Source organism: Hakea prostrata, chromosome 4, assembly GCF_041222555.1.
Source record: "Hakea prostrata isolate BN-2017 chromosome 4, UWA_Hpros_2, whole genome shotgun sequence".
In the NCBI taxonomy this organism is placed as follows: domain Eukaryota; kingdom Viridiplantae; phylum Streptophyta; class Magnoliopsida; order Proteales; family Proteaceae; genus Hakea; species Hakea prostrata.
In genome coordinates, this window is record NC_142603.1 from 24555070 (window position 1) to 24627158 (window position 72089).

At 39.7% G+C, this 72089-nt stretch overlaps 1 protein-coding gene across 1 annotated transcript; it reads left to right on the forward strand.

Moving 5' to 3' along the window:
* Window positions 1-24177: 24177 nt before the first annotated feature.
* On the forward strand, window positions 24178-24510 carry LOC149018577 (uncharacterized). The gene has a single exon (XM_089153920.1). The coding sequence runs from the start codon at window positions 24178-24180 to the stop codon at window positions 24508-24510; it is 333 nt and encodes a 110-aa protein (XP_089010046.1).
* Window positions 24511-72089: the final 47579 nt, after the last annotated feature.

Sequence of the window (72089 nt, forward strand, 5' to 3'; positions counted from 1 at the left end):
TATCTTGGTTTGAAGGCATTTCTACCTATTAGGTAAGTCACTTGATATGTGTGCAAAACCCCTTTAGGATTGGATTTGATCGGGCCTTCAATTCCCTGTTTTGGAATTGTTGCCGCATGTCGATCGATTGATTGGTCGGATGGACCAGTCGACCAATCCACTCGACCAATGGGTGCTGTCTTTGGCAATTAGGTTTTGCTTGCTCTATTTAAGTCCAATCTCGAGTCTACTTCGTATTTGCTGCCTCCAAACTCTTTGGAACGAACCAAAGACCTCTGCAAGTCATCTCCCTTGCATCCTTGGTGATTTTCTTGACGGATCTTCGTCAAAACTCTTCCTTTTTGCATCAAAGGTATGTCTACACTCTCTTCTTCTCCTCCATCTCTGTTTTTCTTTCCTTTTTGAGTTGAGACAGTAGAGGAGATGCTGCATTCTCTCGTTGCAAACATCTCTGGACTTGTCTCTCATGATCATCCTAAGGATTAATGGCTAAAACAATGATCTTAACCATGATCATTGCAAGCTTTTGAAGGAATCATGATCAAACCATGATCTAGTCTTTGTTTAACTTCGATTTGAATTCGATCTCCTTGGATCTTCTATATTGATCATGTTAGTAGTCAATAGCTGTGTTTTCTTTTCATGATCCATGATCTATCAATCTCTAGTTGTTTCTCTTCTACCATACCATGTTTTCTTCATGAATCATGATGGTTACATATATGGTAGGTTTTGTTTCCTTATTTAGATTTATGCTTTTAAGCCTATTTCCTTGAAGATCTAAGTATGCTTTTCATGATACCTTTACCTGAAGCAATGATCCATTCTCCTATTGTTCTTGTCTTTGATTTCTATCTTGAATTCTTCAAGATCCATGGTTGATCTAATTATGGTAACTTTTTGTTTCCTAATTTGGATCTTGATGGCTTGATTCGATTAGTGTTTTGAGGTCCCCTATATGTTAGGATACTACTGATGTAGTTTACCCCTTGATTAGTACCCTTTTGAACCACCAAATTCGGATTTTATATCTTAAAACTCTGTTTTTTTTAGGCTACTGTCTGCATTGGTCGACTGATTGGTCGACTGGACCAGTCGACCAATCCACTCGACCAATGAGTACAGCAACTCTAGAATTGGTCTGTGTTGGATGTTTTGGTATCTTTTCTGTTAGGGATCTTTCCTAATATGTTGTATACACTTGTTTAGGACCTTCTTCTCAAGTTTGCCAAGATCTTACTTGATTTCTTAGGATTCCTTGCGAGTTATAAAAGGTAAGGATGGTTATTTCTTTAACAACATAAATTGCATATCTTAGTTTCTATATTTGAATCTTGTTAATTTATTTCTTTAAATTAGATTCTTATAATGTTATACTACTGTGGTCCTATCTTGATATCAGTAGCGTTACTTATTCATATTGAATTGACTCATGTATGATTTACTTACCAATTATATACAAAGTGATTGTAATTATTGATTTCTTTCCATATATGAAGTTACCATATATGTGATGATATGAATTGATGCATGTGTATGCTTAAGTATGGTTTGGAAAGGAGAGGTGTCCTTTTGACACTTCTGTCCTTGGACTACTACGGGAATATTATGGGATGTTTCCGGAGATGCCCTCTGGACACCTTCCTAAACTGTTGGATGACATATCTAGGATTGTCTAGTAGTGTTTGGCTAGGATGTCCTGTTATGTCAGACCCTAATCGGAGGGGTATTGAGACCGAACGACCCGTGGTAGCAATGGGGATTCATGGGCGCTCAAGACCGGTAACCAACCTGTGAGAGGACAGGAATCACATTGTGGGGGCCATTTATTGGTAGGGTTGCATATGGTTAGACTTAGGCTCACGGGCGCTCAAGACCGGTAACCAACCCGTGAGAGGACGTGAGAGCTTCCCATTTACCATATGTGGATGATCAATAGGGTTGATGAGTCCGTAGTCAGGGACTATGAGTACTCTAGTGTGAAGGATACCGGAAAGGATCGTCAGGGACGAGGAATGGACGTATTTGGATCTGACTTGATGTAACTAAGTAGAAGACTTGCATTTGGCTAGGCTTTACCCTGACATGCGCCGGTACTTAGACCAATGGTGACGTGAGAGAGTGGTGACCTATACCCCCAGCCATGGAATGTCCCGAGGGATGCCAGACCCATTACCAACTGATGATGAGTGATTGAGACCTTCCTAAAGAAGTACGGTGCTATGACTTAATGCATGTCTGCCAATAGAGACCAGCATATATAGAGTTAGATTCATTCATTCATTGCTTGTCTCATACTATATTGCATTTATGTTTGTTCTAAAATCCTGCCATTTATGTTATTATGGATTTAACTGCCTTACTGAGTTTCTTTGAAACTCATTCCTTTATTGTACAATGTTTGTTAGACTATTCTGCAGGTACTGAATATTATGACGGCCCCTATGAAGAAGCGCAAGGAGAAGAGGCATATCTCCAGGAAGGTGATTGCGGTTACAACAATTACATTGAAGATCCTGCGAGTGGTTATGCTTCGTACGATGCTTAGTCCGACCATTGAGTGGAACCGCCCTTGTGCTGTTTATGAGATTTATACTTATAGGGATGTTGTCTATAAAGTGGAGAACAATTTAGTTACCCATTGTACTTGCTACTGGGATTAGATTTTGTCTTGCTTATTCTCTTTTAGAACTACTTTTCCGCTGGTTGTAGAGTGGGATTTTGCCTCACTTTACTTATCTGTTTTAGACACTCTGATTACATCTAGTACTTTGATTTATATATGATTCATTCTTTCCTTATTTGGATCTATGGTTTATCTTCCGCACTTTTATTATTATTGTTCATGATTATGTTATTGTATATGTGGGAGGTTGATTACTCGATACCTGATCTTCGGGCTGTGGATCACACTCTCGGGTATGCCAGATAGGGTACCGGCTGGGAGGATGTGACAGCTGGACCTACAAACAACAGGGTTTCCGAGTCAAGGTTAGGGCTGGGTTTCACATTCTCCCCCCCTTAAAGAAATTTCGTCCTCGAAATTGAAAGCGTACTTGTGCTTCCAAAGAGGTGAGGAAACTTCTCCTTCATATCTTCTTCCTTCTCCCAAGAAGCTTCTTCAGGGGTATGGTTCTTCCAACAAATCTTTACCAAAGGGATGGTGCGATTCCGCAATTGCTTGTCCTTCTTATCCAAAATTTCGGCTGGCTCTTGATCATAGGTGAGATCAACACTATGTCCTTCAGGTGCTTGCTGTAAAATGTGTTCTGGATTCTTTATATATTTCCGGAGCATTGAAACATGAAACTCATTATGCACAGCAGAAATAGATGGAGGTAATGCCAAATGATACGCAACAAGTCCAATCTTCTCCAAAATATCAAAAGGTCCAATGAAACGAGGGCTAAGCTTTCCTTTAACATTGAATCTCATCACACCCTTCATTGGTGAAACCTTCAAGAAAACTTTATGTCCAACTTGAAATTCTAGATCAGTCCTTCTCTTATCAGCATAAGATTTCAGTCTTGATTGGGCAAACTTAATCCTTTCTCTTATCATATCGACCATCGCACTCGTAGCTTCGATCATCTCAGGACCTAAGACTTTTCTTTCACCAGTCTCAGTCCAGTACAATGGTGTCCTACAAGCAAGGTTTAAAGTATCCCACGATACCATACGATACTAGCCGATACGTATCCATATTTGACCCAATCGATATGATACATATCGATACGTCTCTCCATTGAATTACACTAAAATACATTAGTCAGAGCGATACGATACTCGATACAGGACGATACGTCTCTTAAAATCACCTTACCGATACGCTACGCGATACCGATACTTTAAACCTTGCCTACAAGTATTACCATACAAAGCCTTAAACGGAGCCATGCCTATTGTTGCTTGATAACTATTGTTATAGGCAAACACAACCAAAGCTAAGTGTTCATCCCAATTTCCACCCATATCCACCACACAAGATCTGAGCATGTCTTCCAAAGTCTGGATTGTCCACTCAGATTGTCCATCAGACTGTGGATGATGAGCTGTACTCAAATTCAATTGGGTTCCCAAGGCCTTCTGCAGTTTGTTCCAAAACCTTGAGGTAAACCTAGGATCACGATCATAAACAATACTCATTGGCACACCATGCAGACGAACCACATTGTCCACATAAAGCTAGCTAGCTTATCCAGAGTATGGGTGATCTTCATAGGAATGAAATGGCCTGATTTGGTCAACCTATCAACAATCACCCACATAGTGTCATTGCCTTTACTTGTCCGAGGCAAGCTAGTCACGAAGTCCATAGAGATATCCTCCCACTTCCAACTAGGAACAGGAAGGGGTTGAAGTATTCCAGATGGAGGTTGATGAACGGCCTTCACAAGCTGGCAAGTCTCACACTTGGCAACAAAATCATCAACATCGGCCTTCAAACCAATCCACCAAAAATGTTCCTTCAAGTCCTTGAACATCTTGGTGCTTCCAGGGTGTACTGTAAAGATTGACTGGTGTGCTTCCTTCAATATTCCTTCTTAATTTCCTCATTTGCTGGCACACAAAATATACCTCTAAACAATAAAGCACCATCCATGGATATACCAAAGTCAGGATCCGACTCAGGATTCAAAGAAATCTTCTCAATTTTGTCCTTAAGTTCTTGATCAGAACTCTGCAGGGCAACAATCTTATCTCTAAGATCAGATCTTGCCGTCATGGCAGAAAGAACAACATCAGAATTCACAGGGACAACTTCCAAATCAAAACTTTCAATAGAAGACAACAAAGGTAGACTTAAAGTATTCAAATCCAAAGTCTTCTTCTGAATCTTCCTACTAAGAGCATCCGCAACAACATTTGCCTTCCCAGGGTGATACTGAATATCACAATCATAATCAGAAACTAGTTCCAACCATCTTCTTTGCCTCATGTTCAACTCCTTTTGGGTAAAGAAGTACTTCAAACTCTTATGATCCGTGAAAATGGCAATCTTCTCACCGTAGAGGTAATGTCTCCAAATCTTCAAAGCAAAAACCACCGCAGCAAGCCCTAGATCGTGAGTGGGGTAATTCCGCTCATAATCTTTCAATTGCCGAGAAGCATAGGCTATGACCTTACCATGTTGCATCAGTACACAACCCAAACCAATCATTGACGCATCAGTATAGACTGTTAGACCACCGGAACTATCAGGTATAGTCAAAACCGGGGCACTTGTCAATCTATCCTTCAAATCTTGGAAATTCTTCTCACAAGCGTCAGACCAAACAAACTTCTCTTCTTTCCTAGTTAACTTTGTCATAGGAGCAGCCAACCGAGAAAAGTTCTCAATAAATCTTCAGTAGTAACCCGCCAATCCAAGGAAACTTCTTATTTCCGTAACCGTCTTCGGTCTTTCCCAATCAGCCACTGCTTGGACTTTTTCAGGATCAACACGAATACCTTCAGCTGAAACCACATGGCCGAGGAATACTACACTCTTGAGCCAGAAATCACACTTGCTAAAATTAGCGTACAGCTTCTTTTCTCGCAGTCTTCGCAAAGTGAAATCTAGATGCCTTGCACGCTCTTCTTCACTCTTCGAATAAATCAGGATATCATCAATGAAGACGATCACAAACTTATCGAGTACATTGTGAAAGACTCGTTTCATGAGGTCCATGAACACTGCAGGAGCATTAGTCAATCCGAAAGGCATAACTCTGAACTCATAATGGCCGTACCTAGTTCGGAAAGCTGTCTTGAAAATATCACTAGGCTTCACTTTCAATTGGTGATATCAAGATCCCAAGTCAATCTTCGAGAATACAGCTGCATCCTTCAACTGATCGAAGAGATCATCAATTTTGGGCAGCGGGTATCTATTCTTGATGGTCAGTTTATTCAACTTATGATAGTCGATGCACAGACGCATACTACCATCCTTCTTCTTGACGAACAAAACTGGAGCTCCCCAAGGTGACACACTAGGTTGTACGAAACCTCTATCAATGAGCTCATTCAACTGGTTTTGTAACTCCTTCAGCTCAGTAGGAGCCATCCTATATGGAGCCTTAGATACCGGAGCGGCACCAGGGATAACTCAATAGAAAACTCAACATCCCAATCTGGAGGCACTCCTTCAGCTCAGTAGGAGCCATCCTATACGGAGCCTTAGATACCGGAGCGGCACTAGGGATAACTCAATAGAAAACTCAACATCCCTATCTGGAGGCACTCCTGATAGATCATCAGGGAAGACATCAACAAAGTCACAGACAATCTTGACTTCGTCAACTCTTTTCTCCACTTTACTCTTGCCTTCAGATGAAGCATCATCTACTAGGGCATAGACTTGCATCAGTGCAGACAGTATCTTCTTACAAACCCTTCTTTTCTCACCTTGAAATTCAAAAACCGGGCTTCCACAAACATGGAACTGAATCTTCCTTGAGGAACAAAGAAACACAGCTTTGTGGGCTGTCAACCAATCAATTCCCAAAATGACATCAAAGTCTTTCATCTCAAGAAGTACCAAATTGGCTTCCAATTTCTTCTCACCAATCAACGCAGGACAATTAACTAACCCTTCATCTAGTTTCACAACAGGACCAGTAGGTGTACTAATCAATAAACAACTAGACAATTTCTCAGGGATTAGGTCAGTCTTCTTGATAAATGCAAATGATATGAACGAATGAGATGCACCCATATCAAATAAAACAAATGCAGGAATTGAAGCGACTGACAATGTATCTGTAATCACATCATGGCTTGCATCTTGCTCAGTACTGGAGATACTGAACACTCTACCAGAGGGAGGAGTAGGGGCACTCTTCACCACTGGGGCAAGCTGCTGGGCAGGCTTCTTCAAACATTCACGAGCAAAATGACCAGGCTGCTTACAGTAGAAGCAAACAGGATTGCTAAGCCTACTGAAGTAGCCGCAACTGGGGGCTTCTGAACCAATGGCCTAGGATTCGCATTCACAGGCCTAGCACTCGCATTCACTGGTTGTCGATTCCCGCCATACTGTCTAAACTGGCCGGGCTGCTGAAAACCAGTGTCACATCCCGCCCTAAATCCACCAAGGGGATACCCTATCTGGATTACCCGGGGAGTGAATTACAGTCCCGCCGATCAAGTTTAGGAACGATCATAGTCACTTAGCACAATAATATAATCAAAAGCAAGAACAATTCCTTGTTTCCAAATAATTTAATAATAAAAGTCAAGAAAGTACCTCAGAAGGATTCACAAATAACATCAGAGTGCGGAAAGGATTTCATTAGTATAAACAATCAAGTGTGAAAAGGAGGGAGGAAACCCATCCTATAATATTAGCGGAAGATGAAACGACTAAAAGTAAAGGTTACAACCGATTCACCAAAGAACAAGTGAAACAACTAAGCTATAGTCCCGACAATTCAAATAAAAAGGTTTAAAAGGGAATGAGGCGACATCCCATCCCTAACACACAAATATAAAACTGAACTGCTACAAACAAGTCCCGATCTCGGTCTACTCGTCTTTATCAACTGCTTCATCGCCACCAGTATGATACAAGTCTTCAACTCGGCCTCCAGAGGGTTGACTGCCACAGTCAACAGTGGTAGTACCTGCAGAAAAGTCTAACAAAATATGTTGCAAAAAGGAGTGAGTTTGAAAGAACTCAGCAAGGTAGTCATTCCATAGAATATAAACCATATGATACAAGCCATAACATGATGCAATATGATATGAAACACATGATGCAAGTATGGTTCTAACTCTATGAATGCTGGTCTCTAAGGTAGACATGTTTTAAGTCATAGCACCATACTTCTCTGGGTCGTTTGTCACTCTCCCGTTCCATATCTTGGGAATGCCCGGGGAATATTGGTAAAGTCCTCAAAAAAACCATGGTTGGGGATTTAGTCACCACTCTCTCACATCACCATTTGGTATAAGTATTTGCGCATGTCACAGTAAAGCCTAGCCCAATGCAAGTCATCTACTCGGATCATATCAACTCGGATCCAGATACGTCCATTCCTCGCCCCCGGCGATCCTTTCCAGTATCCTTCCCACTAGAGTCAGCGTAATCCCGGATTACGGACTCATCAACCCTATTGGTCATCCACAAATAGTAAACGGGAAGCTCTCACGTCCTCTCACGGGTTGGTTACCGGTCTTGAGCGCCCGTGAGCCCAAGTCTATCCATTTGCAACCCTACCAATAAATGGCTCCCACAATGAGATTTATGACCTCTCACGGGTTGGTTACCGGTCTTGAGTGCCCACAAATCCCCACTACTACCACGAGTCGTTCGGTCTCAATGCCCTTCTGATTCGGGTCTGATATGACAGGGACATCCTACCAAAACCACTAGACAGTCCTATGCATGTCATCCAATAACCCGGGAAAGAGTCGATAGGCACCTTCGGAGAACATCCCATACTATTCCCTCCGGTGCCCAAGGACAGAAGCGTCAATAGGACACTCCCCAATCCCGAGTTATACGTAGGCAATCGCATATTCAAGTTCATCACTTCTCATGCATCCAATACATCTTCATAATACAAGTTGAATCATGATATTGAAATGAATCATCATAGACATAAGTAAACAAGAATAGTAATGTAACATGATAAGAGTATAAAGATTTCAATACTACTGTTCTAACACATATATAACAATTTTATAAAGATTAAAAGTAATCAAGAGATTCTATTCATAAATAAGAACATAAGTCATAAGTTGATGATCTTTATGTTTATGGAGATAACCATCCTTACCTTAGGTTGAGTTGATGATGAATTGAGAATACCAAGAATTAGTCCAAAAGAATTGTTAAGACCCTAAACAAACATCAATAATAAGTTAGAGAAGAAGTCGGGAAGATCGGATGTCAAACGGATCAAAACAGAGCAAGGTTGCTGTCAGCAACAAGTTTGATCGATGGTCTTGGTCGATGGTATCGACCAAAAGGATCAACCAAAATTGTCTTCGGGACAGAATAGTGGATTTAGGGGGTTTTGGTCCGAAATGGGTCTTACGGGGTTCGTATCGATTTGAAACTTGGAGGGATGATTAATAACAATGTAAGAACACTACCTAGCAAGTATTATCACAATCCAATGGTCCAAATGAAAACCCCCAAATTGAGGTCCTATGTTCTAAAGACAAGAATCCTAGCATTCATGAGAAATTGATGTAATTGAAAGGGAAGCTAGAGAATTAGTTAGGGAATAGGTTAGGAACATGATTACAATCATTTGCAAGCTAGAGATTAGACTAATCATACTCCACATCTCAGTTTAGTATAAGAAATCAAGTTGTTAAGCAAGGAAGCATGGTAATGTATATGTAAGGATCAAGATGCAAGTGAAGCATAGCAAGAATGAAGGAAAAGCAAGTATAAATGGGAAGAGGCGTTCATGGCAAGGTGTTTGCAAGGTTGCAGCACCTTGGCCATGGTCTCATCAGTAAAAGAAGAAGGGAAGTGAGTAGAATAGAGAGCAAGAGAGAGAATCATACCTTAGAAGATGGTAGTTGGAGAAGAAAGACAAGGATTCTTGTAGAAGGTCATCACCCAAGCTAAGGAGGAGCCTAAGAGGAGCCTTCCCACGTTCTCAGGTGTTGAAATGAGTAAAATATCGTTCTAGGTTTGAGGTTTCACTTAGGTAGAGGAAGGAATATCCAAAAAGCATCTTTTTCTCGATTCTGGGCAACTTTGGTCGATGGTCCTTGGTTGATGGCATCAACCAAAGAGCATCGACCAAAACTGGTAACAGGTTTCAGGAGAAAATCCAGAAATAGCTCAGCAACTTCGAACAGGGATTCAGAGGGCTATACAAGGTCAAATTGAGTGAAGTTTTCTCCTACAAGTCAATAAAGAAGTCTAGTTTCCATAAATACCTTTGGATCAAGCATGAGAGTTCATTAGGTTCACCAACTAAGCTCACCTTCTTCGATGCGCAAGCAGGATTTGCCAGACATAGTTCAGCAACTTCGGACAGGGATTTGGAGGGCTATATGGGATCAAATGGAGTGGGCTTTTCTCCTACAAGTCCATCAAGAAGTTTAGTTTCTGGAAATATAATCAGATTGAGCATAGGAGTTCATTTGGTATTTCAACTAATTCACCCCTTTTCGGTGCGCAATTCAAAACTAACACTGACAATGCTCTCAAGTGAGGGGCATCATCGTCAATGTTCATGGGCTTGGGTTCCAACACCAAATCATCAACCAAAACGGTCCACAAGTCTCATTTCCCCCACTTCAGGTTTTCGGACCTACAAACATAACAGCTCCCGGGCCAGGTCAAGGTTAGGATAAGGCTAGACATTACAGATCTACCCTAAGGGAAAGGTCTGACATGGCTTCCTAAGGTTTTCAAAGATAATAATATTGAAATCAAGGTCCAAATTTTAAGGTCTAACATTGAACAAGTCTTTCTTTATCCCAAAATAAATAGGGTGTCCAGGCTAGGTTTGGGCTGGATGTTACATTCTCCCCCCATTAAAATAATTTTGTCCTCGAAATTGGGAGAGTACTAGGCTTTTAAAGAGATGGAGGACATTGCTTTTATCTTGACCTTTCTTCTCCCAAAATCTTAGGAAAACAATTAACAAAAAGTCTTTTATAAGAAACAAGGAATAAATCTAACATGCTTTGAAATCGAATCAAAAGTATGATCATGGTTTCATGAAGATTTCACAAGGATCATGGTGAAGATCAATATGAAGATCATAAAACCTAAAAAAAATGAAAAGAGATTGTAAAGAGATGGTTGCAAGGATGCAGCATCTTCTTCTAAATCTCAATCACAAAGGATAAAACATAGTAAAAGTAGATCAATACAATACAAGAGAGATTACTAACCTTTGATTGAGGAACAGGGGATGAAAAGCTTGAAGTCTTGAAATAATTAGAAGGAATAACAAATCATGAAGATCACACTTGATTTCCCTTCAAAATCGTCATGTGGAGAATTCACAAGGTTATAGGGTGTATTGAGATCCACTCTAAAACAACAGGGATAGAAGGATTAGTCATGGGAATGACTTAAGATCACCCTCCTATCAAAGGGAATAGAAGGCACAAGAACAAATAGTAGAGAGGAAAGATCAATTTCGGGGTAAACTTCTACCAAATGAAACTAGGCAACTCATATGACAGAGAATAAATTGAATAATGCATATGGTAGGTATGGATTTGGCACAGTAGCAAGGTTAGGATTAGGCGGGATTTCACAACCAGGGCTCTGGCCTACACTCCTAGGCTAAAAAACAGGAGTGGGATAGGGTGTAGGTCTCACAAAACGCCGATCATTACGATCCACCAATCCAGGGTTCCTAGGCTGCCAGGGCCTTTGCACACATGCATTCTCCTTCTCAGATTCTTCCAACTTCTTCGAATTCGGCACCACTTGAGTATAGCTCACAATAGGCTGGACTGTGAGGTAAGCTTTAATGGCAGGGCGCAGTCCTTTAAAGAATTTCTTCGCTTTGGCAAGGTCAAGCTTCAGATAATCAGGAGCAAAGAAATGAAGCTCCTCGAACTTCTGTTGGTACTCCAACACAAACAAAGATCCTTGCGCAAGAACCATAAACTCAGCTTCTTTCGCATCCTTCACTGCCTCAGGGAAGTAGTTCATGCAGAAAGCTTCTTTGAACAACTCCCAAGATACAACACCCGCATGTAAACCTTCCAAAACAGGCCAAATGGAGGTCCACCAAGCGTCAGCTTCATGTTGCAACTTCTATTCAGTAAACATAATCTTCTGAGCTTCCGTACATTGCAAATGACGAAAAGCCTTCTCCAACTCACGAAGCCACTTGTTAGGGAACAAGAGGTCCTTGGTAACTCCAGTGAAACTGGGCACTTGCATCTTCAGAAAACTCTCCATTAAACGAGTATGAGGAGTTCCAGTTAAACCTCCCGCATTCGGGACTACAGTATGAGGATTCCGATTAACACCTGCATGAGTCTCATTGTGCAGAGTCATGAAACCGGTCAACATCTGTTTAAACTAGGCTGCTTGCTGCTGCATCATATTACCCATAATATTGGCAATATCACAAAAGCTTCCAACATTCGGGGCATTGGGTATGTCATGGGTTCCCTGATCACCAATATTGGTCCGCTGATTATGACCATCTTCAGGTATCTCACCACGACCATGACCTCTAGATTCCCCACGTCCACTTCTCAGAGTAACCATTCTGCAAAAACTGAGAACATCAAAATACCGAATTTCGAAGTTTCAACATAATCCACAAGTCCAAATGATTTGAAAATTTAAATCATGCTTAAATACATCCATTTAGTCATCCAACAACAATTCATAGGACAAAAATTACATTTTCCAAAAATCCAACAGAAAATGAGGTTATTGGGTCCATTGGTCAATTGATTGGTCGACTGGTCCAGTCGACCAATGAGTCGACCAATGCTCACAGAATACGAAAATTCGCATTATAAGCCTCACTTTCAGATTCTAATTTCATTCTAACTTCTTCCAAAAGTGATAGAGCTCAGGGGAAAGACTCCAAAGGTTCTTCCAAGTGTTCTTGAGGTCATTTGGTGCTTCAACAACAACACAACAACCTACATTCATCACACACAAGGTAAATCTCTCGCTTTCTCTTTTCTCTTTTTCTTCTCCTGCTTGCATTTCAACAAAATCCATGTTTTACTTGTATCCAATGTTAGAAATCATGTTTAGGAATACTTAGAAACATATTCCCTAGGTTTTAAACACAATCCCATGCATAGACAACAAGTTCTAACATATTCCAACACTTCTCACAACGTTTTCGTACTGAAATCGTTAACTTCAGAAAAATTTCGTTTTCTCACAAACCGCTTGGAGTTTTCGCATGAAATCAAATGCTACATGCTCAAGATGATATTGTAGATATGTCCATATAGTTTGATTTAACCAATTTCAACTTTTCAAAAATCCAATTTTGACCTAGAATGCAAAATCCCCAAATTCTTCTTGCTGAATTTTCCACTTTGAACCAAGATTTTGGTCGATTTCCTTCAAATAAACTTCATAGCCATGCAATTCCAAGTATTGTGCACATGCTAATATCTTCAAATCAAATTTTCCCCAAATTTGAAATTTTCCAAATAATTATGAAAATACCCTTTTGGCTGAAATTTGAAATAGCACTAACAACAATGTCTTTGTTTCTTCTACAAACATTCACTATGCCGAGGGGAGTACGAGGACAAGGACGAGGTCGAGGTCGCATGGTAGGGGCACTCAGAGGCAGAGGTTAGGTTCCTTCAGAGCCTAGACAGGTAGTCCAGAGACCAGAGCTATTCGACACTCCACAGGCCGAGTTCTTGTACGAGGCATACTTCGTTACCGCAGGTATCGAGCTGGGACGTCTACTTCACCTTCGTCAGCTCAGAGTCTTCAGGATACAGTAGAGATTCAACACTTTGCAGTGGACACATCTCTTCACAGAGGATTTGCCTATATATCTGGAGCTAATGAGGTTGTTCTTCAGCAACCTTACCTATATAGAGGAGTCTCGAGGTCCAGGACATCCTCTTCGGCTAGTCCTCAGGAGCCGGGTCTTTCAGACACAGATCCAATTCTCCACTAGATCATTGGCTGAGAACTTGCGGGTTCCTTACTATCCAGAGCAGTGCGTGTGGATACCTGCGGGGGCAGACATAGACAGCTACTTGATGCCATATGAGCTGTGCGAGATATGCTCCACATTGTGGGATAGTCGCCGATGCTACACTCCGTGTAACAGCGGGCGGATGACGGATTCAGCACGGATCATTGGTCGCATCGTCGGCCGAAACATCATGCCGAAGGCCGGACATCACCATCGGGTCAGAGTGATGGAGGCCTTAGTCATCTACCGCATCTACATGGGCTTCGAGATAGACCTTTCTTACATCATTCAGCAGGTCATGCTGGATCTGGTTCTGCGGCCTAGTATGCGGAACCTTTGCTATGGGAGGCTACTGACCTTGATCTTCATGCATTTCGAGGTGAGTTTCGAGGATACACCAGTGGACACTGGTTCACGGGGATACACGATCGGGACTCGGACCATTTGTCAGATGAGGCTGCAACAGACTGTGAGATCTCCTGGTCCAGAGGGTGAGGAGGATGAGGAGACAGAGGATGAGGAGTAGGAGTCAAAGGATGGAGAGGAGGATGTCAGTCCTGATAGTGATGATCAGGCCGAAGATAATACAGAGATGCACGAGGCTGAGCCAGTGCATCACGAGTTTCCTTCATCGCACTTTGAGACAAATGGCCCTTCTCATGCACTTCCAGAGACTTCAGATCTCAGTGCACAGATGAGATCGATGACTTCCATGCACAGATGGAGAGGATGGAGGTTAGACAGGAGCAGATGTTTGAGAGGATGGAGTCACGACAGGATAGGATAGAGTATCAGGTGACTCAGCTATCAGAGGACTTCAGAGCTTTCAGAGATCAGAGGAGATCACCTAGATAGACTGTACTTAGGATTGCCCTTTATGCTTTTCTGATGTAATCGTTGTAAAACTCTTAATATTAATGAAGTTCACTTTGTTTCACTTTATTATTGTGTATGATGCACTTTTCTTGTATTGCATTAAGTGACAATTATTTAAGTATAATTATTGTGCATTATTCAGAAGTATTCAGTTATGCTTCATTACACAGTTTCTAGTCCAAGTGTTCTATTATTCACATCTAAGAGTAGATGAGTCACTTCTAGATCTATGACTCAAGAATGTTCTGTTACTGTTTTTTGTGTTTAGGATTTCCTTGAACTTTGGGTGGACATGAGAGTTTCCTGTTTATTTTATGTGGATGACCAATAAGGTTAAGAGTTCGTAGTTTGAAAAAGGTGGAGAAAGTAGAAAGTGTAAATTGCAATGTTAATATTCCTTCGGCTAAAGAGAAGTATGTTCCTCAACACCTGGTGCATGAAGATGTTGTTCTGAATGAAGGTCCTAATTCTATTAGGATTGCAAAGACGCTGGAGTTTGAGGGTGAGAGTAATTCGTCCTCTCAAGTGGTTCATGCAGCTTTAGTGGAGGCAGGGCTGGTGGACTCTCTGTCGGCCAATGGGAATTTAGTTAATTCTTTTTTAAATCAAGAGGTTTCTGCTAATGAGCTTTTGGATTTGGGTAAGGACTCTTCTACGAATCATTCTTCTTTGACTCCTACCCAAGATAGCTGTCACATCCTCCCAGCCGGTACCCTAACTGGCATACCCGAGAGTGTGATCCACAGCCCCGAAGATCAAGTATCGAGGAAATCATCATCCCACATATTCAATAACATAATCATAAACAGGAAAAATCAAGGTTTAATATTATAAACAAGGTTCAAAACAAGAATTGATTAAACAATATAGTCAGAGTACGGAAAATGATACCAGATATCTGTAGATACCAAAAGAAATAAAGTGAGGCGGAAACTCACTCCACAAATACAGCGGAACGTAGTATGTAAGTCTAAAAGGAATTACAACTAAAACAAAGGAAATAAGAAAGATATCAAATCTTAAGAGTCTTCTATCCTATAGATGACATCTTCAAAATAGTGGACTTCATCAATCCAACGGAGATGTTCCAACTCCACGTTGCCTTTAATCGTAGTATGAAACTTGATCAACTGAGGGATCATCAGAGTAATCTTGATTGTCGCCAACACCTTGCTTGTAGTAGGCTTCATCGGCTTGCACTTCATCGTACTATTCGTCATAGTAATCAGTACCCTTGGGATAGTCTAACAAGAGATTGTACAAAAAGGAATGAGTTTCGAAGAAACTCAGTAAGGTAGTTAATCCATAACAACATAAATAACATGTGGCAGAACATAGCAAGATGCAATGCAGTATGAAACAGATAATGTATGTTTGCATCTAAACTCTATGTATGCTGGTCTCTATTGGCAGACATGCTTTAAGTCATAGCACTGTACTTCTTTGGGTAAGTCACGCGTACGGCTCCTGTTGGTAGTGGGTCCGGCATCCCTCGGGACAATCCATGGCTGGGAGTTAAGTCACCTCTCTCTCACATCACCATTTGGTCTAAGTACCGGCGCATGTACGGGTAAAGCCTAGCCCAATGCAAGTCATCTACTTAGTTACATCAACTCAGGTCCAGATACTTCCATTCCTCCCCTCTCGGGATCCTTTCCGGTATCCTTTCCACTAGAGTCCTAATAGTCCCGGACTATGGACTCATCAACCCTATTGGTTATCCACATATGGTAAACGGGAAGCTCTCATATCCTCTCACAGGTTGGTTACCGGTCTTAAGCGCCCATGAGCCCAAGTCTAGCCATATGCAACCCTCCAATACATGGCCCCCACAATGTGATTCCCGTCCTCTCACGGGTTGGTTACCGGTCTTGAGCACCCGTGAATCCCCATTGCTGCCACAGGTCGTTCGTTCTCAATACCCTTCCGATTTGGGTCTGATATAACGGGGACATCCTAGCCCAAACACTGCTAGACAGTCCTAGGTATGACAATCAGTAATTCGGGAAAGCGTCGATGGGCAACCCCGGAAACATCCCATACTATTTCCGATAATGTCCAAGGACAGAAGTGTCAAAAGGACACCTCTCAATCCCAAATCATACCTAATCAGACACAATTTCAGATCAGACATGACATACACAATCAACATTCCATCATATACAAGAGAGTATACAGTCATGATCTAATCTTTAAACAATATAGTAATAAGCAATTCACATAAGCTTAAATAATAAATAGAAAACATAAGCAAGTGCTACTGTTCTCATAGTAGTAAATCAGAAATATAAAGTATAACAACAGTAGGTAAACTCATAGTTTCATAAGGTAGAAACCAGAGAGTATGCGATCTATGTAATTAAAGAATAACTGTCCTTACCTTCTAACTCGTAAAGGAACTTAGGGAATCAAGTAAGACCTTGACTAAACCTGAGAAGAAAGTCTTAAACAAGTGTATACAACATGTTAGGAAAGATACATAGAAGGAAAGATATCAAATCAATCAAAACAGACCAAGAATGAGGTTCTTTGTACTCATTGCTCGATTGATTGGTCTCGCCCCTGATCGACCAATGAGTCGACCAACAGAGACAGTGGCCTTCAAGAATCCGAATTTTTAGAAAAAGAAACCAAATTTGGTGGTTCAAAAGGGTACAAAATAAGGGGGAAACTATAATGGCAGCATCCTGATCCTATTATATAGAGGACATTAAACCACCAACCAAATCAAGTTTTCAAGTCACAACTCAGGAACCAAAAAGTTAACCTAATTAGGTTAAATCATGGATCATGAAGAAAACATAGTATGATCAAGGATAAAGAATTAGAGGATGATAGGTTACAATTCTTGTAAGGGAAACACACTAATTGGCTATTAACAGGGTCAATAACATATATCCAAGAAGTTAGGGTTTCAACCTTTCTGGCCCTCATGAAAGGTTATGATCATAGGATGAAAGGGAAGTAAATTATTGGCCAATAATAACAACAAAAACATAGAAGATTAAATTTAGATTAACCTAAATATTACCCATGAGGTTTCCTTCACATGGGAGGTTACCAAAAGGTTTCCAGAAAGATCATTCAAGGGTTAGGGTTACAAGAATTTAATTGGCTATGTAACATCCAGCCCAAACCTAGCCCGAACAACCTATTTATTTTGGGATAAAGAAAGACTGGTTCAATTTTAGACCTTAAAAGTTGGACTTTAATTTCAATATTAGTATCTTTGAAAACCTTAGGAAGCCATGTCAGACCTTTCCCTTAGGGTAGATCTGTAATGTCTGGCCTTATCCTAACCATGACCTGGCTCGGACCTGTTATGTTTATAGGTCCGAAGACCCAAAGTGGGGGAAAATATACTTGTGGACCCTTTCGATTGTTGATTTGGTGTTGGAACCCAAGCCCTTGAACATTGATGATGATGCCCCTCACATGAGAGCATTGTCAGTGTCAGTTTTGAATCTGCGCACCAAAGAGGGGTGAATTAGTTGAAATACCAAATGAACTCCTGTGCTCAATCTGAATATATTTCCCGAAACTAGAATTCTTGATGGACTTGTAGGAGAAAAACCCACTCCATTTGACCCCATATAACCCTCCAAATCCCTGTCTGAAGTTGCTGAACTATGTCTGGCAAATCCTGCTTGTGCATCAAAGAATGTGAGCTTATTTTGTGGGCCTAATGACCTCAAATGCATGATCCAAAGGTATTTCTGGAAACTAGACTTCTTGATTGACTTGTAGGAGAAAACCTCACTCAATTTGACCTTGTATAGCCCTCCGAATCCCTGTTCGAAGTTGCTGAACTATTTCTGGATTTTCTGCTGAAACCTGTTACCTGTTTTGGTCCATGCTCTTTGGTCGATGCCATCAACCAAGGACCATCGACCAAAGTTGCCCAGAATCGAGAAAAAGATGCTTTTTGGATATTCCTTCCTCTATTTAAGTGAAACCTCGAACCTAGAACAATATTTTACTCATTTCAACACCTGAGAACGTGGGAAGGCTCCTCTTAGGCTCCTCCTTAGCTTGGGTGATGACCTTCTACAAGAATCCATGTCTCTCTTTTCCAACTATCATCTTCCAAGGTATGATTCTCTCTCTTGCTCTCTATTCTACTCACTTCCCTTCTTCTTTTACTGTTGAGACCATGGCCAAGGTGCTGCAACCTTGAAAACACATTGCCATGAACGTCTCTTCCCATTTATACTTGCTTTTCCTTCATTCTTGCTATGCCTCACTTGCATCTTGATCCTTACATATACAGTACCATGATTCCTTGCTTAACAACTTGATTTCTTATACTAAACTGAGATGTGGAGTATGATTAGTCTAATCTCTGGCTTGCAAATGATTGTAATCATGTTCCTAACCTATTCCCCAACTAATTCTCTAGCTTCCCTTTCAATTACATCAATTTCTCATGAATGCTAGGATTCTTGTCTTTAGAACATAGGACCTCAATTTGGGGGTTTTCATTTGGACCATTGGATTGTGATAATACTTGCTAGGTAGTGTTCTTACATTGTTATTAATCATCCCTCCAAGTTTCAAATCGATCCGAACCCCGTAAGACCCATTTCGGACCAAAACCCCCTAAATCCACTATTCTGTCCCGAAGACAATTTTGGTCGATCCTTTTGGTCGATACCATCGACCAAGACCATCGATCAAACTTGTTGCTGACAGCAACCTTGCTCCATTTTGATCCGTTTGACATCCGATCATCCCGACTTCTTCTCTAACTTATTATTGATGTTTGTTTAGGGTCTTAACAATTCTTTTGGACTAATTCTTGGTATTCTCAATTCATCATCAACTCAACCTAAGGTAAGGATGGTTATCTCCATAAACATATAGATCATCAACTTATGACTTATGTTCTTATTTATGAATAGAATCTCTTGATTACTTTTAATCTTTACAAAACTGTTATATATGTGTTAGAACAGTAGTATTGAAATCTTTATACTCTTGTCATGTTACATTACTATTCTTGTTTACTTATGTCTATGATGATTCATTTCAATATCATGATTCAACTTGTATTATGAAGATGTATTGGATGCATGAGAAGTGATGAACTTGAATATGCGATTGCCTACGTATAACTTGGGATTGGGGAGTGTCCTATTGATGCTTCTGTCCTTGGGCACTGGAGGGAATAGTATGGGATGTTCTCCAAAGGTTCCTATCGACTCTTTCTCGGGTTATTGGATGACATACATAGGACTGTCTAGTGGTTTGGCTAGGATGTCCCTGTCATATCAGACCCGAATCGGAAGGGCATTGAGACCGAATGACCTGGTAGCAGTGGGGATTTGTACGCACTCAAGACCGATAACCAACCCGTGAGAGGTCATAAATCTCATTGTGGGAGCCATTTATTGGTAGGGTTGCAAATGGATAGACTTGCGCTCACGGGCGCTCAAGACCAGTAACCAACCCGTGAGAGGATGTGAGAGCTTCCCGTTTACTATTTGTGGATGACCAATAGGGTTGATGAATCCGTAATCCGGGATTACGCTGACTCTAGTGAGAAGGTTACCGGAAAGGATCGCCGGTGGTGAGGAATGGACGTATCTGGATCTGAGTTGATATGATTGAGTAGATTACTTGCATTGGGCTAGGCTTTACTATGACATGGGCCAATACTTATACCAAATGGTGATGTGAGAGAGTGGTGACTAAATCCCCAACCATGGTTTTTTTGAGGACTTTACCAATATTCCCCGGGCATTCCCAAGATATGGAACGGGAGAGTGACAGACGACCTAGAGAAGTATGGTGCTATGACTTAAAGCATGTCTACCTTAGAGACCAGCATTCATAGAGTTAGAACCATACTTGCATCATGTGTTCCATATCATATTGCATCATGTTATGGCTTGTATCATATGGTTTATATTTTATGGAATGACTACCTTGCTGAGTTCTTTCGAACTCACTCCTTTTTGCAACATATTTTGTTAGACTTTTCTGCAGTGTACTACCACCGTTGATTTTGTGGCGATCCAACCCTCGGAGGCCGAGTTGAAGACCTGTATCATACTGGTGGTGATGAACCAGTTGATAAAGACGAGTAGACCGAGATCGAGACTTGTTTGTAGCAGTTCAGTTTTATATTTGTGTGTTAGGGATGGGATGTCGCTTCATTCCCTTTTTAACCTTTTTATTTGAATTGTCGAGACTATAGCTTAGTTGTTTCACTTGTTATTTGGTGAATCGGTTGTCACCTTTACTTTTAGTCGTTTCGTCTTTCATTAATATTATAGGATGGGTTTCCTCCCTCCTTTTTACACTTTATTGTTTATACTAATGAAATCCTTTCCGCACTCTGATGTTATTTGTGAATCCTTTTGAGGTACTTTCTCGACTTTTATTATTAAATTTTTGGAAACAAGGAATTGTTCTTGCTTTTGATTATATTATTGTGCTAAGTGACTATGATCGTTCCTAAACTTGATCGGCGGGACTGTAATTCACTCCCCGGGTAATCTAGATAGGGTATCCCCTTGGTGGATTTAGGACAGGATGTGACAGGCTAGGGTTTCAAGAGTTCAACTAGTTAGGGTTAAGATCATGACGATGATCATAGATCTTAAAGAATCGAATGAGATCATGGAATAGATGGTTGCAAGAATGCAGCATCATCTTCCTGATCTCAACCAATAACAGATCAAAGAAAAGAAAATCAGAGATGGGAAGAAAAATAGAACATAAACATACCTTTGTTGCAGGAGGAAGGAGATCACTTGATTCTTGCGAGATATCAACCAAGGATGCAAGGGAATTGATTAGAATGGAGTTCTAACTTGCTCTAGAGGCTTAGGAGGTAGATGAGGCAGAGTATTCCCGAGATTAGACTTAAATAGAGTAGCCACGACCTAATTTACAAAAACAGAATTAATTGACCAATCAATCGACCAATCAGAATAGCAACTTCAAAACAGGGAATTGAAGGCTCAGATCAAGTCCAAACATCAAGGGGTTTTGCACACACCTAAAGTGACATACCTAGTAGGTAGAAATGCCTTCGAACAAATACAGAGAGCACTCCAAGTCCATCAACTAATCCAATCTTCAATAGGGTGCAGTTTCCATAAATGGAACATTGACATCAACACTCAAGGATTTCAATCCAGCCACCAAGTCTTCTACTGAAATGGCCCAAAGCTGACTTCTTGCCTTACTTCGGGTTGCTGGATCTACAAACAATAGGGTTTCCGGGTCAAGATTAGGGCTGGGTTTCACAATAGCGACCCTTTTGAACTTCAAAAAATCCTCGATGTGGATAAGAGTTCTAAATGTCATGGAAACCTTCAATTGGAAGATGGTTTTGGTTTTCAAAATGGTGTGGTTAGTGGTTCAACCAAAAATTTTGAATTTCAAAAATCCTTAGATGCAGATAAGTGTTCTAAGTTAATTTGTAACTCTCCTTTGGGGAGTTCACTAGTGGGACCCGAAGAAAAGAATGAAGATTGTGATTTGGCTAATCCTTTTGAATTTCAAAATGTCCATGTTGCGGGTAAGACTTCTATTTAAATTGAAAACCCTACTTTGGGGGATTCATTGGTGGGATCCAATGATAAGAATGAAGGGTGTGATTTGGCCAAGCATTTTGAATTTCAAACAGTTCATGCTGCAGGTAAGAGTTCTATTCAACTTGAAAATCTTACTTTGGGGGATTCATTGGTGAGACCCGATGCTGTAAATGCACTAAGAGGTTCAACCAAGGAAAGAAGGTATTTTAGAGAGAATTCATTAGGGGCTGACATGGCAACTAGGGAGAATGCGTTGGACTCTAGTGGGGCCCAAAAGAGTTCGACCATATTTGAAAATGATGGAACACTGCAATTGGAAGTTGTTCCTCCTCCTTCATCTTCTATCTCAATGAGGGCTGAAGGCTCTCCTTGTCGAAAGCTTGGTCGTCCTAAGAAGGCTCATGCAGTGAAGAAAGTGGCCACAAGTAAAAAGGGTTTGTTGGCTGAGGAATTCAACAAGGTAGATGCTGCTTTAGGGAAAGTCTCTACAGTAAATAAGAGCCTCTCATTGGGAGAGGAAAGTGCTGCTCTATAACTGTTGATATGAAGCTTTTCTTTTGGAATATTCGCGGCATTGGTAATGTGTCTGGTAGGAGGGCCCTTAAAATGATGTTAAATTGTTAATGACTCATCAACCAGACATTTTTTGTGTCACTGAACCAAAAGTGGATGTCAGTAAGTGCCCAATTCTCTTTATTAATAGATTGGGATATTCTTCTATTTTGTGTATAATTTTCAGCTGGAGCAAGTTCCAAATCGTTGGTTCTTTTGGAAGAGAGAGTTACAGCGGCCTTCTGTTCTCTCTTCATCTAACCAACAACTCTCTCTTCAATTCAAGTGGCAAGGTGTCCAATTTGGTCTATCAGTGGTTCATGCTTGTTATGATAGATCTAATTGCAGAAGGCTTTGGGAGGATCTTGTTGCTCTCCCTTTGTCCAGCTTACCGTTTTTGGTTATGGGGGACTTTAATGCAGTGTTACGGGTGTCCGAAAGGAGGGGTTCAGGCAGGTTCCAGCTGGGTGCAGCAACTGATTTTCAGGCTACCATTGATGCTTATGAGTTTTTTTAAGTTCCATATTCGGGTAGGAAATTTACATGGTCAAATCAACGCAAAGTTGGTAATGTTCGTTCGGTCCTTGATAGAAGTTGTCGTCGATGCCACATGGTTAGAGTTGTTTGGTGATTCTAAATAGATCACTCTTCCAACACACTTGTCAGATCACTCTTTGGATTTGTGTCTCTGTTGACAAAGGTGTCAAACTGGTAAACTCTCCTTTCAGGTTCAATAATTTTTGGATGACTAACGATTCATTTTGGAGGTGGTTTGTTTGGCTTGGGTGGAACCAGTTGTTGGTGATCCCATTTTCATACTAGCACAAAGATTGAAGAATGTTAAGCAACCTCTTAAAGCCTAGGCAAAAATGACCTTTCCTAATCTTTTTATTGAAGTACAGCATGCGGAGAAAGATCTAGAATCCTTACAAACTAATATTGATCAACTTGGTATGACAGATGAATATTTTGATCAAGAGGCTTCCTTGAAGTCAAAACTTTTACAAGCAATGGATCGTCTGGACTCTCTTCTTCGGAAGAAAGTAAAGGTCAGGTGGTTGAGGGAGGGAGATAGGAATTCAAAATTTTTCTTTCTCTCTACTAAACTTCGAAGGAATAAAAACTCTATTAAATCTTTGTGAAGAATGGATGACACTTGGACATCAAGTTCAGTTGAACTGCAGGATTATGTGGTGGCTTACTTTGAAAACTATCATAAAACTGGTACCTACTTGGTACACCCAGAGTTGTTGTTTGTGAATCCAAAAGTGCTGATGGATGATGACTGTTTATTACTTGAAGGTTTGCCCTCTAATGAGGAGATCAAAGGAGTGGTATGGGACCTAGATCCTGACAGTTCTCTAGGACCAGATGGCTTTCCGAGAAGTTTTTTCCGCAAATGCTGGGATATTGTTTCTGCCGATTTTGGGGCTGCAATTCAATCCTTCTTTTGAAAAGGGAAACTTCCAAAAGGGGTAAATAATTGTTTCCTCCCTTTAGTTCCCAAGGTGGAGAATGCAGCTACACTGGATAAATTTCGGCCTCTATGTATGGGGAATTTTTTTTGCAAAGCATTGTCAAAGATAATGGCTTCTCAGCTGAGTCCTCTTTTGCCTAAGCTTATTTCTGAGGAGCAACGAGCTTTCCAAAAAGGTAAGATGATTTCTAAAAATATTGTTGTAGCTTCCGAACTTACAAATATTTTGGATTCTTCGTTAAGAGGGGGAAGGATGGGAATTAAGATTGATATTATGAAGGCTTATAATACTCTATCATGGGAGTTTTTATTCATGGTGTTAAAGGCTTTCGGATTTTCAAATAGATGGGTTGGTTGGGTTCATGAGATGCTTCAGACACAATTGCTTGGCTATGCCATCGGGACCAGGACTATTGGGCAGATGCAGATTACTCAGACCTAGAGGTCAGATGATGAGGGTGGTCTTGAGACTGATGAGGATGATGATGAGTCAGATGATGGTAATCACGATGCGGGTTCAGATACAGATGACCAGGCAGGAGATGACATTGAGATGCGTGAGGCAAATCAGGGTCATCAGGATATTCCCACATCATCACACTTTGAGACCGGAGGCCCTTAACTAACAGTTCCAGAGACTGTGGAGCTGTGTGCACATATGAGCTCTATGACTTCCATGTTAGGGATGATAGAGGCAAGACAGGAGAGGATGGAGTCACAGTTGACTCAGGTTGTAGAGGATGTTAGAGTACTGAGAGAGCAGAGACAGTAGTCTTAGATAGATTGTACTAGGATTTCCTTTTATGTTTCACAAATGTAACTTGTTGTAGAACTTTCCTAGAATTAATGAAGTTCGCTTTTGTTTCACCATCTTATTGTACATTATGCATTTTCTTTTGTTGTATTAAGTGATGTTTGTTAAATCAGACTTATTGTGTATTATTCAGTATATATTATTCTTCACTTTTTTAAGTTTCTAATTCAAGTGTTCTATTATTCACTTCTAAGAATACTTGAGTCACTTTTGGATTTATGACTCAGAAATGTTCTATCATTGTTTCTGTGGTTAGGATTTCACTTGGAACTGTGGGCTCTGATACCAATCTATCACATCCACCCAGCCGGTACCCTATCTGGCATACCCGAGTGTGTGATCCACAGTCAACAAGATCCAGTAGTTAGTAAAATCAACCTCCCACATTCACAACAATATAATCAATAACAAGACTAAATCATTGTTAACAATATTATTCAAATGAATCAAAGTAAAGTAACGAGATAATCATCAGAGTGCGGAAATGATGCCAATAGATATATAAATCAAAAGTAGAGTGAGGCGGAATCTCACTCCACGAGTACAGCGGAATGTAGTTCGAAAATCAAAGGGATTACAACTAATTCTAAAGACAAGAAAGACAGCTATAATCTAACTAAACTAAAGTCTTTTCTACTTTATAAAGGATGTCTTCATAAAGGCAAGTTAATCCATAATAGCATAAATAACATAGTAACATGAACAAAGCATAAAGTGATATGATATGAAACAAACAATGTATGTATGAGTCTAACTCTATGTATGCTGGTCTCTATAGGCAGACATGCTTTAAGTCATAGCACCATACTTCTTTGGGTAGGTCACAAATCACTCAACCTCGGTTGGCAAAGGGTCCTTCATCCCTCTCGGACAATCCATGGCTGGGGGTTAAGTCACCTCTCTCACACATCACCGTTTGGTCTAAGTATTGGCGCATGTCAAGGTAAAGCCTAGCCCAATGCAAGTCTTCTACTTAGTTACATCAACTCAGATCCAGATACGTCCATTCCTCCCCTCTCAAGATCCATTCTGGTATCCTTCACACTAGAGTCAGCGTATTCGACTCTCTCAAATACGGACTCATCAACCCTACAGGTCATCCACATATAGTAAACGGGAAGCTCTCATGTCCTCTCACAGGTTGGTTACCGGTCTTGAACGCCCATGAGCCCAAGTCTATCCATATGCAACTCTACCCATAAATGGCCCCCACAATGTGATTCATGTCCCCTCACGGATGTAACTCACCGGTCTTCAGGACCCATGAATCCCCATTGATACCACGGGTTGTTCGGTCTCAATACCCTTCCGAATCAAGTCTGATATAACAAGGGTGTAACCTAGCCAAACACTGCTAGACAAGTCCTAGGTATGAAAACCAATAATCCGGGGAAGTGTCAAAAGGCAACATTGGAAATATCCCATACTACTCCCAATGAGGTCCAAGGACAGAAATGTCAAAAGGACATTCCCCAATCCCAAATCATACCTAAACAATCCCAATCATAATTCAGTCATATCATCCACGAAAGATATCTCATCATATGAAAGAGTATAATAAGACAAGATCAAATAAATAAGAAACATACATGAGTAAATATTCATACATAATCAAGTACATAAAGTAAATAAGGAAATAAATTCATAATGTATTTGCAGCATTCATATCATAATAGAAACTAACATAACAGTAGCAAATCTATGTAGTTCCCAAATTAGAAACTAAATATATGCAATCTATGTTAATATGGTAACAACTTTCCTTACCTTAAATAGATTCGAATGTATTCCGGACGGACAAGAGGATGAATCCAAAGTTAGCAAATAAACCCTAGAATAGCATCACACAATCATTAGAAAGTAGTCCTAAAAGAATAAGCATCAATCGAATCGAATCGGAAGAAGAAAACAGATTATGTTCTTGCAGGTTGATTGGTTGGGTTGAGTGCTCCAGTCGACCCAGGCAATCTGCCCAAGAGCAAATCCGAAAATAAAAAGAGAATCTTGATCCGAAACCTATGCTACACAAACCGGAATGCGACGAAACTTGGAGAGATTGTCTAACACAGTAGTCTAAGACTAAAAAGCATAATTTAGACGTCAAACCACCATTAAAACTATTACTTACTAATTTAGACTCATAGTTTCTATTTTGGTAAAAATCATAGTTTTCAATGGAAACATGCTATGAATGAAAGAGATGAACTAGAGATGATTAGATATCATTCTAGTACAAGGACACAGTAGATCAGAGATATGAATAATCATAGAGAAGTATCTATAATGTTAGAATGAACCAAAATAGGAATATTATCATAGTTTAAGAAGAAATCATAAGAATCATGTCAAGAATGAATGAGATGATCATAGCACAAGAGAATGAAAAGAGATTGTAAAGATATGACTACAAGGTTGAAGCATCTTCATCATAATCTCAGTTCAAAGATGAGAGTGATCATAGAAAGAATAAATCAATAACACAAAAGATTGACACCCTTAACTTTAATTGAAGAACAAGAGAGAGAATTTGCAAGATTGCAAGATTAGGTCTTCTTCTTCACTCTTGGAGGCTTGGAGATGGTTTCCCTTCTTTCTCTAAGTGTTATGGAGGCTAGGGATACTAAAATCACGAAGTCATGGGGTATATATAGCAAGATACTCAAAACAGAAGATTCTGTTCGAGTTCAGCATCTCTGGGTCGAGTGGCTGGGTAGCATGGCAAGTCGACCCACGCTGTCAGCAAAACCAAAGACAGGGATTTGAGGGTCTTCCACTACTCGGAATCAAATGAAACTTTAAACACATATTCTATAACATACCTAGCATGGAAAAATGGCTTTAAATCATATCCCACCAAGCTTTAAGGTCATCAACTAATCTTCTCTTCATCAAGGTGCAGTCTCTTCTCAATATCCAATATTGTCTTCAAGTATGGGGCATCATCTTAAATCTCCATAGGTTCGAAGTCGAACACTATATCTTCTACCCATATGGCCCATAGTTGACTTTCACTTCTACTTCAGGTCTTCGGATCTACAATCAAAGAGTATCCTGGTTAAGGTTAGTGCCGGGTTTCACACTTATAACTTATAACGACTACTCACGACCATTACTCCCAACGACAACTCCCAACTCAGACTCATATGACAACTCATGACGACAACACCTCACAATGACAACTTACTCACAAAAACAACTCACCACGACAACTTTCAAAACAAGACTCAACTCACAACTCAACATACATACCCAATAACTTAAAACTGACAACATAACTCTAACCATGACTACGACCCAAGTACAAGTCATAAACGTTAATTATTGTGCATTATTCAAACTTGGTATATTATGCTTTATTTTTTCAAGTATCTAATCCAAGTTTGCTATTATTCACTTCTAAGAAAGTTTGAGTCACTTCTGGATCTATGACTCAAGGATGCTTTCATTACTGTGTTCTATGGTTATGATTGTCCGAAAACTTAAAGCTCTGATACCATTCTGTCACATCCCCCCAGCCGGTACCCTAACTGGCATACCCGAGGGAGTGATCCACAGCCCAAAAGATCAAGTTTAGGAACGATCATATCCATTTCGCACAATAACATAATCAAAAGCAAGAACAAATCATAATGTTCAAGTAATTTATAATAAAAGTCAAGAAAGGATCTCAGAAGGATCACTCTAAAATATCAGAGTGCGGAATAACAAGATACCAATTCAAAAGGCAACTATAGAGTATAGCGGAAATATACCCTACAAACACATGCGGAAGGTAGATCGAAATCCAAGTAAAGCTCTAAGCTAATACAAGTAAAGTAAAAGATAAGTCTAGAAGAAACAAAAGAAATCTAATCCACATCTTTAGTCAGCTCTTCTTGCTCTTTAGTCTTCATCTTCTTCACCTTGTGCTTCTTTATACGTCCCGTCAAAGAAATCTGAACCTGTAGAGAAGTCTAACAATAGATTGTACAAAGAAAGGAATGAGTTTCGAAAGAAACTCAGTAAGGCAAGTTAATCCATAACAACATAAATAACATGTGGCAGAACATAACAAGATGCAATGCAATATGAAACAGATAATGTATGTATGCATCTAAACTCTATGTATGCTGGTCTCTATTGGCAGACATGCTTTAAGTGATAGCACCATACTTCTTTGGGTAGGTCACGCATACGGCTCCTGTTGGTAGTTGGTCGGCATCCCTCTTGGACATTCCATGGCTGGGGGTTAAGTCATCTCTCTCTCACATCACCATTTGGTCTAAGTACTAGCGCATGTCAGGGTAAAAGCCTAGCCCAATGCAAGTCATCTACTCAGTTACATCAACTCAGATCCAGATACTTCCATTCCTCCCCTCTCGGGATCCTTTCCGGTATCCTTTCCACTAGAGTCAGCGATTTCGACTCTCTCAAATACGAACTCATCAACCCTATTGATTATCCACATATGGTAAACGGGAAGCTCTCATGTCCTCTCACGGATATAACTCACCGGTCTTAAGCGCCCGTGAATCACATTGCTACCACGGGTCGTTCGGTCTCAATACCCTTCCGATTCGGGTTTGATATAACGGGGACATCCTAGCCAAACACTGCTAGACGGCCCTAGGTATGACAACCAATGATTCAGGAAAGCGTCAATGGGCATCTTCGGAGAACATCCCATACTATTCCCTCCGATGTCCAAGGACAGAAGCGTCAAAAGAACACTTCCCAATCCCAAACCATACCTAATCAAACACATTCTCATATCAGTAAGCAATATAGTAACAAACAATGCATATAAGCTTGAATAATAAAAAGAAACATAAGTGAAGTGCTACTGTACTTACAGTAGTACATCAATAGTATAAAATATAAGAACAGTAAACAAACTCATAGTTTCATAAAGTAGAAACCAGAGAGTATGCAATCTATGTTATTATGAAATAACTGTCCTTACCTTGATTATCACCGAAGATAATCAAAAGATCAAAGAGAGAGGCTCCAAACATAGCAAATAAACCCCTAACAATCATATAGATATAACATTAGGAAAGATGCCTAAAAGATCAGAGAGCAAATGAATCAAATAGAGTGAAAATTGAAGCTACTGCCTTCATTGGTCGAGTGCCTTGGTCTACTGACCCAGTCGACCAATCGAGTCAGGACGGAATTGCAGAATTTAGATTGGTCATAACTTCTTCGTTTGAAGTCGGATTGATCCGAAATTTGAAGGGGAACTTCCTAGGATTTATTAGAATCATATGGGAAGATAAAAACATCAAGTCATGGTCAAAATATGGGTTCTTGATTTGACCCAAGAAACTAGGGTTTCAACCTTTATGGCTCTCATGAAAAGGTTATGATCACGGAAAGAGAGGGAATGATTGTTATCAAGAAAATAACAAGAAATCATAGAAATTCTAGTTTAGGTTAATAGAAACATTGCCCATGAGGTTTCCCTCACATGGGAGGTTACCAAAGGTTTCCAGAAAGATCATACAAGGTCAGGGTTTCAAGAAATTAATCAGGCTAGGGTTAAGATCATGATGATGATCATAGATCTCAAGGAAACGAAGGAGATCAAGAAGGGATGGTTGCAAGGATGCATCATCTTCTTCCTGATCTCAATCAAGAACAAGAACGAAGAAAGAATAATTAGAAATTCAGAAGAGATACTAACCTTGAATTGTCAGATCAGAGATGAGAGGCTTCAGATCTGCAGAGGAATCGTTCGAATCACCAGAGAGAGTTTCGAAGAGGTGTTCTCACGTTCAAAAAGTGTTTTGGAGGCTGCCGTAACTAAGAAACTCGAAGTAGGGTTTAAATATAAGAGAAAAACCCTAAATTTGCATTTTCATGGATTTGGCAAACCATTGGTCGAGTGGTTGGTCGAGTGGTCCAGTCGACCAAGCAGAACAGCAAGGTTCAAACAGGGATTCGGAGGGCTATACGGAGTCAAATTGAGTGAGGTTTTCTTATACAAGTCAATAAAGAAGTATAGTTTCCAAAAATACCTTCAGATCAAGCATGGGAGTTCATTAGTCCACCAAATAAGCTCACCTTCTTCGATGCGCAAGAAGGATTTGCCAGACATAGTTCAGCAACTTTAGACAGGGATTTGGAGGGTTATATGGGGTCAAATTGAGTGAGGTTTTCTCCTACAAGTCCATCAAGAAGTCTAGTTTTTGGAAATACCTTCGGATTGAGTACAGGAGTTCATTAGGTATTTCAACAAATTCACCCCTCTTCGGTGCGCAGATTCAAAACTAACACTGACAATGCTCTCAAGTGAGGGGCATCATCGTCAATGTCCATGGGCTTGGGCTTCGACACCAAATCATCAACCAAAAGGGTCTACAAGACTCTTATTTAAGAGAAGAGGAGCAGCGGCACGAGGTCAGGTACTGTTGCGATTCTCGTCATTCGACAGGAGAGACCGAGAACTTCACCGCCTTGTCCAACTCGACCTGTCGTTCTTCTCCATTTCTAAGTTGATATTGTTGGTCCGGGCCAGGTATCCTTTGAAAGGGATAGCTCGACGGGTAGAAGACCCAGTTCCAATCTGCAAGACGCATAAGGGGGTGGATGCTTTATATGTTCTTTAATTGAATCGGGGAAGCACTTCCCTTTTCTGCTCGAGCAGCTTCGCCCCTCTCGCTTTGCTCGAGCAGCTTCGCCCCTCTCGTTGGGTGAGGTAAGGAGTAGTATCAGAGTGGCTCGGTCATCGATAGGCCTCTCCTTATTCATTGTCCCCACTTCGGGTCTTCTGACCTACAAACATACTAGATTCCGAGCCGGGTCGAAGTTAGGATAAGGCCAGACATTACAGATCTACCCTAAGGGAAAGGTCTGGCATGACTTCCTAAGGCTTTCAAAGATAATAAAACTGAAATCAAGGTCCAACTTTAAGGTGTAACATTTAAACTAACCCTTCTTTACCCAAAACAGATAGGGTGTCCTGGCTAGGTTTGGGCTGGATTTCACATTCTCCCCCCCTTAAAATAATTTTGTCCTTGAAATTGGGAGAGTGCTTGGTTTCAAAAAGGCAGGGGTACTTTCCTATTATCTTGGCTTCGTTTTCCCAAAGTCCACGGAAAACAAATAACGACAAGTCTTATGTAAGGAAACAAGGAATATATCTGACATGCTTTGAAATCAAATCGAAAGTATGATCATGGCTTCATGAATATTTCACAAGGATCATGGCGAAGATTAATATGAAGATCATAAAAGTTTAAGAATGAAAGGAGATTGTAGAAAAGATGGTTGCAAGGATCAATATGTTGCAAGGATGCAACATCTTCTTCATCATCTCAATCTCAAAGAATAAATCATGGCAAGAGTAGATCAATACAACACAAGAGAGATTACTAATCTTTGATTGAAGAATAGGAGATGAAAAGCTTGAAATCTTGAAACAATTAGAAGGAATAACAAATCATGAAGATCACACTTGATTTCTCTTCAAAATCATCATGTGGAGAATTCACAAGGTTATAGAGTGTATGGAGATCCATTCTAGAACAGCAGGGATAGAAGGATCAGTCATGGGAATGATTTAAGATCACTATCCTATCAAAGGGAATGTAAGGCATAAGAAGAAATCGTGGAGAGAATAGATCAGCTTTGGGGTAAACTTCTACCAAACGAAACTAGGCAATTCGTACAGCAGAGAATAAATCAAACAATGCATATGGTATGTATGCATTTGGTACAATAGCAAGGTTAGGGTTAGGTGGGATCTCACAATCTCCCCCCCTTAAAATAATTTCATCCCCGAAATTGAAAGCATACTTGGGCTTCCACTAATATGAGGAAACTTCTTCAGGGGTGTGATTCTTCCACCGAATTTTTACCAGGGGATGGAAGGTACAACGAAAAATAGATCTAATAGGTAAAGAACACGGAAGTTTTGGCTGACTTCTCAAACAGCTAAGAGGAACACAAAACAATACTCACGGGCACTTCATACAGACTAGGCAAATTCACATGGCAAGAATAAATCAAAACAATGCATATGGCCTATATGCAATGCATCAATAAGGATTAAATCAAGCAATGCATATGATATGTATGTAATGCACAAGTAAAGAATAAATCAGGGCAATGCATGTGATATTCATACAATGCGCAAGCGAAGATAAATCAAAGCAGCGCATATGGTATTTATACAATGCATAAGTAAAGAATAGATCAATAGCAGAAGTTAAAGGATAAGAGCAACGTACCGGTTACGACATCATGATTTGGTTCGGTTCTATCTCGTTTCCAACTACACTACACACTTTACCGGCAGAAGGGGCTTGAACTAATCTTGCAGCTAAAGCAGCTCGACGACTTGGTTTATAAGGGTAGAGACAGCAGGGGTGTCCTTTTTGATGGCAGTAAAAACAAACAAGTTTTCTATATCCTAAAGATCGCATTGGCTCTAGAGATCTTTGTTTCACTAGTCTCAGGTCTGCAGCAATTTGATTGAGGTTTGTATTCCCAACACTTTGTCCCACAGTCTGGGGCTGATACATCGAGGTGGGGTACGGTGCAGACCTAGTGAACTTCTGGCTAGGTCTTTTAACATAGCTAGGACTTCTACTGGGTAGGGACTTCTTGTGACAAAACTTCTTTCTTCCAACATCAGGCACAGTAGCGAGATTAGGGTTTGCCTGGGCAGCAACACAGGTCTCATTGTGCATGGCCATTATCCCAGTCAAGATTCGGTTGAACTGTGCACTCTGCTGTTGCAACATATCCCCCATAAGATTAATGATTTCTTGGTAGTTGACCACTGGAGGAGCACCGGATGGGTTACCGGTTGCTTGACCTGTCAGAGGGTTCTGGGCTTCAACACTGCCAGAGGACACTCCAGCTCTTGGAACAACTCTCTTTCCATTCCCACTTGAGGAAGCACTACAGTTCCTTCTTTCGGTCATTCTGACAAACCAACCGAACGTAAAAAATCTAGGAGAATATATCCAAATTCAAAATCACACTTCCAACTTGAAGTTTGGCTCAGGGGAAAAGGTTATCTAGGGTTCCTAAGGTTCCAAGATTCTCAAGAGGCTTCAACGACAACTTACAACCTTCATTGATCAACAACACAAGTATGACCTTCTCTTTCTTCTCTTTTCTTTCAAACTTCATTTACCATCGGTATGTTTTTCTTCAAAACTGAGAAATACTTGAGGCTAAAGGTTAGGATGGTGCCTAGGGATGTTTAAAAACATGTTCCCATTATTTTCCAAACAAAACAAAGCTTCAACCAAAAAGATTTCCAACACTTTGGTTCAAAAACACTATTCACTTTACCAAATCCCAACTTTACAAACGCTTGTCCCATTTTCAAACCAAATTAAATTTTAACACCAAACCAATTCCCACAAGACTGATTTACTATGGGGAAGATACTCCCACTCTCCGTTCAGTCAAAATCCAACTTTCCAAAAATCACAATACTTTGTCCATAAGAGGATTCCTTCTTCCAAAGTTGCTGAATTTTCATGTCCATAAAACAAAATTGATGGGTTTTCTTCAGACAAATCATCCCATCATTTTTATCCAAGTCTTATGAACACACTAGAATGTTCAAATCGAAATTTTTTGGAAAAAATTACGAAAATGCCGTTCTTGCAGTTTTTTTTTTTCAAACTCCAGGGGTTTCGATGGATCTTCTCCAAACAAACCTTCTTAGCATGTTAAACCAACTCTTATACACATGCTAACATGTCCAAATCGCAGTTTCCATCTAAAACAAACTTTTCCAAAAATTTACCAAAATGCTCCTCTTCACCAAATATTGCATTGCTTAACTTCCTTTACTCATGCAATGCGAAACTCAACTTGACTCTTCAAAATCCCATCAAACCACTACGAAGAAAACACTTAACGATTAGGGGAGGCAGAGATGAGGATCAGAGTACTATTCCTATGCTATAAGCAGAAATAATACAAGGATAAGGAGACAACAATCCAAACTTCAGGTGAGGTTCAAGATCAGGATGAAGATGATGAGGAGGAGGATCAGGAAGTTCAGTTAGACGAGGAGGGAACTATTCCAGCTCGACAGTTTTGAGGATAGAGGCACACAAATATACTATAGAAGATCGATTGACACGACTAAGATGAAAGTCTCAGGCTATGAGAGGTCAGCTTGATTCTCAGGAACAATTTCCTAAACACATAGCACTAGAATTGTCATCGAGTCTACGGTTAGAGGCAGAGCGATCAGTTTCACTACCAGGGACATCATAGGGCCTTCACGATGTAGCTAGGTCAGAGGATGAGGGTGACATTGTCAAGGCTGATGACACCAGAGGATGAGGATGCCAACGACAGTGATGATGATGATGATGATGATGGGGATGAGCATGGAGACAATGATGATCATGATGGGGTTCCAGTTCAAGATGAGGATGTTATTGATGATCAGGGAGATGAGGATCAAGATCAGGGTGAGATTCTGAGACACGAGGAGATTCCTATACCACGCTTCCGTGAGATTAGAGGTCCATTACATACGACTTCTGGGGTTCCAAGTGTGTCTTCTCATCAGTCATTGATTTCTTCCACACTTAAGAGGATAAAGGCTCGAATGGAGAGGATAGAGTCCTATATGTATACCTTGGGAGAGACATTTGCATGAATGGAGAAAGAGTTCAGATCTAGGAGGGACCAGACAGATCACCGGAGTCGATCACCTAGATAGATTGTACTAGGAGTTTCCTTTTATGCTTTCTTAGATGTATTTCCTTTCAAACTTGTTAAAATCTCCTATGTGATTAATGAAATTCAATTTGTTTCACTTGTCTTATTGTACATTATGCGTCTCTTTGGTTGTATTAGTAGTTGTTAATGTTTAGTTATGACTTATTGTCACATCCACCCAGCCGGTACCCTATCTGGCATACCCGAGTGTGTGATCCACAGTCCACAAGATCCAGTAGTTAGTAAAATTAACCTCCCACATTCACAACAATACAATCAAGAACAAGACTAAATCAATGATAACAATATTATTCAAATGAATCAAAGTAAAGTAACGATATAATCATCAGAGTGTGGAAATGATACCAATAGATATATAAATCAAAAGTAGAGTGAGGCGGAATCTCAGTCCACGAGTACAGCGGAATGTAGTTCGAAAATCAAAGGGATTACAATTGATTCTAAAGACAAGAAAGACAGCTATAATCTAACTAAACTAGAGTCTTTTCTACTTTATAAAGGATGTCTTCATAAACATAGACTTCATCGATTACGCTCAGACGCTCCCACTCCACAGTAGGGCTAATCCTGGTAATAAGAGAGACCACTCGAGGGATACTCAAGGTAATCTTCGTAGTCGCCAACACTTTGCGTATGGTACGCTTCTTCATCTTGCGCTTCCTCATATTGCGCTTCATAGCCATCAACACCTGTAGAATAATCTAACAAACTATATTGTACAAAAAGGAGTGAGTTTTAAAAGAAACTCAGCAAGGCAAGTTATTCCATAATAGCATAAATAACACAGTAACATGAACAAAGCATAAAGTGATATGATATGAAACAAACAATGTATGTATGAGTCTAACTCTATGTATGCTGGTCTCTATAGGCAGACATGCTTTAAGTCATAGCACCATACTTCTTTGGGTAGGTCTCAAATCACTCATCCTCGGTTGGCAAAGGGTCCTTCATCCCTCTCGGACAATCCATGGCTGGGGGTTAAGTCACCTCTCTCTCACATCACCGTTTGGTCTAAGTATTGGCGCATGTCAAGGTAAAGCCTAGCCCAATGCAAGTCTTCTACTTAGTTACATCAACTCAGATCCAGATACATCCATTCCTCCTCTCTTAGGATCCTTTCCGGTATCCTTCACACTAGAGTCAGCGTATCCGACTCTCTGAAATACGGACTCATCAACCCTATAGGTCATCCACATATAGTAAACGGGAAGCTCTCATGTCCTCTCACGGGTTGGTTACCGGTCTTGAACGCCCATGAGCCCAAGTCTATCCATATGCAACTCTACCCATAAATGGCCCCCACAATGTGATTCATGTCCCCTCACGGATGTAACTCACCGGTCTTGAGCACCCATGAATCCCCATTGCTACCACGGGTCTTTCTGTCTCAATACCCTTCCAAATCGGGTCTAATATAACAAGGGTGTAACCTAGCCAAACACTGCTAGACAAGTCCTAGGTATGAAAACCAATAATCCGGGGAAGTGTCAAAGGGCAACATTGGAAATATCCCATACTACTCCCAATGAGGTCCAAGGACAGAAATGTCAAAAGTACATTCCCCAATCCCAAATCATACCTAAACAATCACAATCATAATTCAGTCATATCATCCACGACAGATATCTCATCATATGAAAGAGTATAATAAGACAAGATCAAATAAATAAGAAACATACATGAGTAAATATTCATACATAATCAAGTACATAAAGTAAATAAGGAAATAAGATCTTAATGTACTTGCAGCATTCATATCATAATAGAAACTAACATAACAGTAGCAAATCTAAGTAGTTCCCAAATTAGAAACTAAATCTATGCAATCTATGTTAATATGGTAACAACTTTCCTTACCTTAAATAGATTCGAATGTATTCTGGACGGACAAGAGGATGAATCCAAAGTTAGCAAATAAACCCTAGAATAGCATCACACAGTCATTAGGAAGTAGTCCTAAAAGAATAAGCATCAATCGAATCGAATCGGACGAAGAAAATAGATTATGTTCTTGCGGGTTGATTGGCTGGGTTGAGTGCTCCAGTCGACCTAGGCAATCTGCCCAAGAGCAAATCCAAAAATAAAAAGAGAATCTTGATCCGAAACCTATGCTACACAAACCGGAATGCGACGAAAATTGGAGAGATTGTCTAACACAGTAGTCTAAGACTAAAAAGCATAATTTAGACATCAAACCACCATTAAAACCATTACTTACTAATTTAGAATCATAGTTTCTATTTTGGTAAAAATCATAGTTTTCATTAGAAACATGCTATGAATGAAAGAGATGAACTAGAGATGATTAGATCTCATTCTAGTACAAGAACATAGTAGATCAGAGGTATGAATAATCATAGAGAAGTATCTATAATGCTAGAATGAATCAAAATAGGAATATTATCATAGTTTAAGAAGAAATCATAAGAATCATGTCAAGAATGAATGAGATGATCATAGCAGAAGAGAATGAAAAGAGATTGTAAAGATATGACTACAAGATTGCAGCATCTTCATCATAATCTCAGTTCAAAGATGAGAGTGAGCATAGAAAGAATAAATCAATAACACAAAAGATAGAATACTAACCTTTAATTAAGGGTGTCGATTCGGTACGGTATCGGTAATTCGGTACGGTTTTGGGTTTGAAAACCTCATACCGTTTTCGTACCGTACCGAATTTATACGGTACGGTATGAAAACGGTATTTTTAAAATGGTACGGTATGAAAACGGTAATAATTCGGTACGAAAAAATGGCACGGTTCGGTATATGGTTCGGTTTTGTTACGGTATGAAAATCGGTATGTTTTCAGGGTTTGGCATAAGAGTCATCTATGGTGGGTTTCTTTTTTTCCTTCACCTGATGAATATTTGACTTATGTCTCAGTCGTTATTACATTATTATAGAGATCAAGATCAAAACTTCTAGTATGAGATTTAAGAGTGTATTGTTCGAATCATCACAATCTTGTCACATTGCTGGCAGCAATTTCAGCAAATAGCTTGACTTGAGCCAAACAAAGCTAGGAAAGGTTGAAAATCTGCAATTTGGTAAAACAAAACTAATTTGATCACCTGTCATTAATTGCATGTATATATGCTAACATGAGAGAAGAAAAAAACAGAAGAAGAAGAAAAGAAAAGAGAGAAGAAACCCTCCAATCGACATAAAAAAGATACCCACTTACAAATAAAAGAAATTTGCAATAAATATTGGCTGCTCCTTGCCAAACAGAAATGAGTACTACTCTATTATCCTTCATCTTGGAAATAACTTCCCCAATCCCACCCTCAATTCTCAAATATATACGGAGTTGAGAGTCTGATTGTATACATATGTACATGCTTTGCATCTTGAGCTTCCTCTCTATGCCTCAGCCTAAGCCTATACCCCAAAAGAATGAACAATCACAGGGTAAAAGACAAAATTTTTTCATTTCCAATAGAAAAGAAAAGATCATAGCTTTTGGGTACCTTCACTTCCCTAAAATTGATTGCTTACAAATCAGAATGTGCAAACAATAATGATAATAACAGATCAAATAATTGTTTGATCAATGCAAAACCAAAACCAAAAATATTAATTAGCAGGCTACCCAAAAATCATTCAGATAGAAAACATGGGTTACACATAAATTAGGTATGGTATACCAAACACCATGAAACAGAGTATGGCAAAAATATGTTACATGTTAGTAAGAATAATACTTTTTCGGATAAGGCATGGTTGAAACCAATGATCCTACAATCATTTTGCCATAACACACAATTTTCTGTATCAAGAACCGAGTTGTAAACACAATTTCCTGTGGCAAAAACAGAATACAATTAACACCATGAGAGGATTCCTGTGGCAAAAACAGAATACAAGTAACACCATGAAAATCCTCTCAGATATTTCATCAAACGTCTGCCATGCAAGTGAGTCAATCAAAATCGAACAACTCGCAACTGCTTCAAGCCTTCAAAAATTGGCATTCTAAATATCAAATGTGTTAATCAAATACCACATGCTTCAAGCCAAATCACAGGGAAGTTGCTAAATATCAAACAAGTGTTAATTAACGCTGGGAACAATTCATTAACCCAAAAATATTAATTAGCTTACTGCTCTGTTCGTCGAACTCCACTAGTTGCAGGCTTGCTTGCAATTGCTACTGCTTACGAGATGGAGCTTACCCAGCCAGATGGAGCTTCGAAGAAGAATGAACAAGAGGCGATTTGCTACTGCTTACCCAGGTGACCAGGTCCCAGATGCTAGACGGTAAGAACGAAGGAAGAACAGATTTGTAGAAAATAAAAAGAAATCAGAGTAGAAGAAGAAACTAAACAAGAAGGAAGGAAGAACGAGAGGAAGGAAGGAATCAAGAACTAGAGTAGAGTCTCACCTTGCAGGCTCGCACGATCGCACCTCTTGGCTCTTGCTCTCAGTCCCGCCCCCAACGGCTGCTCTCTGCTCTTCAAAGTTCGAATGTTACGACTTACGAACAAAGCAAGTTACAAGCCAATTTTAGGGTTTATCTATTATCATCGGTATATGGTATATGGTATGCGGTATACGGTTTAACGGTACGGTATATGGTACATACCGTCGGTATGGTACCTTATACCGAAACAGAACCGTACCGAATTACCAAATTCGGTTTCGGTACAAACCGTACCGAATTTGGAAATGGTACGGTGCGGTGCTGTTTAAACAGTTCGGTACGGTGCGGTAATATAGTTTCGGTACCGAATTGACACCCTTACCTTTAATTGAAGAACAAGAGAGAGAATTTGCAAGATTAGGTCTTCTTCTTCACTCTTGGAGGCTTGGAGATGGTTTCCCTTCGTTCTCTAAGTGTTATGGAGGCTAGGGATACTAAAATCACGACTTCATGGGGTATATATAGCAAGATACTCAAAACAGAAAATTCTGTTCGAGTTCAGCATCTTTGGGTCGAGTGGCTGGGTAGCATGGCCCAGTCGACCCAAGTAGTCGACCCAGGCTGTCAACAAAACCAAAGACAGGGATTTGAGGGTCTTCCACTACTCGGAATCAAATGAAACTTTAAACACATATTCTATAACATACCTAGCATGGAAAAATGGCTTTAAATCATATCCCACCAAGCTCTAAGGTCATCAACTAATCTTCTCTTCATCAAGGTGCAGTCTCTTCTCAATATCCAACATTGTCTTCAAGTATGGGGCATCATCTTAAATTTCCATAGGTTCGGAGTCGAACACTATATCTTCTACCAATATGGCCCATAGTTGACTTTCACTTCTACTTCGGGTCTTCGGACCTACAATCAAAGAGTATCCGGGTTAAGGGTAGGGCCGGGTTTCACATTCCCCCCTCCTTAAAAGAAATTTCATTCTCGAAATTGAAAGTATACCTGAACTTCCAAAAAGATGAGGAAACTTCTCCTTCATGTCTTCTTCCTTCTCCCAAGACGCTTCTTCATGGGTATGGTTCTTCCACTGAACCTTCACCAAAGGGATAGTTCGATTCCTTAACTGCTTGTCCTTTCTATCCAAGATTTTAGCCGGTTCTTCCTTATAAGATAAATCAGCACAAAGTCCTTCAGGTTCTTGCTGTAGTATGTGATCCGGGTTCTCAACATACTTTCGAAGCATTGAAACATGAAATACATTAAGAGTCTCAGCGAGTGACGGAGGCAATGCTAAACGGTAAGCAACTGATCCAATCCTTTCAAGAATCTCATAAGGTCCAATATAATGAGGACTAAGCTTTCCTTTAACATTAAACCTCATTACACCCTTCATAGGCGATACCTTTAGAAAAACGTTCTCGCCAACTTGAAATTCCAAATCTGACCTTCTTCTATCAGCATAAGATTTTTGTCTTGACTAAGCAGTCTTAATCCTTTCTCTTATCATATCTACCATCACACTTGTAGCTTCAATCATTTCTTGTCCTAACACTTTCCTTTCTCCAGTTTCAGTCCAATACAGAGGTGTCCTACAAGTGTTTCCATATAAAGCTTTAAAAGGAGCCATGCCTATTGTCGACTGATAACTATTGTTATAGGCAAACTCAACCAAAGCTAAATGTTCATCCCAATTACCACTCATATCAACAACACAAGATCTAAGCATATCTTCCAAAACTGAATTGTTCGCTCAGACTGTCCATCAGACTGAGGGTGATGAGCAATACTCAAATTCAACTGGTTTCCCAAAGCTTTCTGCAAACTATTCCAAAATCTTGAAGTAAATATAGGGTCACGATCAGACACAATACTCACAGGCACTCCATGCAGACGAACAACATTGTCCACATAAAGCCTAGCTAACTTATCCATAGTGTGAGTGATCTTCATAGGAATAAAATGGGCTGATTTGGTCAATCTATCAACAATTACCACATAGTGTCATTACCTCTACTTGTTGGAGGTAAGCTAGTCACAAAGTCCATAGTAATGTTCTCCCATTTCCAACCAGGTAAGGGTAGGGGCTGCAATAATCCAGATGGAGGTTGTCGAACAGCTTTAACACGTTGACAAGTCTCGCACTTAGCTACAAAATCTTCTACATCAGCCTTTAATCCAATTCACCAAAAATGTTCTTTCAAATCCTTATACATTTTTGTACCTCCTGGATGTACGGTAAAGATCGATCGGTGTGCTTCTTTCAAAATTTCCTTTTTAACTTCTTCAACTGCAGGCACACAAAGTCTTCCTCTAAACAATAACGCACCATCCATAGATATACTAAAATCAGGGTCCAAATCAGAATTTAAAGAAATCTTCTCTATCTTCTCTTTCAATTCCGGATCCGAATCTTGCAAGGCAACAATTCGATCCCTAAGGTTGGATCTTGCTGTCATGGCTGAAAGCACAACATCTGAACTTTGCAAAACAACTTCCAATTCAAAATCTGAAATTGACTTCAACAACGACTTGCTCAAAGCATTCAAATCTAGATCCTTCTTGTTACTTTTCCTACTAAGAGCGACCACAACAACATTTGCTTTACCAGGATGATACTGAATATCACAGTCATAATCAGAGACTAATTCCAACCATCTTCTTTGTCTCATATTTAACTCCTTTTGGGTAAGGAAATACTTTAAGCTCTTATGATCTGTAAAGATAGCAATCTTCTCACCATACAAGTAATGTCTCCAAATCTTTAGGGCAAAAACAATGGCTGCAAGTTCTAAATCATGAGTGGGATAATTCCTCTCCTATTCCTTCAATTGTCTTGAAGCATAAGCTATCACCTTCCCATGTTGCATTAAAACACAACCCAAACCAATCTTAGACGCATCAGTATAGACTGTCAGACCACCGGAATTATCGAGTATTGTCAAAACCGGGGCACTTGTCAATCTATCCTTCAATTCTTGAAAATTCTTCTCACATGCGTCAGACCAAACAAACTTCTCCTCTTTCCTAGTTAGTTTAGTCATAGGAACAGCCAACTTAGAAAAGTTCTCGATAAATCTCCTATAATAACCAGCCAAACCTAAGAAACTTCTTATTTCTGACACCGTCTTCGGTCTTTCCCACTCGGCAACTGTCTTAACCTTGTCAGGATCGACACGAATACCTTCGGCTGAAACAACATGACCAAAAAATACCACTCTTGGAAGCCAGAAATCACACTTACTAAACTTGGCATACAACTTCTTCTCTCTTAGTCTTTGCAAAGTAATACCAAGATGCTTCCGATGCTCTTCTTCGCTCTTTGAGTAAATCAAAATGTCATCAATAAAGGCAATAACGAACTTATCTAACACATCATGAAATACTCAATTCATCAAGTCCATAAACACAGCAGGAGCATTAGTCAAACCGAAGGGCATGAATCTAAACTCAAAATGACCATATCTTGTCCTAAAAGTTGTCTTACAAATGTCACTAGCTTTCACTTTCAACTGATGATATCTAGATCTCAAATCAATCTTCAAGAATACTGCTGCACCTCTTAACTGGTCGAAAAGATCATCAATCCGAGGCAGTGGATACCTATTCTTAATGGTCAATTTGTTCAACTCACGGTAATCAATGCACATACGCATACTACCATCTTTCTTCTTAACAAACAAAACCGAGGCTCCCCAAGGCGATACACTAGGCTGTATATAATCTTTATCTGAGAGTTCATTCAGCTGGTCTTGTAGTTCTTTCAACTCGGTAGGCGCCATTCTATATGGAGCTTTAGATACCGGAGTGGCTCCTGGAATTAATTCAATCGAAAATTCCAATTCTCTATCCGGAGGTAATCCTGATAAATCATTCGGAAAGACATCCTTGAAATCACAAACAGCTTCAACTTCTTCAAGTTTCTTCTTCACTTCTTTGACTTCACTTTCATCTGTAGCACTTTCCACTAGTGCACAAACTTGCATCAAAGCTGACAAAGCCTTCTTACTAACTCTTCCTTTATCACCTTGAAACTCAAAGGCTGAATTACTACTAATCTGAAATTGAATATTCCTCGAAGAACAAACAATTATAGCCTTATGGGCTGTCAACCAATCAATTTCAAGAATCACATCAAAATCTTTCATGTTAAGAATCACTAAATCGGCTTTCAATTTCTTCTCGCAAATCATAATGGAACAATCTTCTATCACTTTATCTAGTTTCACAACTGATCTAGTAGGAGTACTAATCATTAAACAACTAGACAAATTCTTAGGTAACAAGTCAGTTTTCCTAATGAATGCAGACGAAATGAACGAATGAGATGCACCCGTATCAAACAATACAAATGCAGGAATAGAAGCGATTAACAAAGTACCTGTCACAACTTCATGACTTGCATCTTGTTCAGTACCAGATATCCTAAACACTTTTCCAGGCACAGGGGCAGATACACTCTTCGCTACAGGAACATAGGGCTGATTAGGCTTCTTGGGACAAGTACGAGCAAAATGACCGGGCTGCTACAAAAGAAACAAATCGGCGGTCCAACTGAAGGCACTACTATTGGAGGCTTCGGACCCATTGTCACATCCACCCAGCCGGTACCCTATCTGGCATACCCGGGATGTGATCGACAGCCCCGAAGATCCATAGTTCAAAGACCACATCAGCCACATCGACAATAACACAATCATGAACAATCAATACTAAGCTACAATCAATAAAATAGAATTCAGGAATGAGATATCAAGGATAATCAAAGTACGGAAATAAATATCAAATCAGATAAATTAAGAAGGCAGTGGGCGGAATCCACTCCTTCACCAAGCGGAAGTGAGGTCAAAATTTAGGTAAGTACAAGTCTCAAGTTATGAATGTCACATCCTCCCAGCCGGTACCCTATCTGGCATACCCGAGAGTGTGATCCACAGCCCGAAGATCAGGTATCGAGTAATCAACCTCCCACATAAACAATAACATAATCATGAACAATAATAATAAAAGTGCGGAAGATAAACCATAGTTCCAATAAGGAAAGAATGAATCATATATAAATCAGAGTACTAGATATAATCAGAGTGTCAAAAACAGATAAGTAAAGTGAGGCAAAATCCCACTCTACAACCAGCGGAAAAGTAGTTCTAAAAGAGGATAAGCAAGACAAAATCTAATCCCAGTAGCAAGTACAATGGGTAACTAAATTATTCTCCACTTTATAGACAACATCCCTATAAGTATAAATCTCATAAACGGCACAAGGGCGCTTCCACTCAATGGTTGGACTAAGCATCGTACGGAGCATGACCACTCGCGGGATCTTCAGTGTAATTGTTGTAACCGCAATCACCTTCCTGGAGATATGCCTCTTCTCCTTGCGCTTCTTCATAGGGACCGTCATAATATTCAGTACCTGCAGAATAGTCTAACAAACATTGTACAATAAAGGAATGAGTTTCAAAGAAACTCAGTAAGGCAGTTAAATCCATAATAACATAAATGGCAGGATTTCAGAACAAACATAAATGCAATATGGTATGAGACAAGCAATGAATGAATGAATCTAACTCTACATATGCTGGTCTCTATTGGCAGACATGCTTTAAGTCATAGCACCGTACTTCTTTAGGAAGGTCTCAATCACTCATCATCAGTTGGTAATGGGTCTGGCATCCCTCGGGACATTCCATGGCTGGGGGTATAGGTCACCACTCTCTCACATCACCATTGGTCTAAGTACCGGCGCATGTCAGAGTAAAGCCTAGCCAAATGCAAGTCTTCTACTTAGTTACATCAAGTCAGATCCAGATACGTCCATTCCTCGTCCCTGACGATCCTTTCCGGTATCCTTCACACTAGAGTCCTCATAGTCCCTGACTACGGACTCATCAACCCTATTGATCATCCACATATGGTAAACGGGAAGCTCTCACGTCCTCTCACGGGTTGGTTACCGGTCTTGAGTGCCCGTGAGCCCAAGTCTAACCATATGCAACCCTACCAATAAATGGCCCCCACAATGTGATTCCTGTCCTCTCACGGGTTGGTTACCGGTCTTGAGCGCCCATGAATCCCCATTGCTACCACGGGTCGTTCGGTCTCAATACCCCCTCCGATTAGGGTCCGACATAACAGGACATCCTAGCCAAACACTACTAGACAATCCTAGATATGTCATCCAACAGTTTAGGAAGGTGTCCATAGGGCATCTCCGGAAACATCCCATAATATTCCCGTAGTAGTCCAAGGACAGAAGTGTCAAAAGGACACCTCTCCTTTCCAAACCATACTTAAGCATACACATGCATCAATTCATATCATCACATATATGGTAACTTCATATATGGAAAGAAATCAATAATTACAATCACTTTGTATATAATTGATAAGTAAATCACACACGAGTCAATTCAATATGAATAAGTAATGCTACTGTTATCAAGATTATGCAACAGTAATATATCATTGTAAGAATCTAATTAAAGAAATAACTTAACAAGATTCAAATATAGAAACTAAGATATGCAATTTATGTTGTTAAAGAAGTAACCATCCTTACCTTTTATAACTCGCAAAGGAATCCTAAGAAATCAAGTAAGATCTTGGCAAACTTTAGAAGAAGGTCCTAAACAAGTGTATACAACATATTAGGAAAGATCCCTAACAGAAAAGATACCAAAACATCCAACACAGACCAATTCTGGAGTTGCTGTACTCATTGGTCGAGTGGATTGGTCGACTGGTCCAGTCGACCAATGCAGACAGTAGCCTAAAAAAACAGAGTTTTAAGATATAAAATCCGAATTTGGTGGTTCAAAAGGGTACTAATCAAGGGGTAAACTACATCAGTAATATCCTAACATATAGGGGACCTCAAAACACTAATCCAATCAATCCATCAAGATCCAAATTAGGAAACAAAAAGTTACCATAATTAGATCAACCATGGATCTTGAAGAATTCAAGATAGAAATCAAAGACAAGAACAATAGGAGAATGGATCATTGCTTCAGGTAAAGGTATCATGAAAAGCATACTTAGATCTTCAAGGAAATAGGCATAAAAGCATAAATCTAAATAAGGAAACAAAACCTACCATATATGTAACTATCATGATTCATGAAGAAAACATGGTATGGTAGAAGAGAAACAACTAGAGATTGATAGATCATGGATCATGAAAAGAAAACACAGCAATTGACTACTAACATGATCAATATAGAAGATCCAAGGAGATCAGAATTCAAATCAGAAGTTAAACAAAGACTAGATCATGGTTTGATCATGATTCCTTCAAAAGCTTGCAATGATCATGGTTAAGATCGTTGTTTTAGCCATTAATCCTTAGGATGATCATGAGAGACAAGTCCAGAGATGTTTGCAACAGAGAATGCAGCATCTCCTCTACTGTCTCAACTCAAAAAGGAAAGAAAAACAGAGATGGAGGAGAAGAAGAGAGTGTAGACATACCTTTGATGCAAAAGGAAGAGTTTTGACGAAGATCCGTCAAGAAAATCACCAAGGATGCAAGGGAGATGACTTGCAGAGGTCTTTGGTTCGTTCCAAAGAGTTTGGAGGCAGCAAATACGAAGTAGACTCGAGATTGGACTTAAATAGAGCAAGCAAGACCTAATTGCCAAAGACAGCACCCATTGGTCGAGTGGATTGGTCGACTGGTCCAGTCGACCAATCAGTCGACCAATGCAGACAGCAATTTCAAAACAGGGAATTGAAGGCCCAGATCAAATCCAATCCTAAAGGGGTTTTGCACACATAACAAGTGACTTACCTAATAGGTAGAAATGCCTTCAAACCAAGATAGAGAGCACTCCAAGTCCATCAACTAATCCGATCTTCATCAAGATTCAGTTTCCATAAATAGAACTTCATCATCAACTCTCACGGATTCAAAGCCAGACACCAAGTCCTCCACTCGGATGGCCCAAAGCTGACTTCTTACTTTACTTCGGGTCACTGGACCTACAAATAACAAGGTTTCCGGGTCAAGGTTAGGGCTGGGTTTTACAATGAAGATAAGTTAAAGTTATTACAATTCTTCTAAGTTTAATTGTCACAAAAAAAAAAGGGGGTAACTACTCATAAGTCTCCTCCACAATAGATATGTCCTCTTCAAAGGTGAGGACCATGGAGATCCAACATGACTGCTCCCATATAACTCCAGGGCTAACCCTGGTATGCCGGGTGATCTTCTTCGGTACGGTCACCGAAGTCTTCAATGTAGCTAGTCTCCGGATAGTAGTATAAGGTATCCGGGTCCGCCTCAGGGAGTTTGCCATCGAGTAATTCACCTGTAGAATAGCCTAACAAAATATTGCAACAGAAAAGGAATGAGTTCAAAAGAACTCAGCAAGGAAGTTATTCCACCACACATAAACCACAAGATAATCATAACATGATGCAGATGAGATGAGGCATATAATGCAATATGATTTTATTCTAAGTATGCTGGTCATCTATGGTAGACATGCTTTAAGTCATAGCACCATACTTCTTTAGGTAGTCTCAGTCACTCATCACCGGGGGAATTGGGTCCTGCATCCCTCTCGGACAAATCCATGGTTGGGGGTTTCGGTCACCACTCTCTCACATCACCGTTTGGTCTAAGTATTGGCTCATGTCAAGGTATAGCCTAGGCCAATGCAAGTCATCTACTTAATCATATCATGTCAGTTCCAGATACGTCCATTCCTCCCCTCTCGGGATCCTTTCTGGTATCCTTCACACTAGAGTCACGGATATTACTCACCGGACTCATCAACCCTATTGGTCATCCACAAATGGTAAACGGGAAGCTCTCACGTCCCTCTCATGGATCATTTCACCGGTCTTGAGTGCCCGTGAGCCCAAGTCTAGCCATTTGCAACCCTACCAATAAATGGCCCCTTTCGGGTAACCGTAATGCAATTTATGTCCTCTCACGAAGTGGATACCAGTCTTGAGCGCCCACAAATCCACACTACTACCACAGGTTGTTCGGTCTCAATGCCCTTCCGAATCGGGTCTGATATGATAGGGACATCCTAGCCATACATCTAGACAAATCCTATGCATGTCATTCAATAACCCGGGAAAGCGTCAATGGACACCTTCGGAGAACATCCCATACTATTCCCTCCGATGTCCAAGGACAGAAGCACTAGTAGGATACCCCTCAATCCCAAGTTATACTTAAGCAATCACATGCCCAAGTTCATCATATCAGTTCACAAGATACAACATCATAATAAACATTCAATTCATGACATTGACATAAGTCATCATATATTGAAATTGATAAACATGATAAGACATTGAAATAACATAATGTAAACACAAAGCTACTGTTGAAAGACATATGTAGCAAGTCTAACATGATAAAAATATGAAATAGAAACTATATTTACTAACTTAGGGATACCAAGTCAAGATTCCATATCTTAGGTAATTATATCGATAATTATCCTTACCTTGAATCGGAGAAGAGAATGGTCCAAGATCACAAGCAAGTGGCCCAAATAGCCTTAAAGTCCTAAACAAGCATATATGAAAGGTTAGAGAAGAAATCAGAACAATTAGAGATCAAACGAATCAGAACTAGGCAAAAGTTGCTGACAGCAACTCTATTGGTCGATACATTTGGTCGATAGTATCGACCAATAGTATCGACCAAATCAATTTTCGGACAGCAAGCTGGCTTTTTGGATTCTTGCCAAGATTTGGTCTTCCGGGTCTCGGATCAACACGAAACTTGGAGGATAGTCTAAGCACAACATAAGGGCACTAATTATCAAGAAATCATCATAATCCAATGGTCCATTTGGAAATCCCCAAATTGACATATCAAGGTTAAGAGTTGTAGATCATGGCATTGGCTACATCTTAATGCAAATTGGGGGAAAACATGGGGGATTACGTAGGGAATCATTTAGAAGTAACATTGAACTCATATGCAAAGTATAGATTAGGTTAATCATAAGCTTCATCTCAGTTTTGGTAAATAAAGCAAGTTGGTAAGCAATAAATCATGGAAATGTGTAGTTAATGATCATGAGGTGAATCAATCATAGTCATATCGGTGAAAACATCATTGTATGGGGTTTAGAAGGTTCATGGCAAGGTGTTTGCAAGGTTGCAGCACCTTGGCCATTGTCCCAACAGTGAAATAGAGAAAAGATGAGTGAGAAAGTGATTAGGAGAGAGAGTCATACCTTTAAAGTGGAACAAGAAAGTAGGAATGAGTTGTTGGCAATGATTGATGAAGAAGATGCTTCACCACTACCAAGGAGGAGTTCTTGAGAGGCTCTCCCACGTTCCTAGATGTTAAAAACGCGAGAATAGGGCTCCAGTCTTGAGGAATAAATAAATAGAAAAGAATATTCCAAGAATCTTTAAATCTGGGTTCAGCAAACCTATATCGATCAAATGTATCGACCAAAACATGTTTCTGCAGAATTTTACAGAATAGTTCAGCAAATTTAGGTGCGGACTTGGAGAGCTATACAAGGTCAAATTGCATGGAGTTTTCTCCTACAGTTCACTCAAGAGGTCTAGTTTTAGGGAGTACCTTCGGATTATGCACAGGAGTCCGTTTGATATTTCAACTGTCTCACTCTTCATCAGTGCGCAGATTCTAACTTAACACTGCTAATGTGCTCAAGGAAGGAGCAGCATCATCAATGTCCATAAACTGGAGTTCCGACATTACGTCATCAACCAGTAGGGCCCATAAGTCCCTCCTACCACCACTTCGGGTCTTTGGACCTACAAACACAACAATGACCGGGTCGGGTCAAGGTTAGGTAAAAGCTGGATTTTACACCCATAGGTCTAGCGTTCACACTCACTGGCTTAGCATTTGGAACATTCACAATTGGCTTGTTCCCACTGAATTGACGCTGCTGTCCGGCAGGTGCAAAACTAGAATTTTGGCTCACACTTCTAGGCTGAAAACTAGGAGTAGGATACGGTGTAGGTCTAATGAATCTTCTTTCCGTATGGTCAAACATGGTCAACCAAACATTGTTCCTTGGCTGCCACGTCCTTTGCACACGCACACTTTCCTTCTCAGTTTCTTCAATCTTCTTCGAAACTTGAACTACCTGAGCGTAGCTCTCAATCGAAATCACAGTAAGATAAGCCTTGATCGCAGGACGCAATCCCTTGAAAAACTTCTTTGCCTTGGCACAATCAGGTCTTACAGAATCATGGGCAAAGTAAAATAATTCTTCAAACTTTTGTTGATATTCCAATACAGACAAAGGTCCTTGAGTAAGGGCCATGAACTCAGCTTCCTTAGCGTCAGTCACTGCTTCAGGGAAATAGTTCTTACAAAATGCATCCTTGAAAATTTCCCAGGTTAATCCACCAACATGCAAGGTTTCCAAAATTGGACGAGTGGAGGTCCACCAAGCATCTGCTTCTTGCTGAAGTTTCTGTTCGGCAAACAAGATCTTCTGTGCTTCAGAACACTGCAAGTGACGGAATGCTTTCTCTAATTCCCTCAGCCACTTGTTAGGGAACAAAGTGTCCTTAGTAACACCAGTGAAAAGCCACTTGCATCTTCAGAAAACTTTCCATCAGACGAGTATGAGGAGTTCCAGCTAACCTTTCCGCATTAGGGACTGCGGTATGAGGAGTTCCATTACACCAGTACGAGTCTCAGTATGTAGAGTCATGAAACCCGTCATCATCTGGTTGAACTGATTCGACTGCTGCTGCATGATGTTGCCCATGATGTTGGCAATATCACGAAAACTATTCACTTCCGGAGCATTTGGTATACCGGTCGTATTATCACCATTCACATGGATTTGCTGACCAGTACTACCATTAGGAGTATCTCCATGAAGCATTTCTTCCTCATTTCAGTACTATTAGAACCAATATTGCGATTTCTTAGCACAACCATTCTGCAAGAATCGAAATAAGTCAAAACTCGGAAAATTTCCAATACACCATCAATAACCTCTTAACCTTAGTCTTAACATATCCAAATAAGACTGAAAATCATCACTTTAATCATCAAAAAGTCATCCAAGAATCATATATCAAAATCCCAAAAATTATCCAAAATTCCAAAATTTTACTCCTTGGGTTGAGTCATCCAGTCGACCCACGCAAACAGTGCGCGAAAAACACCTTAAAATCACATTTTTCATTTCATACTCATTCCAAAACACAAGACTTCGTGGGAGAGCTCTAGGGCAAGGTTCTCTAAGGTCATCAAGAGTCATTCTAGTCCATCTAACTTCAAGAACAAGTCTCCAACATTCTTGCAACATCATCTAAGGTAAAATTTCCCTTTTCCTTGCTTTACAACTTCAAAACTGAAATGTATTCTTCCAAATATCATGATTTACTTGTTATAATTGCTAGGAAACATGTCTAGGAACATATAGGAATGTGTTCTAGGTGATCTTAATACAATGCCATGTCTTTACAATGCTTGCTATCGATTTCATGGTTTCTTGCTAACGATTTCTCAACCGAAAACCTTCTTTTGAAAATCTTCTCTCATTTTCAAACCGCAAAGAGTTTCGCCTTCAAATCAATTCCTACATACTTGCAATGATATGAAGAACATGTGTATCTAAATCAATTAAGCCAATTCCAAACTTCAAAAATCACATTTTGACCTAATTTGAGAATTTTTCCCCTTTCTATGCTTGCTGAATTTTCACCTTAAATTCATCAAATTGATATGTTTTTCTCCAATAAAACATGCTAACACACTATTCTAAGTACCGTATAGATGCTAGTATACCCAAACTCAAATTTTGCCAAAATCAAAAATTTTCGAAAAATTACGAAAATACCCTTCATGCTGAATTTTGAAATTCTACTAATGTCAAGTCTCTTTTTGTCTTCTTACAGCTATACAGACATCATGCCTCCTCGTGGACGACACATGGGTGGTCGGAGAGGTAAAGGCAAGAGCCGAGGTCAAGTTCCACTTTTGGAGCCGAGAGATGTAGTCAACCGCAGAGACCGATTCAAGACACCCCGAGCGGAGTACTTATATGAGGCCTTCTTCGAGCGGTGCCGCATTAAGTATGGCAGGTTACTCAGGCTACGATAGCTTAGCACATTTCGGATCCGTCAAAGATTCGGTATGATGGAGTGGACGCATCTTTTCACTGAGGATCTTCCAGTCTATCCGGATTTAGTGAGGTTGTTCTACAGCAACCTTACATCAGTCGAGGAGGGTCGGAGGCGAGGTCCATTCGAGTTGATCCTAGAGAGTCGAGTTCGAGAGACAAGGATTCGATTTTCTACTAGTACACTGGCAGAGATTTTCCAGGTACCACACTATCCTCATGAGTGTGTATGGATACCGAATGAAGCAGAGCTAGATGATTTGCTACTACCACATGAGCTGCATGAGGTTTGCATCAAACTTTGAAGAGATGACAGATGCTATACACCACGGACTAGTGCACAGATGACAGATTCAGCTAGAATCATCGATCGCATTGTGGGTCGTAACATCATTCCGAAGGCAGGGCATCACGAGAGAGTATCAGTGATGGATGCTCTACTGATTTACCACATATATCAGGGTTTCAAGATTGATCTTTCCTTCATCATCCAAAACGTCATGCTAGAGGTCGTGACGTCACCGGGCTTACGGAACCTTTGCTTCGGACGTTTACTCGCACTTATCTTCCGGCATTTCAGCGTGAGGATGGAGGATATACCGATGCAGACACTATTGCTTGGCTATGCCATCGGGACCAGGACTATTTGGCAGATGCAGATTACTCAGACCGAGAGGTTAGATGATGAGGATGGTCTTGAGACTGATGAGGATGATGATGAGTCAGATGATGGTGATCACGATGCGGGTCCAGATACAGATGACCAGGCAGGAGATGACATTGAGATGCGTGAGGTAGATCAAGGTCATCAGGATATTCCCACATCATCACACTTTGAGACCGGAGGCCCTTCACTAACAGTTCCAGAGACTGTGGTGCTGTGTGCACAGATGCGCTCTATGACTTCCATGTTAGGGATGATAGAGGCGAGACAGGAGAGGATGGAGTCACAGTTGACTCAGGTTGTAGAGGATGTTAGAGTACTGAGAGAGCAGAGACAGTAGTCTTAGATAGATTGTACTAGGATTTCCTTTTATGTTTCTCAAATGTAACTTGTTGTAAAACTTTCCTAGAATTAATGAAGTTCGCTTTTGTTTCACCATCTTATTGTACATTATGCATTTTCTTTTGTTGTATTAAGTGATGTTTGTTAAATCAGACTTATTGTGTATTATTCAGTGTATATTATTCTTCATTTTTTTAAGTTTCTAATTCAAGTGTTCTATTATTCACTTCTAAGAATACTTGAGTCACTTTTGGATTTATGACTCAGGAATGTTCTATCATTGTTTCTGTGGTTAGGATTTCACTTGGAACTGTGGGCTTTGATACCAATCTGTCACATCCACCTAGCCGGTACCCTATCTGGCATACCCGAATGTGTGATCCACAGTCCACAAGATCTAGTAGTTAGTAAAATCAACCTCCCACATTCACAACAATATAATCAAGAACAAGACTAAATCAATATTAACAATATTATTTAAATGAATCAAAGTAAAGTAACGAGATAATCATCAGAGTGCGGAAATGATACCAATAGATATATAAATCAAAAGTAGAGTGAGGCGGAATCTCACTCCACGAGTACAGCGGAATGTAGATCGAAAATCAAAGGGATTACAACTAATTCTAAAGACAAGAAAGACAGCTATAATCTAACTAAACTAGAGTCTTTTCTACTTTATAAAGGATGTCTTCATAAACATAGACTTCATCGATTATGCTCAGACGCTCCCACTCCACAGTAGGGCTAATCCTAGTAATAAGAGAGACCACTCGAGGGATCCTCAAGGTAATCTTCGTAGTCGCCAACACTTTGCGTATGGTACGCTTCTTCATCTTGCGCTTCCTCATATTGCGCTTCATAGCCATCAAAACCTGTAGAATAATCTAACAAACGATATTGTACAAAAAGGAGTGAGTTTCAAAAGAAACTTAGCAAGGCAAGTTATTCCATAATAACATAAATAACATAGTAACATGAACAAAGCATAAAGTGATATGATATGAAACAAACAATGTATGTATGAGTCTAACTCTATGTATGCTGGTCTCTATAGGCAGACATGCTTTAAGTCATAGCACCATACTTCTTTGGGTAGGTCTCAAATCACTCATCCTCAGTTGGCAAAGGGTCCATCCCTCTCAGACAATCCATGGCTGGGGGTTAAGTCACCTCTCTCTCACATCACCGTTTGGTCTAAGTATTGGCGCATGTCAAGGTAAAGCCTAGCCCAATGCAAGTCTTCTACTTAGTTACATCAACTCAGATCCAGATACGTCCATTCCTCCCCTCTCAGGATCCTTTCAGGTATCCTTCACACTAGAGTCAGCGTATCTGACTCTCTCAAATACGGACTCATCAACCCTATAGGTCATCCACATATAGTAAACGGGAAGCTCTCATGTCCTCTCACGGGTTGGTTACCGGTCTTGAACGCCCATGAGCCCAAGTCTATCCATATGCAACTTTACCCATAAATGGCCCCCACAATGTGATTCATGTCCCCTCACGGATGTAACTCACCGGTCTTGAGCACCCATGAATCCCCATTGCTACCACGGGTCGTTCGGTCTCAATACCCTTCCGAATCGAGTCTGATATAACAAGGGTGTAACCTAGCCAAACACTGCTAGACAAGTCCTAGGTATGAAAACCAATAATCCGGGGAAGTGTCAAAGGGAAACATTGCAAATATCCCATACTACTCCCAATGAGGTCCAAGGACAGAAATGTCAGTAGTACATTCCCCAATCCCAAATCATACCTAAACAATCACAATCATAATTCAGTCATATCATCCACGACAGATATCTCATCATATGAAAGAGTATAATATGACAAGATCAAATAAATAAGAAACATACATAAGTAAATATTCATACATAATCAAGTACATAAAGTAAATAAGGAAATAAGATCCTAATGTACTTGCAGCATTCATATCATAATAGAAACTAACATAACAGTAGCAAATCTAAGTAGTTCCCAAATTAGAAACTAAATCTATGCAATCTATGTTAATATGGTAACAACTTTCCTTACCTTAAATAGATTCGAATGTATTCCGGACGGACAAGAGGATGAATCCAAAGTTAGCAAATAAACCCTAGAATAGCATCACATAATCATTAGGAAGTAGTCCTAAAAGAATAAGCATCAATCGAATCGAATCGGACGAAGAAAGCAGATTCTATTCTTGCGGGTTGATTGGCTGGGTTGAGTGCTCCAGTCCACCCAAGCAATCTGCCCAAGAGCAAATCCGAAAATAAAAAGAGAATCTTGATCCGAAACCTATGCTACACAAACCGGAATGCGACGAAACCTGTAGAGATTGTCTAACACAGTAGTCTAAGACTAAAAAGCATAATTTAGATCAAACCACCATTAAATCCATTACTTACTAATTTAGAATCATAGTTTCTATTTTGGTAAAAATCATAGTTTTCATTGGAAACATGCTATGAATGAAAGAGACGAACTAGAGATAATTAGATCTCATTCTAGTACAAGAACACAGTAGATCAGAGGTATGAATAATCATAGAGAAGGATCTATAATCCTAGAATGAATCAAAATAGGAATATTATCATAGTTTAAGAAAAAATCATAAGAATCATGTCAAGAATGAATGAGATGATCATAGCAGAAGAGAATGAAAAGAGATTGTAAAGATATGACTGCAAAGTTGCAGCATCTTCATCATAATCTCAGTTCAAAGATGAGAGTGATCATAGAAAGAATAAGTCAATAACACAAAAGATAGAATACTAACCTTTAATTGAAGAACAAGAGAGAGAATTTGCAAGATTGCAAGATTAGGTCTTCTTCTTCACTCTTGTAGGCTTGGAGATGGTTTCCCTTCGTTCTCTAAGTGTTATGGAGGCTAGGGATAATCACGAAGTCATGGGGTATATATAGCAAGATACTCAAAACAGAAGATTCTGTTCGAGTTCAGCATCTCTGGGTCGAGTGGCTGGGTAGCATGGCCCAGTCGACCCACGCTGTCAGCAAAACCAAAGACAGGGATTTGAGGGTCTTCCACTAATCGGAATCAAATGAAACTTTAAACACATATTATATAACATACCTAGCATGGAAAAATGGTTTTAAATCATATCCCACCAAGCTCTAAGGTCATCAACTAATCTTCTCTTCGTCAAGGTGCAATCTCTTCTCAATATCCAACATTGTCTTTAAGTATGGGGCATCATCTTAAATCTCCATAGGTTCGGAGTCGAACACTATATCTTCTACCCATATGGCCCATAATTGACTTTCACTTCTACTTCGGGTCTTCAGACCTACAATCAAAGAGTATCCGGGTTAAGGTTAGTGCCGGGTTTCACACTTATAACTCATAACGACTACTCACGACCATTACTCCCAATGACAACTCCCAACTCAGACTCATATGACAACTCATGACGACAACACCTCACAATGACAACTTACTCACAAAAACAACTCACCATGACAACTTTCAAAGCAAGACTCAACTCACAACTCAACATACATACCCAATAACTTAAAACTGACAACTTAACTCTAACCATGACTACAACCCAAGTACAAGTCATAAACTTTAATTATTGTGCATTATTCAAACTTTGTATATTATGCTTTATTTGTTCAAGTTTCTAATCCAAGTTTTCTATTATTCACTTCTAAGAAAGTTTGAGTCACTTCTGGATCTATGACTCAAGGATGCTTCCATTACTGTGTTCTATGGTTATGATTGTCCGAAAACTTAAAGCTCCGATACCATTCTATCACATCCCCCCAGCCGGTATCCTAACTGGCATACCCGAGGGAGTGATCCACAGCCCAAAAGATCAAGTTTAGGAATGATCATATCCATTTCGCACAATAACATAATCAAAAGCAAGAACAAATCATAATGTTCAAGTAATTTATAATAAAAGTCAAGAAAGGATCTCAGAAAGATCACTATAGAATATTAGAGTGCGGAATAACAAGATACCAATTCAAAAGGCAACTGTAGAGTATAGCGGAAATATACCCTACAAACACAGGCGGAAGGTAGATCGAAATCCAAGTAAAGCTCTAAGTTAATACAAGTAAAGTAAAAGATAAGTCTAGAAGAAACAAAAGAAATCTAATCCACATCTTTAGTCAGCTCTTCTTGCTCTTCAGTCTTCATCTTCTTCACCTTGTGCTTCTTTATACGTACTGTCAAAGAAATCCGAACCTGTAGAGAAGTCTAACAATAGATTGTACAAAAAAAGGAATGAGTTTTGAAAGAAACTTAGTAAGGCAAGTTAATCCATAACAACATAAATAACATGTGGCAGAACATAACAAGATGCAATGCAATATGAAACAGATAATGTATGTATGCATCTAAACTCTATGTATGCTGGTCTCTATTGGCAAACATGCTTTAAGTGATAGCACCATACTTCTTTGGGTAGGTCACGCGTACGGCTCCTGTTGGTAGTGGGTCCGGCATCCCTCTCGGACATTCCATGGCTGGGGGTTAAGTCATCTCTCTCTCACATCACCATTTGGTCTAAGTACTAGCGCATGTCAGGGTAAAATCCTAGCCAATGCAAGTCATCTACTCAGTTACATCAACTCAGATCCAGATAATTCCATTCCTCCCCTCTCGGGATCCTTTCCGGTATCCTTTCCACTAGAGTCAGCGTATTCAACTCTCTCAAATACGGACTCATCAACCCTATTGGTTATCCACATATGGTAAACGGGAAGCTCTCATGTCCTCTCACGAATATAACTCACCGGTCTGGAGCGCCCATGAGCCCAAGTCTAGTCACATGCAACCCTCCAACAAATGGCCCCCACAATATGATTCCCGTCCTCTCATGTATATAACTCACCGGTCTTAAGCGCCCGTGAATCACATTGCTACCACGGGTCGTTCGGTCTCAATACCCTTCCGATTCGGGTTTGATTTAACAGGGATATCCTAGCCAAACACTGCTAGACGGCCTAGGTATGACAACCAATGATTCAGGAAAGCGCCGATGGGCATCTTCGGAGAACATCCCATACTATTCCCTCCGATGTCCAAGGACAGAAGCGTCTAAAGGACACTTCCCAATCCCAAACCATACCTAATCAAACACATTCTCAGATCAGTCATGTCATACACAACCAACAGTTCATCATATAAAAGAGAATGTAAAAGCGTAAGCTAATCGTTAAGCAATATAGTAACTGATGAGCACATTTATGTGTGAAATCTTAGGGCATAAAGCATGCATTTTATATACTTAGAGTGGAGTTACCTTGGGTTTTATGTTGTTTTTGCAGATTTTAGGACTTTTCAAGATTTAAGCAAATATTTGGAGTTTTGGGCTTGAATCATGCTATTTTACACGTCAAGAAGTCCTTTCAAATTCTCAAATGCGAAAATGGGCCTGATCTGGAGCATGATGGGCTAGAGATGTGTGATTATGGGCCAACTCCGAAATATTGAAGAGATAAAGACGGCAAATTTGATCTACGGCTGAGATTTTAAATCAAATCTACAGAGATATTATTGAGAGAGTCCAAATGGAAAAGAGTCCTTGCATACCTCAATATCTTATCTCTTATCTTGGATTTAATTAAAAAAAGAAAAAGAGGAAAAATCCCGTTTTTGAATGCCTCTGTCCAGTTTCGATCAAACCCTTCATCGAACGGTCATCCGATGTCCGATCGTGCTGATTTTTGGAGGAGAGCTTCACGACTACTTAAACCTCAAATCCAACGGTGGAATTATGCATCTGATTTCTCTAAGTCGGCGCGATTACTACGTCAAAACCCTAATTGGTTGAGTCAGATAGAAACCCTGAGTTTTATTCAAATTCAGCCGTTCTTCATATCTCATGTAAACTCTATAAAAGGAGAGCATTCTCCATCAAAGGAGAAGATGTCTTAGAGCTTAGTAGAAGCATTCTTTCTTCTCTCTTTAGTTTATTAAGGTTTTCTCTAGTTTTCTTTGCTTGCATTAGTGAGATTTAAATTTCTAGATTCAATGTTTAAGTTTAATCTTTTTATGTAATGCAATTCAAGTTCAAGCTTCAAGTTCAAGTTTCAATTTTTTTTAGATTCGTTTTTCTCTGGGTCTAGCAATTGCAGATTTAGATCATTCCAGATCTAGATCTGGTTGTTAGGGTTGGTTGAGATTCGAATCGTTTGTTCAATTCGCAAGTAAGTAACCTTCTTTATTAATCTTCTCTCCTCCCTCCATTCCCGCTTCTATCTACCCCTCCATATTCTTAATTTAGGATTTACTTTCAGCATTATTTATTGTTCTCCCTTCCCCTGGATCCTTGATCAGAGATGCCTACAGTCGTGCCTCTCTTTGTTTAAGGCTTCCTTTTCCTTTAATTGCTTTGTTTATTTACTTTCTGCCTATTCATTCATTATCTCGGACCACATAACCGGAGCAAGCCTACAGTCGTGCCTCTGGCTTCGGTGACGGGTGGTGTTGCATCTGCATTTTATTTCCTTTTCCTTTTATTGCTTTGTTTATTGCTTTGTTATTTACTTTCTGTTATTTACTTTCTGCCTATTCATTCATAATCTCGGACCACATAACCGGAGCAAGCCTACAGTCGTGCCTCTTCTTCTGGTGACGGGTGGTGTTGCATCTGCATTTTCCTGTCTTTTATTTATGCATTGATTGTGTTTAATTTATTGTTCGTTTCAATTCGATTACATTAGACGTATAGATTAGGATCGTTTAGTTTAGTTAATTAGTTAACAAAAATTGAATCATTCCACTCTCGCATTACTATTAAGAAGTTGAATTATAAGTGGCATATCTCCTTGAGATCGACCCGTTAGCTACACGATACCGTGCGCTTGCGGTTACTTTTAAAATTCACAAACAAGTTTTTGGCGCCGTTGCCGGGGAGGTATTAGTCTACTTTGTTTTTCTCATTCTTAGGTAAATCGAAGTGATTTAAAAAAAAATTAAAAAAAAAAATCAAAGATATTACTCTTAACTTGAGTAGAAATAAAAACGTATAGTAGTCCCCACTCTACTGCAGAATCCCCAGGATTCGATTGTAGGTGGCTCCGAAGACTATACGGATTCCCTTGTTGTCAAACCTATAAGCGCTCAGCTATACGGCAACCTTACAGCTTTGGAATCATTGTTTCAATCTTTGTGGTGGAAAATTCATTATTTTCCCTTCATTTTTGTTATTTTCTTTTCTTTTATTCTTTAGTTACTTTATTTATTTTCTTTCATAAGAGTCATTAATTGCATTAAGTGGTTAGTGCATGTGTGTCTGGACTCGTGATTCTACAAATAGAATTGTCCGAGTGTCTAACTTGACCATGGAAGGTCTACCTCCACCTCCTCCACCTAAGAGTCTTAGGGATAGATTTTATCCAACTCGATCTGCACAACCTTCCTGTATACGTTTACCTGAAGTGAGGGGTAATAATTTTGAGCTCAAATCTCATTATCTATCTATGTTACCCCAATTTCATGGGCTACCTGATCAAGATGCATATTTGTTCCTTAGGGAGTTTGAGGAGGTTTGTGTCCTTATGAAGGTACAACAACTTAATGATGATGCCGTAAGACTACGGTTTATTACCTTTGCATTAAAAGACCAAGCCAAAAAGTGGCTTTATAGCTTACCTAGGGATAGCATTATCACATGGGAACAATTTACTATCCTATTCTTAAAGAAATTCTTTCCTTTCTCTAAGACGAACAAAATAAGAAATGATATTCTTCAATTTCGTCAGAAACCCAATGAGTCCTTTGCTAAGGTAATGGAGAAGTTTCAAAGCCTTCTCCAAGAATGCCCTCACCATGGTATAGAATTATGGCATTTATGCCAAATAATTTATGAGGGTATCGATTACCAAACAAAGCAACTTTTGGAATCAATGTGCCCCACAGGATTTACATCATTCACTGATGATTCCGAAGCTTGGAATTTTCTTTTAGACCTAGCAGACAGAACTAGAGAATGGGAGTCAAACCAAGAGTCTGAAAGGACTAGTAGGGGATATTTTGTTGATAGCCAAGTTCATAAGGAAGTACAAATAGATAACATTTTGAAAAAGTTAGAGACTTTGGTAGTTAAAGCTGCACCACCAAGTCAAGCACATTTTATTGACAAATCTATTGCTATGTGTGCATGGTGTCAGTCTCCTACACATGTAATTGAGGAATGCCCTAGCTATTCTGGAGGCCAACATGAAAATGTCAGTGCGATGTTTCCAAACCCGTACAGTAACACGTACAATCCTAGGTGGAAGAATCATCCTAACTTTTCATGGTCTCAAGGGCAAAACCAAAATGGATTAAGCAATTATTCCACACAAAATCACTTTGGTGCCCCTCAAAAGCAAAATGCCCAATTTTCTTATAATCCAAATATCCAATTCCCTCAAGCCCCAAATTTCCAAAATGCCAATTTAACTAGGCCCGTCAATCCACCTATTGTGCCTTATATGCCTCACATTGCACAAAATCAATCATCACCAGGTTTCAACAGAGGTAACAATCCAGAGTTTTCTCGTCTCTCTTCCTTAGAGAAGAATATGGAAGTACTTTCCAGTACCTTCATGACTTCTATGCATAATATGGAAAAACAAATTTCCACTCTTGCAAGTGCTTTGTCTGAGCGAGAAAAAGGTAAAATGCCTAGCCAACCTGAGTTAAATCCTAGGATTCAGATTCATCAAAGACCACCAAATCAAGTCAACCAAGTTGAATCCTCCCATTCTTCTTTAGCTTCAATTAATTCTGTGTCTGCATTGAGAAGTGGGAAAGGGTATTTAACAGGTGAGTCACATATTAATGAAAAGAGCGAGATTAGTGACCACTGTGATGAGGAGAATGTTCAAGTATCTCCTAATGAGGGTTTGTCTGAGAACCCCATAGAAGTTGAGGATGAGCCAGTTGCTTTAGCAGTACCTAAGTTTGGAGAACCACTATCAGAAACTATGAGAAAAGAGCAAATTTCAAATGAGAGTTCTTATGTTCCTAAGGCTCCTTATCCTAGTCGTCTAGTGAATAAGAAGAAGACTGCAACTATGGAGAAAATTTTTGATGTCTTCAAAAAGGTAGAAGTGAATATCCCTCTTTTGGATGTCATATCTCAGATCCCTGCCTATGCAAAAGTGTTGAAAGATTTATGCACTCATAAAAGAACCACTAGCATTCCCAAAAAGGCGTTCTTGGCAGGTAACATTAGTTCCATAATTACTCAACCTGTAGCAGCCAAGTATAAGGATCCAGGGAGCCCCATTATAGCTTGTGTCATAGGCAATACACACATTGAACATGCTTTACTTGATCTTGGTGCAAGTGTAAATCTGTTACCTTACCATGTTTATAAGCAACTAGGATTGGGAGAATTGAAAGCAACTAGAACTACTCTTCAGTTGGCAGATAGGTCAGTTAAGATTCCTAAAGGGATGGTTGAAGATGTTTTACTAAAAGTGGGAGAATTTATTTTTCCAGTTGATTTCATTGTGCTAGATACTAAACCTTTTTCAATCAAGGATGAAATCCCAATAATTTTAGGAAGACCATTTTTGGCTACTAGTAATGCATTAATCAATTGTCGAAATGGCCTCTTACGGTTATCTTTTGGAAATCAAACTGTAGAGTTTAATATGTTCAGGATAGGGAAACAACCACAAATAGAAGAAGAGATCAATATGCTTGAGGAATCTTTTGATTTTCCTAATGATGTGATTACCAACTTTGAGATTGATTTTGATTCTAAATTTCAAGAATGTATGGATATGTTGGATGATGATAGTGAAACTTTCTTTTCCGAAGTTATAAATTTTCACACACCTTTGGAGCCTATTAATCCTCTATCCATCTCCATCTCCATTCCCAAGCCCTCAATAATTGAACCCCCCAAGCTAGAATTGAAAGAGTTGCCTTCTAATTTAAAGTATGCTTTCCTGAGACAAGATAATCATCTTCCTGTTATTGTTGTCTCTGATTTAACTTCTGACAAAGCAGAAGAGTTGATCACACTGTTGAATGATAATAGAGAAGCATTGGGTTGGTTTGTCACTCATATCAAAGGTCTAAGCTCTTCCATTGAACAACATCATATTCATCTTATGAAAGATGCAAAACCTTCTAGAGAACCTCAACATATGATGAGAATTTTTTTTAACATTGTGAATGTTTTTCTTGAGATCTTTAGAGATGATTTTTTGATTCACGGTTTTTCTTATTTGGAGTGCCTTCCCCATCATACATTGATATTGAAGATAAGACTAAAGCTTCCCATGATAAGCACATATTGACTGAAAGGTATACCCCTCATTTGTCTTCTTTGTTTAGCATACATGCATTGAGGACATTGCATTACTTAAGTGTGGGGGGGGGGGGGGGTATAGTTGCGTTGTAGATTTTAACTTTGACTTTTGGTTATTATACATATTCTTTCAATTTCTATGATGTGTGAAATGAGAGTGATTTTGGTACCCATCATGAACACACAAAAACCCTGTTGAGAGGAAGGTAACTTGTATATATGTTGAGATGAGACTTTCCTTAGAAAAATAAAAGGCCCTTAACTTAAGGCGTTGAACCATCTATGAGTTTTGTGGGTCCTTGTTTCTTTGGCTAGAAATTGAGATCAATTTTGTGTATGGCATGACAAAAGAGAAAAAGAAAAAAAGAAAAAAAAAAGAGTAGAAAGTAAAAGTTGAATTCCTTGGAACTAGACAGGGGCACTCCGACTCGGGAATCGAGGTGACTTGATCGAAACTCTTAGGAAGGAGATTATTGAAAAGAATTCTCGCATCACTGTCTATGTGGGCATATGCAAAGCAAAGCTACAAAGTAACTTGGGTTTCTGGTGTCTGCTCCACCATGTCATTCAAGCCAACCGTAGTGAAAAAAAAAAAAAAAAAAAAAAAAAAAAAGAAGAGAGAAATAAATACAAGTGTCATCAATGCCTTGGTAAAATTGTTTGGTCAAAAATACTTCAAAACCTTAATCCTTGGTCCCCTTACTTTATGTGTGGTTTTGCTTAAAGGAGAGGTGTACTTGAAAGATATAAGGTGAGTCCTTGATTGAGATATATGCTAAGTCTCAAGAATCAATATGGGGTAATAAAGTTCAAGTGTGGGGGATCTTAAATCAATTGTGAGAAAAATTGTCATAGCTATTGATCCTGTATGAGTACTTACCAATTGTTAGAGTTGGAATTTGCAATGTTTTATTTTGAGCTAAAATTGGAATTTTGGATGTACATTCACTGCAAACATCCACGAGACAAAACTCGTCCTCTAGGGGTAACCTAGTGGTTTAAAGGCCTGTTGCACATGCTAAGTGTAACCGTGATTCCTACGAAACTGAGTTAGGATTTATTTTGTTGCACTAGTTTCTTACCTACATTTGTATTTTTCTTTAATTTTTGCTTGAGGACAAGCTTAGTCTAAGTGTGGGGGAATCTGATGAGCACATTTATGTGTGAAATCTTAGGGCATAAAGCATGCATTTTATATACTTAGAGTGGAGTTACCTTGGGTTTTATGTTGTTTTTGCAGATTTTAGGACTTTTCAAGATTTAAGCAAATATTTGGAGTTTTGGGCTTGAATCATGCTATTTTACACGTCAAAAAGTCCTTTCAAATTCTCAAATGCGAAAATGGGCCTGATCTGGAGCATGATGGGCTAGAGATGTGTGATTATGGGCCAACTCCGAAATATTGAAGAGATAAAGACGGCAAATTTGATCTACGGCTGAGATTTTAAATCAAATCTACAGAGATATTATTGAGAGAGTCCAAATGGAAAAGAGTCCTTGCATACCTCAATATCTTATCTCTTATCTTGGATTTAATTAAAAAAAGAAAAAGAGGAAAAATCCCGTTTTTGAATGCCTCTGTCCAGTTTCGATCAAACCCTTCATCGAACGGTCATCCGATGTCCGATCGTGCTGATTTTTGGAGGAGAGCTTCACGACTACTTAAACCTCAAATCCAACGGTGGAATTATGCATCTGATTTCTCTAAGTCGGCGCGATTACTACGTCAAAACCCTAATTGGTTGAGTCAGATAGAAACCCTGAGTTTTATTCAAATTCAGCCGTTCTTCATATCTCATGTAAACTCTATAAAAGGAGAGCATTCTCCATCAAAGGAGAAGATGTCTTAGAGCTTAGTAGAAGCATTCTTTCTTCTCTCTTTAGTTTATTAAGGTTTTCTCTAGTTTTCTTTGCTTGCATTAGTGAGATTTAAATTTCTAGATTCAATGTTTAAGTTTAATCTTTTTATGTAATGCAATTCAAGTTCAAGCTTCAAGTTCAAGTTTCAATTTTTTTTAGATTCGTTTTTCTCTGGGTCTAGCAATTGCAGATTTAGATCATTCCAGATCTAGATCTGGTTGTTAGGGTTGGTTGAGATTCGAATCGTTTGTTCAATTCGCAAGTAAGTAACCTTCTTTATTAATCTTCTCTCCTCCCTCCATTCCCGCTTCTATCTACCCCTCCATATTCTTAATTTAGGATTTACTTTCAGCATTATTTATTGTTCTCTCCTTCCCCGGATCCTTGATCAGAGATGCCTACAGTCGTGCCTCTCTTTGTTTAAGGCTTCATTTTCCTTTAATTGCTTTGTTTATTTACTTTCTGCCTATTCATTCATTATCTCGGACCACATAACCGGAGCAAGCCTACAGTCGTGCCTCTGCTTCTGGTGACGGGTGGTGTTGCATCTGCATTTTAGTTATTTCCTTTTCCTTTTATTGCTTTGTTTATTGCTTTGTTATTTACTTTCTGTTATTTACTTTCTGCCTATTCATTCATAATCTCGGACCACATAACCGGAGCAAGCCTACAGTCGTGCCTCTGCTTCTGGTGACGAGTGGTGTTGCATATGCATTTTCCTGTCTTTTATTTATGCATTGATTGGGTTTAATTTGTTGTTCGTTTCAATTCGATTGCATTAGACGTATAGATTAGGATCGTTTAGTTTAGTTAATTAGTTAACAAAAATTGAATCATTCCACTCTCGCATTACTATTAAGAAGTTGAATTATAAGTGGCATATCTCCTTGAGATCGACCCGTTAGCTACACGATACCGTGCGCTTGCGGTTACTTTTAAAATTCACAAACAGTAACAAACAATGCATATAAGCTTGAATAATAAAAAGAAACATAAGTGAAGTGCAACTGTACTTACAGTAGTACATCAATAGTATAAAATATAAGAACAGTAAACAAACTCATAGTTTCATAAAGTAGAAACCAGAGAGTATGCGATCTATGTTATTATGAAATAACTGTCCTTACCTTGATTATCGCCGAAGATAATCCAAAGATCAAAGAGAGAGGCTCCAAACTTAGCAAATAAACCCCTAACAATCATATAGATATAACATTAGGAAAGATGCCTAAAAGATCAGAGAGAAAATGAACCAAACAGAGCAAAAATTGAAGCTACTGCCTTCATTGGTCGAGTACCTTGGTCTACTGACCCAGTCGACCAATCGAGTCAATACGGAATTGCAGAATTTAGATTGGTCATAACTGCTTCGTTTGAAGTCGGATTGATCCGAAATTTGAAGGGGAACTTCCTAGGATGTATTAGAATCATATGGGAAGATAAAAACATCAAGTCATGGTCAAAATATGGGTTCTTGATTTGACGCAAGAAACTAGGGTTTCAACCTTTATGGCTCTCATGAAAAGGTTATGATCACAGAAAGAGAGGGAATGATTGTTATCAAGAAAATAACAAGAAATCATAGAAATTATAGTTTAGGTTAATAGAAACATTGCCCATGAGGTTTCCCTCACATGGGAGGTTACCAAAGGTTTCCAGAAAGATCATACAAGGTCAGGGTTTCAAGAAATTAATCAGGCTAGGGTTAAGATCATGATGATGATCATAGATCTCAAAGAAACGAAGGAGATCACGAAGGGATGGTTGCAAGGATGCATCATCTTCTTCCTGATCTCAATCAAGAACAAGAATGAAGAAAGAATAATTAGAAATTTAGAAGAGATACTAACCTTGAATTGTCAGATCAGAGATGAGAGGCTTCAGATCTGCAGAGGAATCGTTCGAATCACCAGAGAGAGTTTCGAAGAGGTGTTCTCACGTTCAAAAAGTGTTTTGGAGGCTGCCGTAACTAAAAAACTCGAAGTAGGGTTTAAATATAAGTGAAAACCCTAAAATTGCATTTTCACAGATTTGGCAAACCATTGGTCGAGTGGTCCAGTCGACCAATCAGTCGACCAAGCGAACCAGCAAGGTTCAAACAGGGATTCGGAGGGCTATACAGGGTCAAATTGAGTGAGGTTTTCTTCTACAAGTCAATAAAGAAGTCTAGTTTCCATAAATACCTTCAGATCAAGCATGGAAGTTCATTAGGTCCACCAACTAATCTCACCTTCTTCAATGCGCAAGCAGGATTTGCCAGACATAGTTCAGCAACTTCGGACAGGGATTTGGAGGGTTATATGTGGTCAAATTGAGTGAGGTTTTCTCCTACAAGTCCATCAAGAAGTCTAGTTTAGGTAAATACATTCGGATTGAGTACAGGAGTTCATTAGGTATTTCAACTAATTCACCCCTCTTCGTTGCGCTGATTCAAAACTAACACTGACAATGCTCTCAAGTGAGGGGCATCATCGTCAATGTCCATGGGCTTGGGCTCCGACACCAAATCATCAACCAAATGGGTCTACAAGTCTCTTATTCCCCCACTTCGGGTCTTCGGACCTACAAACATAACAGATTCCGAGTCGGGTCGAGGTTAGGATAAGGCCGGACATTACAGATCTACCCTAAGGGAAAGGTCTGGCATGACTTCCTAAGGCTTTCAAAGATAATAACACCGAAATCAAGGTCCAACTTTAAGGTGTAACATTTAAACTAACCCTTCTTTACCCAAAACAGATAGGGTGTCCTGGCTAGGTTTGGGCTGGATTTCACACAAGCCCTAGGTATGTCAACCAGTAATCTGGGAAAGACTCAAGGGGCACCACAGGAAAGCATCCCATACCACCTCCACTGGTGTCCATAGACATAAATGTCAAAAGGACATTCCCCATTCCCCAATTACAACTTAGGCAAACACATTCCAAATTAGTCATTCATAAGCACAACTGATAAACCATTCATGAGAGAATAACCAATGATTCCTAATCAAAATAACAAGTGAATCACATGATTAAAGTCCTACTGTAGTTACAATAATTATAACTGTGAAACCCAGCCCTGACCCTAATCCGGAAACTCTATTTATTGTAGGTCCAAGTGACCGAAGTAAGGCAAGAAGTCATCTTTGGGCCATTTCTGTTGATGACTTGATGGCTGGATTGGAATCCATGAGTGTTGATGCTAGTGTCCCAATGGTGGAAACTGCACTCGGATGAATATTGGATTAGTTGATGGTCTTGAAGTGGTCTCTGTATTGATTCAAAGGCATTTCTAACTCCTAGGTATGTCAGTCTAGAGGTGTGCAAAACCCCTTGATGTTTGGACTTGATCTGAGCCTTCAATTCCTGTTTTGAAGTTGTTGTCTTGATTGGTCGACTCATTGGTCGATTGGACCAATCGACCAATTGATTCTGTTTTTGAAATTTGAATCCTGTCTCTTCTATTTAAGTCTAATCTCGGGAATACTCCGCCTCCTCTGCCTCCTAAGCCTCTGGTACGAGTTAGAACCCTAATCTAACCCATTCCCTTGCATTCTTTGGTGATCTCTTACAAAGACTTGAAGAATTCTTCATCTTTCTACGGCAAAGGTATGATCTCGCTCACTCTCTCTTCTATCTCTGATTTTCTTTCTTTTATTCTGTTTTCATTGAGATCAAAAAGGTGATGAAGCATTCTTGTAATCATCAATTCTCTGATCTCACCATATTCTTTAAGACTCATGATCATCATCATGTTCTTAAACCCTACTTATTGAATTCTTGAAAACCTAACCCTAATCCTTTGAAAACCCTAACCTGTGTGATTGTCTGGAGAACTTTTTGTAACCTACCTTGTGAAAGGGAAATCCTTTTTGGGCGACCTTGTGTTAACCTAAAACTTAATCATCTATATTTTCCTGTTTTGATTTGTCTTTGTTCATTCAGATCTCACAATTATTTGTCCAGGGACCCAAAAGGGTGAAACCCTAATTCTCTTGGATTAAACCCAGGAATCCCCTAGTTGATCATGTTAACCCAATTATTATGTTTTCTTTACTATATCTTAATTCTTTCATATCCTAGTTCATTATCTTTAATCTTTCTATTTTTCCCTCCTAACCTATGTTCAACCTAATTAGGTTAACCTCATGATTTCTAGGTTGTAACTTGAGAACTTGTTTTGAGTTATGATTTGATATCCTCTATACCCTAAAATACTACCATGATACCCCTCTTAATTGTACCCTTTTGAACCATCAAATTCGGTTCTGGATTCTCAAAATTCTGATTCTTGCAGGCCACTGTCTGCATTGGTCGACTCATTGGTCGACTGGTTCAGCAGACCAATCAATCGACCAATGAGTACAGCAACCTCAATCTTGGTCTGTTTCGATTGATTTATGATCTTTTCCTTTATGCATCTTTCCTAACATGTTGTGTGCACTTGTTTAGGACTGTCTTCTCAGGTTTAGTCAAGATCATACTTGATTCTTTAAGATTCCATTCAAGTTAGAAGGTAAGGACAGTTAATTCCTTAACTACATAAATTGCTTGTTCTCTGGTTTCTACTTTATGAAACTATGAGATTACCTACTGTTGTTGTATTTTAATTCTGATCTCCTACTGTGGGAACAGTAGCACTTGTTTATATCATTTTTTTTCATTATTCATGTTATATGAATTACTTATTACTGCTTAATCCAATGTTGCTTTTACATTCTCTTTTATATGATGAACTACTGGTTGTGTATGTCATGACTGATCTGAGAATGTGTTTGCTTAAGTTTGGTTTGGGATTGGGAAGTGTCCTTTTGACACTTCTGTCCTTGGACATTATCGAAAATAGTATGGGATGTTTCCAGGGTTGCCCATCAACGCTTTCCCAAATCAATGATTGTCATACCTAGGGATGTCTAGTGGTGTTTGGCTAGGATACACCCCTGTTATATCAGACCCGATTCGGAAGGGTATTGAGACCGAACGACCCGTGGTAGCAATGGGGATTCACGGGCGCTCAAGACCAGTGAAATGATCCGTGAGAGGACGGGAATCACATTGTAGGGCCATTTATTGGAGGGTTGCATATGGCTAGACTTGGGCTCATGGGCGTTCAAGACCGGTGAAATGATCCGTTAGGGGACATGAGAGCTTCCCGTTTACCATATGTGGATAACCAATAGGGTTGATGAGTCCGGTGAGTAATATCCGTGACTCTAGTGGAAAGGATACCGGAAAGGATCGCCCGGGGCGAGGAATGGAAGTATCTGGACCTGAGTTGATGTAACTGAGTAGATGACTTGCATTGGGCTAGGCTCTTCCTTGACATGCGCCAGTACTTATGCCAAATGGTTATGAGAGAGTGTGTTGACTTAACCCCTGCCATGGTTTGTCCTGAGGGATGAAGGACCCATTACCAACCGGCTGCCCAAGATACCTTAAATGGGTGAGGGAACCCAAGATTTCTTATATGGTTGAGGGTGTGAGCGGACTTTCCCAAAGAAGTACGGTGCTATGACTTAAAGCATGTCTGCCATAGAGACCAGCATACATAGAGTTAGATGCATATATACATTACTTGTTTCATACTGCATTGCATCATGTTATGTTTTGCCACATGTTATCTATGATGTTATGGAGTAACTACCTTACTGAGTTTCTTCGAAACTCATTCCTGTTGTATATTTCTTTTTGTTAGATTATCCTACAGGTACAGAATATTATGACGAGCAGTACAGCAAAGCACAAGCTGATGAAGTGTATTACACGCAAAGTGCTGGCAACGATCAAGATTACTTTGATGATCCCCCGGCGGATCAAGCTGCGTACTACTTTTGAAAACGGCATAGAGTTAGAACGGATTCATTGGATTGATGAAGTCCATACTTATGAAGA

What these genes read in the sequence shown, in the direction of transcription:
- LOC149018577 (XM_089153920.1), top strand. Translation starts at nt 24,178, where the DNA reads ATGGCTTCTCAGCTGAGTCCTCTTTTGCCTAAGCTTATTTCTGAGGAG.